We start from the raw sequence: 72,089 nt of genomic DNA, 5'->3' as shown, positions 1-72,089 counted from the left end.
CAGCCCATTTGGGCATATCAAAACAAAACAAGAAGCTAGGACACGGTAAGCAAGCATAAAATAAATATAATAACTTATTGTTGGCTTGGAGACAACAGTCAATTTCAAATCACAAAAAAAAGGCAGGCCATGATGGCTTCAGCAAGTGACCAAAACAAAGAATCAAGAAAACTTCTGGAGCAAGATAGCTTCTTGGAATTAGTGGAGATAGAATTTAGGAGATTAATATACAGAGCTCTTCAAGAGATCAGAAGGTGATCATGCAAAACACAGAACAAGCCATGCAACACATAGACAAAGCAATAGAGGAACTTAAGAAGGTTATACAAGAGCATAATGACAAATTTAACAGGCTGCAAGAGCCCATAGAGAGATAGGAAACAGAAATGCAAAAGATTAACAATAAAATTTCAGAATTCAACAACTCGATAGAAACTAATAGGAGCAGAATTGAGGAAAGTGAAGTCAGAATTAGTGAGACTGAAGATAAAGCACTTGACACCAACTTATTTGAGGAAGAAACCAGATAAAAAAATTAAAAAAAAAATAAAGAAACCCTAAGAATTATGTGGGACTCTATCAAGAGGAGTAACCTACGAGTGATTGGAGTACCAGAAAAGGTGAAATAACAGAAAATACAAAGAGAATTGTTGAAGATTTGCTGGCTGAAAACTTTCCTCATATAGTGAAAGATGAGAAGATATCTATCCAAGAAGCTCATTGAACCCCACACAGGATAGATTCCAAAGGAAAGCCCCAAGACGTATCATAAACTTTCCAACGCCAAAGACAAAGAGAATTTTAAGAGCAGCCAGGGATAAATGAAAAGTCTTCTGCAAAGGAGATGCAATAAGACTAAGCATGGACTACTCAGCAGAAACCATGCAGGCAAGAAGGCAATGGGATGACATATATAAAGCCTTGAAGGAAAAAAATTGCCAGCCAAGAATTATATATCCAGCAAAACTGTCTGTCAAATATGATGGTGAAATTAGGGTATTTCCAAGATAAACAGAAGTTTAGGAACTTGTAAAAACCAAACCAAAATTACAAGAAATACTAAAGGGAGCCCTCCGACTAGAAAATCAATATCAGATAGCAACCCAAGACTAGAACACAGGACAGAACAACCAGATATCAACCCAGATATGGAAGTCACAAAAATAAAATCAAAGCTAAAACACTGACAATAGGGAAATAGAGACATGTATGTGTAAAAGATGAAATATTAAAACAAAAATGAGGGACTAAATAATGCATTCATAGATCTTCCATATGGAGAGGAAGTCAAGGGGATATAAAGAAATAAAAGATTGGTTTAAACTTGGAAAAATAGAGGTAAATATTAAGGTAACCACAAAGGAAATTAATAATCAAAATAATTAATAATCAAAAGAAAAACATAAAGACTCAATAGATACAAAATCAATAAAAATCAAAAAGATGAAAAGAAAATACATCAAAAAAAACCAACTCACCACAAAAAATTAAGTGGAACAATGAAATTGTCAACAACGCAAAAAAAAATACATCAAAATGACAGCACTAAACTCATACCTATCAATAATTTCCCTGAATGTAAGTGGGCTAAATGCACCTATAAAGAGACAGAGAGTTGCAGAATGGATTAAAAAAAAAAAAAATGATCTGTCTATATGCTGCCTACAAGAGACACACCTCAGACTTAAAGACACAAACTAAAACTCAAAGGATGGAAAATATATATATCAGGCAAACAACAATCAAAAAAGAGCAGGAGTGGCAATCCTCATTTCTGACAAAATAGGCGTGAAAGCTAAATCCACCACAAAAGATAAAGAAGGACACTATACAGTGATTAAAGAGTCAACACACCAGGAGGACGTAACCATAGTAAATATCGATGCACCCAATGACAGGGGTCCAAAATACATAAAACGAACTCTAACAGCATTGAAAAGAGAAATAGACAGCTCCACAGTAATAGCAGGAGACGTCAACACACCACTTTCAGTGAAGGACAAAACATCCAGAAAGAAGCTCAATAAAGACATGCAAGATCTAAATGCCACAATGAACCAACTTGGCCTCATGGACACTTACAGAGCACTCTACCCAACAGCAGCCAAGTATACTTCTTTTCCAACACACATGGAACATTCTCCAGGACAGACCAGACATTATGCCACAAAGCAAGCCTTAACAGGATCCAAAACATTGAAATTTTATAAAGCATCTTTTCTGACCATGTTGTTGTTGTTAGGTGCCGTCGAGTCAGTTCCGACTCATAGCAACCCTAGGCACAACAGAACGAAACACTGCCCAGTCCTGCGCCATCCTTACAATCGTTGTTATGCTTGAGCTCATTGTTGCAGCCACCGTGTCAGTCCACCTTGTTGACAGTCTTCCTCTTTTTCACTGACCCTGTACTCTGCCAAGCGTGTTGTCCTTTTCCAGGGACTGATCCCTCCTGACAACATGTCCAAAGTATGTAAGACGCAGTCTCGCCATCCTTGCTTCTAAGGATCATTCTGGTTGTACTTCTTCTAAGACAGATTTGTTCGTTCTCTTGGCAGTCCACGGTATATTCAATATTCTTCGCCAACACCACAATTCAAACGCGTCAATTCTTCTTTGGTCTTCCTTATTCATTGTTCAGCTTTCACATGCATATGATGCGATTGAAAATACCATGGCTTGGGTCAGGCGCACCTTAGTCTTCAAGGTGACATCTTTGCTCTTCAACACTTTAAAGAGGTCCTTTGCAGCAGATTTACCCAATGCAATGCGTCTTTTGATTTCTTGACTGCTGCTTCCATGGCTGTTAATTGTGGATCCAAGTTAAATGAAATCCTTGACAACTTTGATCTTTTCTCCATTTATAATGATGTTGTTTATTGGTTCAATGTGAGGATTTTTCTTTTCTTTATGTTGAGGTGTAATCTATACTGAAGGCTGTGGTCTTTGATCTTCATTAGTAAGCGCTTCAAGTTCTCTTCAATTTCAGCAAGCAAGGTTTGTGTTATCCGCATAACACAGGTTGTTAATGAGTCTTCTTTCAATGCTGTTGCCCCGTTCTTCTTCATATAGCCCAGCTTCTCAGATTATTTGCTCAGCATACAGATTGAATAGGTATGGTGAAAGGAAACAACCCTGACGCACACCTTTCCTGACTTTAAACCAATCAGTATCCCCTTGTTCTGTCTGAACAACTGCCTCTTGATCTATGTAAAAGTTCCTCATGAGCACAATTAAGTGTTCTGGAATTCCCATTCTTTGCAATGTTATCCATAGTTTGTTATGATCCACACAGTTGAATGCCTTTGCATAGTTAATAAAACACAGGTAAACATCCTTCTGGTATTCTCTGCTTTCAGCCAGGATCCATCTGACATCAGCAATGATATCTCTGGTTCCACGTCCTCTTCTGAAACTGGCCTGAATTTCCAGCAGTTCCCTGTCAATCTACTGCTGCAGCCGTTTTTGAATGATCTTCAGCAAAATTTTGCTTACGTGTGATATTAATGATACTGTTCTATAATTTCCACATTCTGTTGCACCATCTTTCTTGGGAATAGGCATAAATATGGATCTCTTCCAGTCAGTTGGCCAGGAAGCTGTCTTCCATATTTCTTGGCATGGACAAGTGAGCACCTCCAGCGCTGCACCTGTTTGTTTCACCAACATAAACGGCGACTATACACATGGACCTCGCCACGTGGAACACACAGAAATCAAATTGACTACATCTGTGGAAAGAGATGATCGAAAAGCTCAATATCATCAGTCAGAACAAGGCCAGGGGCCGACTGTGGAACAGACCATCAATTGCTCATATGCAAGTTCAAGCTGAAACTGAAGAAAATCAGAAGAAGTCCACGAGAGCCAAAATATGACCTTGAGTATATCCCAGCTGAATTTACAAACCATCTGGAGAATAGATTTGACACATTGAACACTAGTGACCAAAGACCAGACGAGTTGTGGAATGACATCAAGGACATCATACATGAAGAAAGCAAGAGGTCACTGAAAAGACAGGAAAGAAAGAAAAGACCAAGATGGATGTCAGAGGAGACTCTGAAACTTGCTCTTGAACATCGAGCAGCTAAAGCAAAAGGAAGAATTGATGAAGTAAAAGAACTGAACAGAAGATTTCAAAGGGCAGCTTGAGGAGACAAGGTATTATAATGACATGTGCAAAGAGCTGGAGATAGAAAACCAAAAGGGAAGAACATGCTCGGCGTTTCTCAAGCTGAAAGAACTGAAGAAAAAATTCAAGTCTCGAGTTGCAATAGTGAGGGATTCCGTGGGGAAAATCCTAAACGACGCAGGAAGCATCAAAAGACAATGGAAGGAATACACAGAGTCATTATACCAAAAAGAATTAGTCGATGTTCAACCATATGATCAGGAACCGATGGTACTGAAGGAAGGAGTCCAAGCTGCTCTGAAGGCTTTGGTGAAAAACAAGGCTCCAGGAATTGATGGAATATCAATTTTTCTGACCATAAAGCCGTAAAAGTAGAAATCAATAACAGAAAAAGCAAGGAAAAAAATCAAATACATGGAAACTGAACAATACCTTGTTCAAAAACTACTGGGTTATGGAAGAAATAAAGGATGGAATAAAGAAATTCACAGAATCAAATGAGAATGAAAACACATCCTACCAGAACCTTTGGGACACAGCGAAAGCAGTGCTCAGAGGTCAATTATAGCAATAAATGCACACATTCAAAAAGAAGAAAGGGCCAAAATCAAAACATTAACCCTACAACTTGAACAAACAGAAAGAGAGCAGCACAAGAAGCTGTCAGGCACCAGAAGGAAGTAAACAATAAAAATTAGAACCAAATTAAATGAAATAGAGAATAGAAAAACAATTGAAGGAGTTAACAAGACCAAAAACCAGTTCTTTGAACAGGTCAACCAAATAGATAAACCACTGACCAAACTGACTAAGGAAAAATAGGAGAGGAAGCAAATACCCCGAATAAGAGATGAGATGGGCGATATCACAACAGACCCAACTGAAATTAAAAGAATCATAACAGAATACTATGAAAAATTGTACTCCAACAAATCTGAAGACCTAGAGGAAATGGACAAATTTCTAGAAACATACTGGCTATCTAAACTGAAGCAAACAGAAGTAGAACAACTAAATAAACCTATAACAAAAGAAGAGATTGAAAAGGTGATTAAAAAACTCCCAACAACAACAACAAAAAGCCCTGGCCCTGATGGCTTCACTAGAGAATTCTACCAAACTTTTAGAGAAGAGTTAACACCACTACTATTAAAGGTATTTCAGAGCATAGAAAAGGATGGAATACTCCCAAACTAATTCTATACAGCCAGCATAATCCTGATACCAAAACCAGGTAAAGACATCACAAAAGAAAAAAAATTGTACACAAATATTCCTCATGAACATAGACACAAAAATCCTCAACAAAATTCTAGCCAATAGAATTCAACGACATAAAAAAAAAAAAAATTCACCAGGACCAAGTGGGATTCATACCAGGTGTGCAGCGATGTTTCAACATTATAAAAACAATCAATGTAGTTCATTATATAAATGTTAAGAGCCACACGATCTCATCAACTGATGCAGGAAAGGCAACAACCAGTCCAACGTCCATTCATGATAAAAACCGTCAACGAAGTAGGAATAGAAGGGAAATTCCTTACAGGGCATTTATACAAAGCCAACAGCCAACATCATCCTAAACGGAGAGAATCTGAAAGCATTCCCCTTGAGAATGGAAACCAGACAAGGATGCTGTTTATCACCACCCTTATTCAACATTGTGCTAGAGGTGTTAGCCAGAGCAATTAGGCTAAATAAAGAAATAAACCCAGTAAAAAACCAGCGCCGTCAAGTTCATTCCAACTCATAGCGACCCTATAAAGAAATAAAGGGCATCCAAATTGGTAAGAAGTAAAAGTATCCCTATTTGCAGATGATATGATCTTATACACAGAAAACCCCAAAGAATCCACAAGAAAACTACTGGATTTAATAGATTTCAGCAAAGTATCAGGATACAAGACAAACATACAAAAATCAGTTAGATTCCTCTACACCAACAAAGGGAACTTCAAAGAGGAAATCGTCAAATCAATACCGTTTACAGTAGCCCCCAAGAAGATAAAATACTTAGAATAAATCTAACCAGAGATGTAAAAGACCTATACAAAGAAAACTACAGACACTGCTGTGAGAGACAAATAGACCTACATAAGTGGAAAACATACCTTGCTCATGATAGGAAAACTCAACATTGTGAAAATGTCAATTCTACCCAAAGTGATCTACAGATACAATGCAATCCCGATCCAAATTCCAATGACATTTTTTAATGAGATAGAGAAACAAATCACCAACTTCATGTGGAAAGGTAAGAGGCCCCAGATAAGTAAAGCACTAGTGAAGAAGAAGAAGAAAATGAGAAGCCTCACACTGCCTGATTTTAGAACCTATTATACGGTCATGGTAGTCAAAACAGCCTGGTACTAGTACAACAACAGATGACATAGACAATTGAGAATCCAGATGTAAATTCATCCACCTATAAGCAGCCGATATTTGACAAAGGCCCAAAGTCTGTTAAATGGGGAAAAGATAGTCTCTTTAATAAAGGGTGCTGGCATAACTGGACATCCATTTGTAGAAAAATGAAACAAAACCCATACCTCACACTATGCACAAAAGCTAACTCGAAATAGATCAAAGACCTAGATATAAAATCAAAAACGATAAAGATCACAGAAGAAAAAATGGGGACAATGCTAGGAGCCCTAATACATGGCATAAACAGAATACAAAATATTACTAACAGTGCAGAAAAGAAACTAGATAACTGGGAGGTCCTAAAAGTAACATGCTTACGTTCATCAAAAGACTTCACCAAAAGAGTAAAAAGACAACCTATAGACTGGGAAAAAAAATTTGGCTATGACTTATCTGATTAGGCTCTAATCTCTAAAATCTACAAGATACTTCAAAACTTCAACAACAAAAAGTCAAATAACTCAATTAAAAAATGGGCAAAGGATATGAACAGGTACCTCGCCAAAGAAGACATTCAGGTGGCTAACAGATACATGAGGAAATGCTCACAATCATTAGCCATTAAAAAACCAAAACCAAACCCAGTGCCATCGAGTAGATCTCGACTCATAGCGACCTATAGGACAGAGTAGAACTGCCCCATAGAGTTTTCAAGGAGCACCTGGTGGATTCAAACCGCTGACCCTTTGGTTAGCAGCCATAGCACTTAACCAGTATGCCACCAGGGTTTCCCGTTAGAGAAATGCAAATCAAAACTACAATGAGATTCCATCTCACTCCAAAAAGGCTGGCATTAATCCAAAAAATACAAAAGAATAAATGTTGGAGAGGTTGTGGAGAGACTGGAACACTTCTACACTGCTGGTGGGAATGTAAAATGGTACAACCACTTTGGAAATCGATTTGGCATTTCCTTAAAAAGCTAGAAATAGAACTACCATACAATCCAGCAATCCCACTTCTTGGAATATATCCTAGAGAAATAAGAGCTGCCACACGAATAGATATATGCACACCCATGTTCATTGCAGCACTGTTCACAATAGCAAAAAGGCGGAAACAACCTAAGTGCCCATCAATGGATGAATAGATAAACAAATTATGGTATATTCACACAATGGAATACTATGCAACAATAAAGAACAACGATGAAACCAGGAAACATCTCATATCATGGAAGAATCTGGAAGGCATTATGCTGAGTAAAATCAATCGTAAAAGGACAAATATCGTATGAGACCACTATTGTAAGAACTCAAGGAAAGTTTAAACATAGAAGAAAACACCCTTCGATGTTACGAGGGTGTGGAGAGAGGGAGGGCAGAATTCACCAACTAGATAGTAGACAAGAATTATCTTAGGGGAAGGGAAGGACAACACACAATACAGGGGAAGTCAGCACAACTGGACTAACCCAAAAGCTAAGAAGTTTCCTGAATACAACCAAACACTTCAAGGGACAGAGTAGCAGAGGCAGGGGTCTGGGGACCAAGGTTTCAAGGGATTTCTAGGTCAAATGGCATAACAAAGCTTGTTAAAATGTTCTGCATCCCACTTTGGTGAGTGGCACCTGGGGTCTTAAAAGCTAGCAAGTGGCTGTCTAAGATGTATCAATTGGTCCCAACCCACCTGGAGCAAAGGACAATGAAGAACACCAAAGATGCAAGGAAAATATAAGCCCAAGGGTAAAAAGGGGCCACATAAACCAGAGACTCCATCAGCCTGAGACTAGAAGAACTAGATGGTGCCCAGCTACCACCAATGAGCGCCCTGAGAGGGAGCACAACAGACAGTCCCTAACAGAGCAGGAGAAAAGTGGGCTACAGAACTCAAATTCTAGTAAAAAGACCAGACTTAATGGTCTGACTGAGACTGGAGGAACCCCTGAAGCCATGGCCCCCAGACACTCTGTTAACCCAGGACTAAAACCATTCCCGAAGCCCACTCTTCGGACAAAGTTTAGACTGAACTATAAAACATAAAATAATACTCATGAAGAGTGTGCTTCTTAGTTCAAGTAGATACGCGAGATTAAACGGGGAGCTCCTGTCCAGAAGCGAGACGAGAAGGCAGGAGGGGACAGGAGCTGGTTGAATGGACAGGGAAACCCGGGGTGGAAAGGAGTGTGCTGTCACATTACAGGGAAAGCAACTAGGGTCACATAACAATGTGTGTATACGTTTTTGTGTGAGAAACTAATTTGAGCTGTAAACTTTCACTTAAAACAAAGCACAATAAAAAAAAAAAAGATCCAAAAAGGGATCAGAGAGAAAAACGATATTTGCATTTCAAAGTAAAAAGATGAAAACAAAAAGACTAGGAGAATACAGGCAGATGATGTAAACTGGAAATCCACGTGAGAGGAAATATTGACGGCCAGTGCACAGAGCAGTCACGCCAACGCAAAGCAAAGCAACGGGTAAGTGTTGGTGAGGACAAGAGGAAGGCGGAGCCTCCATTCCAGCTGGTAGGTGACCAGCTTGTCCCTGATTGCTCAGCACTTACCCAGTTCTCACACTGAAAGTCCCACATCCCAGAAAACCCCTCAGACCTGGGCAGACTGGGCATCCCAAAGGGCTGGAGAGAGTTTAAATCTCTCTGGCAAGTAACTGGCAGATAACAAACAAAAGTTTTAACCGTGCATACTCTTTCCAGCTTGCAGTCCTAACTTGTGCAGACTTATTTTATTTTCCAGTCCTACTGCGTTGGCTACCATCACTAGAACCATAATGAAAAGTAGTAGCTTGGTCCTTGTTTAACTAACAATGGCTTTAGGTTTCCTGTTTTAAAATAATGGTCCCCAGTGGTTTTTGAAAAATAGTATTTTTCATGTATTAGCAGTTTCTATTTTTGCTTGACGTTGCGTGTTTGTTACGGCTGACTGCTGAATTCTATCGCGTGCTTCTTGGGCGTACGTGGAGAATCTTTGTCATTTTATTTGGTTTTCCAGCAAACATTCCTCTTTGCCTGTGTAGCTCTTAACCACTGTGCTACCAGGGCTCCTATTAGCGCTGCTGTTTCTTTGGGGGGGAACCCATGATGTGTAAAATTTTTGTGGGATGGCGTGGTTTCCACCCTTCAACAAGGACGATGAAGCCAAATCCTTACTGAATCCTGGCAGCTGAGGACAGGCAAGCACAACAGGCCAACCCTTAACTCATTTTCCAACCCTTCTCAGTCCACAGACCCAGGGCTCTTGAATGTACAGGAGGCCCTGAAAAAGGACCCTGCTGGGACACCACCCATCTTCTTCCTGGCCTTCCCCACAGAGCTGCGGCCTTTTACCCTCAGGTCGTTGTTAGCTGCCGTCACGCGGCCCCTACTCACGGCAACCCGACATACAACTGAATCAAACGCTGCCCAGTCCTGGACCATCCCCATGATCAGTTGCGCGTTTAACTGTTCTGATCCGTAGGGTTTTCACTGGCTGATTTTCAGAAGGAGCTCGCCAGGCCTTTCTTCCTACCCAGCTCATCTTAGTTTCAAAGCTCTGCTGAAACCTACTCAGCATCCTGGTAACTCGCAAGCCTCCGCTGGCGGCCGGGCGGTGGCTGCCCCTGCGGCGCGTTGACTGAGAAGCAACCCGAGTCTCCCTCACGGAAGACGAGAACTCTACCACTGAACCGCTGCTGCCCCTTTGACCTGTATAACCGTGCCTCAGTCGTTCAGGGACTGTTGACGTTGGACTCACAGGGACACAGAACACCACGGCCTTCTCCTGGTCACAGCTGGGTGTATGGGAGACAGGTGAGGGATGAGATTCCATGCCAATGCCACACAGGACAGGCCTGGCACCCACCCTGCAGCTCCTCATCGGTTACTAAACAAAATGCTGGGAAGAAGATTCTCAGTAACTGGTCCAGTCGTCCCGTGGCTGCTTGGAGCAGGAGCAAGATGGGAGAGGCCACGTGGACACCTGGGAGCTATTCGCCTCTAAGAGAAGGACCCGTGATGGCTCAACATTTAAGCACCCCGCTGCTAACTAAAAGGTCGGTGGTTCCAACTCACCCACAGCTCTGCGGGAGAAAGACCTGGTGATCTGCTCCTGCAAAGATTACAGCCTAGGAGACCCTACAGGACAGTTCTACCTTGTCACATGGGGTCGGTATGAGTCAGAACCGATGCCACAGCACCCAACAACGACAACAGAAGGATCACAGGAGCCACTGCTCCTCCAGGGACCAAGGCCCAGAGATTGCCATCCTCTTCAACTCTCTTAGTTTTGACAGGACAGAATGTCCCAGGTTGGGGTAGAAGTGACAACATGCCCAGTCAGCTCCAGAATCTAGTAACAGCTACTGTCCCAGGGCGCTCGCCTTCCTCTCTGGTGTGAATTACCGCAGCTTCTGGCATCCGAAATGCAATTAAGATCTGGGCAGTGTTCCTCTCTATCCAAACAAAAAGAGAACACTGAAATCAGTTTGTGTTTACTTGAACGTCTCCAGCGTCAGGGATATGTCAGCCCCTGGCTCTCTCTCTCTGTTTGGTCTGCAGGGACCTCGCTTGCATCCGCACAGCCTGACGTGGTCCAGTCCAGGGAAGACCTCATGCGAATGCAACGTGCACCTGGACGCTTGGACGAGACACACATTGCAGAGCGTGGGAGCCGGATCCGTGAGACCCAGGAGCGCACCCCTCGGGGCATGTTACTGGCTCCCCCCAAATGAAGGGGCAGTAGCTATTCTTTATCCCACCACCACTAAGAAAGATGCCCAATGAGGGGGGCCCGTTTGGTGTTGGAGGTAACCCCCACGGCTTCTCATTGTGAGGCTGGGCCTGTTCACCAGGAGATCCACAACCTGCCAGTGCCCCAGGGAAGGCTCTCCAGGTTCTCATCTCTGCCCTTCAGAGACCAATTTTGTTCAAGGTGGCTATGACACACTTAGCTTCCCCACAGAATCATCCAGAAATTCTGGGAGCACAGTTACAGTGGAGGGCCTGAGGTTCTGGAGGCAAAGCCAGACCTTCTTCAGCAAGTAACTCTTCCTGTTTGTTTAAAAAAGAAACACACACATTTTAAAGATGCCCTGCTTTCTCCTGTGTTTTGATGGCTGGACTCCCGGGGCAGGCCTCGCAGTTCTCCTGAGCAAGTGAGGGTGCGGGACACCGGACGCACCTGGGGGCCGAGTGGGTCACGGGAACAAAGGCCCAGGTCTTGTTGTTAGTTGCCGTCCAGTTGGCTCCAGCTCATGGTGACCCCATGTACAACAGCCAGGGTGGACGACCCAGTAAACGAGGTACGCACTGGCTCACTTGTATTTCCTTACTCATCTGTAGTACACGATTTCACACGGGTTTCACGACATCACCCGTGCGTACCTTGCTTACTGGGTAATCCATCCCTACACAACGGAACAAAACTTTGCCCAGTCCTGCACCATCTTCGCGATTGTTGGTGTGCTTGAGTCATGGTTGTGGCCACTGTGTATTTTGAGGGTCTTCCAACCTAGGGGGCTCATCTACCAGACAACATTCTGTTGTGATCCATGGGGTTCTCCTCGGCTAATATTCAGAAGTAGATCGCCAGGCCTGTCTTTAGTCTGTCTGAGCCTGGAAGCGCCACTGAAACCTGCCCACCCTGGGCGACCCTCCTGGCATTTGAAATACCAGTGTCATAGCTTCCAGCTTCACAGCAAGACGCAAACCACCACAGTACACACCCTGACAGACGGAAGGTGGTCTCAGCAGAACAGGAGGCCCAGATTCAAGCAGTATGCTACCCAGGGTCCCAGTGCCCCCAGTGAGCAGCTGCTAGGCCGTCTAACTTACAACAAAGCAGAGGATGGGCAATGCAGGGTTCCCCCAGCGTTGAGTCCTACCCGGCTCCCTGCACATCTGTGCAGTGGGGCCTGCAGGCCCAGAGGAGCCACCAAACCTCCTGGATCCTGTCCCCGTGGCCACAGCCAGGCCATCTCACAAAGTGCCCAGTGCGTCCAGTCTGGTGCTCAGAGAGGTCCGAGTTCATGACGATGGCCACAGGCTGAGCATCAGTACCTGGGGGCAGGTACAGCTCAGGTGGAAAGGGCAGTTGACGACACACAGATGTCACAGGCTGCAGTCAGAGGAGCAGACGGCTCTGGACAGGCAGCTTCTGAGGTGGGGCTGCCATCTCCTGCACACAAAATGCAGGTGATGAACCCAGGAAATGGAGCAGGGTGCCCCCTGGTGTGCACAGCCTTAAAGGGGTTTCCAGACACAGCCCCAAAGGAAAGCTTCATCCCAGAGGTGGGAAAACCAAACCCTGCCTCCCAGAGAGCACTACCTTCAGCCTCCCACACCTCTCCCCATCAGGACGGACCTCCCAGGCCAGGACGGGACTCAAGGCACCTGCTCCACCCCCCTCGGGCGTGCATAGATGCTTCCAGAACTTTGTCTTCTCACTTGCTCCATCACCAGCCACCCATCAGCTCCACTTTCTTTTCGCCATTCAACAGTGCCACCTTGTGGCCACTCTGCACAACTGCAGCCTGTCCATTTTCCAGCCTGAAAAGCTTATTTCAGTAGAAGACTCCAGTACAAAGTGGTTTTTATCCCCAAGCCACATATAGGTCCCTACATGGAACTCAACAGTAATGAGTCAAAGGTCCTCAAATAGCCCCTTAAAAAGAATATATAAAGAACTCTTACACCTTAACAACAAAAAGATAAACAACCCAATCAAGAATTTGGCAAAGGACTTGAATAGACATTTCTCCAAAAAAAAAGAAATACAAATGGCCAAGAAGCACATGAAAAGATGCTCAATGTCATTACTCATTAAAAAGAAACCCAAAACGCATTGCTGTCTCATCAATTCTGACTCACACTTCACACCCAGGATGGTGGCTATGATTTAAAAAAGGAAAAAAAAGGTGCTGACCAAGACGTGGAGAAACTGGAATCCTCGTCCATTGCTGGTGAGAGTGCGAAATGGTGCAGCCGCTGTGGGAAACAGTTTCGTGGTTCCTCAAAAAGTTAAACATAGAGTTACCATACCCATAACCCGTTACCCTAGGATCCGGCAATCCCAATCCTAGGTATGTACCCAAGAGAACTGAGAGCGGGAACACAAACAGACACGTGTGCACCAATGTTCACTGCAGCACTATTCACAATAGCCAAAAGGTGAAGACGACCACCTAATCGTCCATCAACAGGTGAACAGGGTAAATAAAATGTGATGTATACACACAATGGAATACTGCTGTTTTAGGCGCCATCGAGCCGGTTCTGGCTCTTAGCAACCCCGTGCGCAACAGAACAAAACACGGCCCAGTCCTGCGTCATCCTCACAATCACTGCTATGCTTGAGCCCATCATCGCAGCTGCTGCGTCAATCCATCTCATTGAGGGTCTTCCTCTTCTTTGCTGACCCTCTACTTTACCAAACATGATGTTCTTCTCCAGGGATTGGCCCCTCCTGATAACATGTCCAAAGTGCGTGAGATGAAGTCCCACCATACTTGCTTCCAAGGAATATTCTGGCTGTACTTTTTCCCAGGCAGATTTGTTTGTTCTTCTGGCAGTCCGTGGTATATTCAGTATTCTCCACCAGCACCGTAATTTAATGGCATCAGTTCTTCTTTCGTCTTCCTTATTCATCGTCCAGCTTTCACGTGCATAGTTGGCGATTGAACACACCGTGGCTTGGGTCTGACACCACCTTAGTCTGCAAGGTGACATCTTTGCTTTTTAACCCTTTAAAGAGGTCTCTTGCAGCAGAGTTAACCAATGCAATACATTGTTTGATTTCTCGACTGCTGCTTCCATGGGCATTGATTGTGGATCCAAGTAGAATGAAATCCTTGGCAACTTCAACCTTTTCTCCACTTATCATGATGGCCCTTGGTCCAGTAATGAGGATTTTTGTGTTCTTTCTACTGAGGTGTAATCCATGCAGAAGGCTGTGGTCTTTGATCTTCAGCCATAAAGAGAAATGAAGTACCGATACATGCTACTTGGATGAACCCTGAAAACTTTATGCAGAGTAAAATAAGTCGGTCACAACAAGACAAATATATGATCTCACCTACATGAAATAGTTAGAATAGGAAGTACACGGAGACCAAAGATTACCAGTGGTCACCAGGGGCTGTGGGAGGAAGGGGGAAAGGGGAGTCATTGCTTAGGGGAGACTTAGCTTCTGTTAAGGCCGATGGAAAGCTTCAGGAACCAACCGAAAGTGGCCAGAGGAACTTCCGTCATTTTTTAGCTTTGTGATTTGGGGCACTATTTTTGGAGCTATGGATGCTCCAAGGAGCCTTGGTGATGCAAATGTTAACCAAAAGGTTTGCAGTTTGAACCCAGCAACCACTCTATGGGAAAAAGAGCTGGCAATCTGCTCCCATAAAGACTGCAGCCTAGGACACCCTATGGGGCAGTTCCACTGTGTCACATGGGGTCGCTATGAGTTGGAATTGACTCGATGGCACACAACAGCTACACGAATCCTCCACTGGCAAAGCCTTGTCTTCCTCCCAGAGCTGTTTTCCATGATCCAGTGCACTGAGGGGGCCCTGAGTTAGACTGTCCACGTGGGTCTCCTCCTGTGTAATGGAGGGGTGTACCAATGGCAGCACCAGGCTCATCTCTGGGCCTGAGTCCCTTCCTGTAAAGGACATTCACACTTGCTGTATGTCCTCTCTCTTTGTGTCACTCCTGAGGAGGCCAGTGGTCCCCAACGGCCAGCCCTGTGGACTCTCCGGAGCCCTTCCTGGAGGGAGGTCCAGTCTCTGGAGCTGCTGTCTCCTGTGTAAGCACCTCGTTTCCATATTGAATCCCTTTTGGCTCATAATGGAGCTCCTGGGGGCACGACGGTTAAACTCTCGGCTGCTAACAAAACAGCTGGTGGTTCGAGCCCACCCAGAGGCACCTCAGAAGACAAACCTGGCTATCTGCTTCTGAGAGGCCACAGCCTTGAAAACCCTATGGAGCAGTTCTACTCTGCACATTTGGGGTCACCAAGAGTTGGACTCAACTCGATGACCATTGGTTTTGGGGTTTTCATTTGGCTCTTGATGCCCAGAGTAAACTCGCTGCCTCGGTTGCTAACCACCAAGGTGCTGAGAAGCCTGGCTAAAGTTATCTCCTTCCATCAGGAATTTTTCTCAGATGCCCCAATTTTGTTCAGGATGACACCCAAACTCCTCGGCGCTTCGGTGTCTAACTTTCCTGTGCCTAAGACACTGTCGTCAAGGTCCTCCTTCACCTAAGCTGGAGCACGTGGCCCTAGGAGCCCCCGCACGCATCCCTGAGGGTCCTCCTTTGCTTGACCTCTCATGCCAGGCGGGGAGCCCAGCTTCATCCTGCTGTCTACCCCAGAGACCACAGACAGGAGACCAGAGCAGAAAGCCACGGCTGTTAGTCCCGAGTGAAGAAACGAGTCACAGCACCAAGGATGGATGGGCAAGCACAATTTCCACAGGTTCAGGGCAGGGGTCAAGGCTTGGGGGAGTTAGAGAGAGGCGGGAAGGGAAGGGCCACAGAGAGCAAGCTCAAGGTGTGGGTTTACTGAGAGGGTGAGCATTAGGTCTTGACACACAGAAGCTGAGGGTGGGCTGGACCCTTGAGGGGTCTTCACTGCCTCATGGGCCTCGAAGTTCTTCAGTCAGGCAGGCAGCAGGGAGGGAAATGGCAGGAGAGGAGGTGGGCCGTAGAAGGAGCCCGGTCAGGAAGAGAGCAGAAGAGGGCTCACTCCACCCCAAGGATAGAGAGATCCAAGGCTGGGGCGTGGGAGTACTAAAGCCAGTAATGGAGAGTGAGCCCCAAAGAGCCAGGAGCAAAGGGCTGAGTATCCTGGGCACCCTGTATCAGCAGGTGCCACCTAAGGGCTGTGGTCCGAAGCTCAGATCTTACACTGGCAGCAGATGAGGACACGGCAGCTGGACTGGCAGCAGGATTGCCCACAGCCTGAGGGGCAGCAGCTGGGTTTGCAACAGCTGGACTGACAGCGGCTGGGCTTGCAACAGCTGGACTGGCAGCAGGATTGCCCACAGCCTGAGGGGCAGCAGCTGGGCTTGCAACAGCTGGACTGACAGCAGCTGGGCTTGCAACAGCTGGACTTGCAACAGCTGGACTGACAGCAGCTGGGCTTGCAACAGCTGGACTGACAGCAGCTGGGCTTGCAACAGCTGGACTGACAGCAGCTGGGCTTGCAACAGCTGGACTGGCAGCAGCTGGGCTTGCAACAGCTGGACTGGCAGCAGGATTGCCCACAGCCTGAGGGGCAGCAGCTGGGCCTGCAACAGCTGGACTGGCAGCAGTCACATGAGCCACAGCCCCCCTTGCTGCCCCCCCAAGAGCCACAGCTGGGGCAGGAACAGGATGGCACACAGTAGCACACGGGCACACAGCAGCTGGAGCTGCAGCCCCCACAGCCCCCACAGCCCCCACAGCCCCCACAGCCCCACCAGCACCCCCAGCCCCCACAGCCCCCACAGCCTCCGGAACAGCCACAGCCCATGATTCTGGTGGGTTGAGGATGGGTTTGGTCAGAGGAGCAGGTTTGCAGGACAAGGTGCCATGAAGCGTGTCCGGGACCCCAGGCCTTATATCCCTGCCCAGGAGGCCTTGGAGCACGTGGTCCATCTGTCAGGACCCCACACGGTACTTCCTGGGCACTGCTGGGCTCACAACGGCCCACCCAACACTCACTTTCTTAGGTTTCCAAATTTGGCTACTTCCCCTTTGGAGTAAAAAAAAAAAAAAAAATTTGGGGTGGAACACTATAATTAACCTGATCACCACCTGCCCTCTCCGTTTCCCTGACGTGACAGGCAGATGATGAGTTACTCACAAGCTCACTCCCCACCTCCCAAAAAACACCTTCCCTTGAATGGGCACCATCTTCTGAAAACAAGATTAATGTTGTTTTTGTTGTTAGATGCCATTTATCTGGTTCCGACTCATAACGACCCCATGTACAATAAAATGAAACACTGCCCGGTCCTGCGCCATCCTCACAATCGTTGTCACACCTGAGTCCATTGTTGCAGCCACAGTGTCAGTCCATCTCGTTGAGGGTTTTCTTCTGACCCTCTACTTTACCAATCATGATGTCCTTCTCCAGGGACTGGTCCCTCCCGATAACATGTCCAAGTTACATGAGACGAAGTCTCACCGTCCTCCCTTCTAAAGAGCATTCTGGCTGTACTTCTTCCAAGACTGATTTGTTCATTTTTCTGACAGCCCATGGTGTATTCAACAACATTCACCAACATCGTAATTCAAAGGTATAAATTCTTCGGTCTTTCTCATTCATCATCTAGCTTTCACATGCGCATAAGGCAATTGAAAATATCATGGCTTGAGTCAGACGCATCTTAGTCCCCAAAGTGACATCTTTGCTTTTTAACACCTTAAAGGGTTTTTTGCAGTACATTTGCCCAATGCAATACATCATTTGATTTCTTGACTGCTGTTTCCATGGGGGTTGATTGTGGATACAAATAAAATGATATCCTTGACGACTTCAGTATTTTCTCTGCTTGTGATGATGCTGGAGCCCTGGTGGTATAATGGTTAAGAGCTACGGCTGCTAACCGAAAGGTTGGCAGTTTGACTCCACCAGTCATTCCTTGGAAATCCTATGGGGCAGTTCTACTCTGTCCTAAAGGGTCGCTATGAGTCAGCGAACATCCCCACCCAGTAAAACATCTCGATGGCAACGGGTTATCATGATTTTGTTTATTGGTCCAGTTGTGAGGATTTTTGTTTTTACTTTATTTTATTTATATTTTTATAATACTTTTGGTGCTTAAAATACAAGATGGTTGTAGAAAAAAAGAAACCCAGGCACACAAGGAAAGAACTTGAAATCGCCCATACTCCTACCATGCAAGGGCAATTGGGTCTGATATTGTGATTAACTTCGCCCTATCTTGTCCACACCTGTACAGCTGTATTTCCTTTGAATCGATGATCTCTGGGTGAACATAGTTTTGTATACTGAGCTTTTACCCATGCTATTAAAAAGGCTTGATTTTTCTAAAGATTTTATAACCTCATCTTATCACGTGAATACTCATTAGTTAAGTTCACCTTTCGCCTTCTTGGGGAAATCAGGTTGTTCATGATTGGTGGCTGCTACATATACAGCCGACAACAGTGAGCACTATCATTTATTTCTAAAATCTTTGTCAGTTTCATAGATAAAAAGGACATCTCGTTCATTGCTTTAATTTCTTTAATATTTAGTGAGGGTGATTTTTTTTTTTTGTACTTTAGACGAAGGTTTGCAGAGCAAACTAGTTTCTCATTAAACAGTTAGTACACATATTGTTTTACGACATTGGTTAACCACCCCATGACATGTCAACACTCTCCCTTCCCAAACTTGGGTTCCCTGTTACCAGCTTTCCAGACCCTTCCTGCTTTCTAATCCTTACCCAAGAGCTGGTGTACCCCTTTAGTCTTGTTTTGTTTTACAGGGCTGTTCAATCTTTGCCTGAAGGGTGAACCTCAGGAATGACTTCATTACTGAGCTGAAAGAGTGTCCAAGGGCCATACTCTCCAGGTTTCTCCAGTCTTTGTCAGGCCAGCAAGTCTGGCCTTTCTTTTTGAGTTAGAATTTTGTTCTGCTTTTTTTTCCAGCTCTCTCCGGTGCCATCTATTGTGATCCCAGTCAGAGCAGTCAGTGGAGCTGGCCAGGCACCATCTAGTTGTACTAGACTTAGTCTGGTGGAGGCCATGGTAGATGCGATCCGTTAGTCCTTTGGACTAATGTTTCCCTTGTGTCTTTAGTTTTTTTCATTCTTCCTTGCTCCTGAAGGTGTGAGACCAGTGGAGTGTCCTAGATGGCTGTTCACAGGCTTTTAAGGCTCCAGGCGCTACTCACCAAAGTAGAATGTAGAACATTTTCTTTAAAAACTATGTTATGCCAGTTAAGCTAGATGTTCCCCGAGACCATGGTCTCCACAGCCTTCAGCCCAGCAATTTGGTCCCTCAGGGAGTTTGGAGGTGTCTATGGAGCTACCTTGACCTTTCCTTGTACAGGTTGTGCTGGCTTCCCCAGTATTGTGTACTGTCTTACCCTTCAGCAAAATTATCAGTTATCTATTGTATATTAGTGTTTTTCTATCCCCTCCTCTCCACTCCCTCATAACCATAAAAGATTGTTTCTTTTTGTGTGTAAACCTTTTCATGAGTTTTTACAGTAGTGGTCTCATACAATATTTGTCCTTTTGTGATTGACTTATTTCACTCAGCATAATGTCCTCCAGATTCATCCATGTTGTGAGGTGCTTCACAGAGTCATCATTGTGTGTATGTACCACAGTTTGTTTATCCATTCATCTGTTGATGGGCATCTAGGTTGTTTCCATCTTTTTGCTCTTGTGGACAATGCTGCAGTGAACATGGGTGTACATATGTCTATTCATGCAACAACTCTTATTTCTCTAGGACATTTTCCTAGGAGTGAGATTGCTGGATAGTATGGTATTTCTATTTCTAGCTTTCTAAGGAAGTGCCATATTATTTTACACAATGGTTGCATCGCTTTGCATTCCAGCAGTGCATAAGAGTTCCAATCTCCCCGCAACCTCTCCAACATTTGTTATTTCCTGCTTTTTTGATTTGTGCCAGTAATGCCAGGGTGAGATGGTATCTCATTTTGGTTTTGATTTGCATTTCTCTGATGGCTAGTGATCGTGAGCATTTCCTCGTGTGTCTGTTGGCTGCTTGAATGTCTTCTTTGGTGAAGTGCCGGTTCATTTCCTTTGCCTAGTTTTTAATTGGATTATTTGTCTTTTTGTTGTAGAGGTGTGGATGGTTTTTTTTAAAAAAAACTTTAACATGAATTAAAGTTGTGGTTTAAAATCAGGAAAGGTGTGCATCTAGGTTGTATCTTTCCATCAAACTTATTCAATCTGTATGCTGAGCAAATAATTTGAGAAGCTGGACTATATGGAGAAGAACATGGCATCAAGATTGAAGGAAGACTCACTAACGACCTGTGATATGCAGATGACACAACCTTGTTTGCTGAAAATGAAGAGGACTTGAAGCACTTACTGATGAAGATCAAAGACTACAGCCTTCAGTGTGGTTTACACCTCAACATAAAGAAAACAAAAATCCTCACCACTGGACCAATAATCAACACCATGATAAAAAGAGAAAGTATTGACGTTGTCAAGGATTTCATTTTACTTGGATCTAAAATCAGCCCCCATGGAAGCAGAAATCAAGAAATCAATGATGTATTGCATTGGACAAATCTGCTGCAAAAGGCCTCTTTAAAGAGTTAAAAAAAAAAATGTCATCTTGAGGACTAAGGCGTGCCTGACCCAAGTCATGGTGTTTCTAATCACATCGTATGCGTGCAAAAGCTGAACAATGAATAAGGAAGAATGAAGAAGAATTGATGCCTTTGAATTATAGTATTGGGGAAAATATTTAATATACCATGGACTGCCAGAAGGATGAACAAATCTTTCTTGGACGTACAGCCAGGATATTCCTTAGAAGCAAGGATGGTGAGACTTCATCTCACGTACTTTGGACGTGTTATCAGGAGGGACCAGTCCTTAGAAAAGGACATCATGCCTTGGTAAAGTAGAGAGTCAGCAAAAAAGAGGAAAACCCTCAAGGAGATGGATTAACAGAGTGGGTGCAGCAATGGGCTCAAACATAGTGATGACTGTGAGGCTGGCACAGAACCAGGCAATGTTTCATTCTGTTGTACATAGGGTAGCTATGAGTTGAAACTGACTGGATGGCAGTGAACATCAGAAATTATATTTAGCTTTGAATTGTCTTTATTGCTTTTAAATTTTATTTATATGTTAAGGAAATAAATTCCTTGTGCTAAAGTTTATTTTCCACATGTGTTTAAATGTGAGTTTATTTTATGACGTTTTTAAGAGATGTTTTGGTTTTTCTTAATTTTACTTTCTGCCTGACTAATACATTTAAGTTGTAAAAAGTGTATTTCTGAGAAGTAAAAAGCCATGTGTTGTTTGGAAGAGATGAGAGAAATGGGTTATAGATTCTGACTAATTCCGGGTGCTAATGAAGGATGGAGTGGAAGAGGACTAAGAGAAACTGAGAGAAAGGAAAAGTGACCAATGGGGTTAATTATAGAGTCCAACTCCAGTTTCAAACAATTCCACCCCATAAAACACACTGGATTATGACTGGATCTGGAGCTATGAGCAGCCCTGCATGCTAAGAGCTTACAACTCCCAACTAGGTGGAGTGAGCTCCAGGTTGAAAAATTTCCTAAGACCTAAGAAGTGATATCAGAGCCCAGGAGTCCTAACAACGCTCTCTCCTCCCCTCTACCAACCATGCCCAAAGGCTACATCAGAATTGTACAGAACATCAAGCTCCCAACCCTCAAACAGGAGCTTGGCAGTGAAACAACCCAGCATCGGATGATGGGGAATACTAACAAAGAAGTTTCTCATATCATTTCAACATAAGTAGAAAGTCTAGAGAAGGCTGCCCAAACCTGAGAAAGGTAAAAAGATATCTCCTGATAATAATGCAAAGAAACCATAGAAAAAAGAAGACAAAAGGGGGAAAGGAAGTGAGGAAGGGAGGGAGGGAAGAAGGAAGGAAACCAAAGACAATGCAACACTCCAAATGAAAACATAATATAGAAAACAAAAGTAAATTTTCTACAAATGGTTTGAAATACGTAAGCAAATTCAAAATATGGTTTAAAATTTTTAGTAGAGCTCACAGATGAGATGATAAAACTGTAGAGTAAGCTAAAAATTTGAGTGGAGACCAATGGAAACAAACTGAACACCAGAAATCATTACAGAAAGAATAAATGAACTAGAAAGAGCAAGGAGTAGAATAGATATGGCTAAAAATCAAATAGCTGATATAAAGGCTTGAGATATTCATAGGACAGATGGAAATGCAAAGCTATTAAATTAGCCAGAGGGAAGCAAATATGTTTGAAGGACAGTGATGATCCAGCATCAGTATAAGTGGTGACAACCTCAATAAATGGAGCAGGAAAAAAAAAAAAAAAACATATGAAATTCTCCATGACCTGAAAGAAGATCTGGAAGTTTATCCCAAAAGAGTATAACATGTTTGGGGGGGGGGGGTTATTCCTTTACTCCTTTCTTCTACTGGCTTGTGCTGACTGACATTTCTATTTTTCATCATTCCTTCTTGGAAGTCAGACCTTGGTTTGGACTTCTTCTTAAAGTACATCCCTTACTTTCACTGAGAGCTTGTAAACAATCTCGTTTTTTGCCTAACAACAAATTCATGTTAATATTAGCATTAAATTTAATATTAATTTACTATTAATAGGTATGGAAACCTGGTAGCGAAGTGGTTAAGAGCTCATCTGCTAACTAAAAAGTTGGCAGTTCAAATCCACTAGCTGCTCCTTGGAAACCCTCTAAGGCAGCTCTGCTCTGTCCTATAGGGTCATTATGAGTTGGAATTGACTCGATGGCAACAGGTATTAATAGTATATGGTAGTTTAGTTGGGTAAACACCTCTAGCTGAACAGATACTTTCTCTTCTCCATTTGAAGATATTATTCTTTTCTCTTTTGGCTGCCACTGATGCCCTAGAACAGTTGGCTATCTAATTATTATTTATTTATGGACAAAGAGTTGGATGGCTCCAAGGTAGAGAGCAACAAGCGTGGGCGTTTGGCCCAGAGATGCACAACAATGGCACTCTGACTTCACTTTTCTGCATGCGACTAGGCTTTTCTCTCTAGAAGCACTCGAGGTCTTCTCTTTTCCCTGGTATTGTTTATAGCAACCAACATCAGTCCATGAACGGGCTCTGTCTTACTTGATTTTTCCCTTTCTTCCCCAGTCCCTACTCTCATTCTCTCTTCCCCTAAAAATAAAGAACTCGTGTTAATAGATTTCATATACGTTTGTACATATGTGTCATTGCTGTGTGCCATCAAGTCAATTCAGATTCATAGTGACCCCATATGACAGAGCAGAAATGCCCCCTGTGGTTTCCAAGGTGGTAATCTTCATGGGAACAGATTATCAGGCCTTTTTCCTGCTGAGTAGCCGGGTAGGTTTGAACTGCTGAACTTTCAGTTAGCAACGAAACACCTAACAATTATGCCATCAGGGCTCCTAATACAAATGTCCCCCCCCCCCAAAAAAAAGAAACATTGCCGTTGAGTTGACTCCAACTCATAGCGACCCTGTAGGACAGAGTAGAACTGCCTCATTGTGTTTCCAAGGCTGTAAATCTTTACAGAAGCAGACTGCCATATCTTTCTCCCAAAGAGCAGCTGGTGGGTTCGAACTGCTGACCTTTCAGTTAGCAGCCAAGCACTTAACCACTGCACCACCAGGCTCCTAGTATACATATGTGTATGTCCTTGTGAAATTTATAGTGTATGTTTGTACCTTTTTATTTTCACTAACATACGTGTTGTGTTACAGGTCTTATTTTGTCTCATACTTTCTCTTGCTGGGCACTGTACTCGTAAAACTGAAGCCATATTTCTTTATATAAGCTCAGTTTGTTTTCTTCTCTCTGATACAGTTTTTCAGCATACGGGTATACCACAACTTACTTGTCTGTTCCTAGTTATAGACATCATTCGTGCTCCCAGCCTCCTTGTGGCTGTTCCTCTGGGGGGCACACCATAGTTGCTGCATCTGTAAAAGGGGCTTACTCTTCCAGTACTTCTGTTACGGCAGCCCTAGGTAACGAAGACAGGGTGGGAACAGAGTGGATCAGGTGAAGGGGTGGAGAAGGTCAGGTTTGGGTGGTGCTGGAAGCTAGGCCACTATTTCAAATACCAGCAAGATCACCCAGTGTTGGCAGGTTTCGTGGAGCTTCCAGACAAAGACAGACTAGGAAGGAAGGCCTGGTGATTTACTTCTGAAAATTAGCCAATGAAAACCTTATGGATCACATCACAGCATTGTCTGACTCACTTGCTTTGGGCGTGTCATCAAAAAGGATCAATCATTGGAGGAGAACATCATGTTTGGTGAAAGAAAGGGCCAGTGAGGGCATGGGAGATCCTCGGTGAGATGGATTGGTACAATGGCTTCAAGAATGGACCTAAACGTGCTGGCAATTGTGAGGACCAGGCAACGTTTCATTCTATTTGTGCAAAAGATCGTCATGAGTTAGAGTCGACTGGACAGCAGCTATCTATCTACAGCCCATGGAATATGTGAAACATACTAAAAGATAATTGGTTGTTTATCTGAAATCCAAGGCTAACTGGGTGTCCTGCATTTTATCTGCCAATCCTGCCACCAGGGGGGTGGGCTAACGAGTAGATGAGAAGGCAGGCAATGAGGAGAGACATCCAAGAGGCATAGAACAAAGATCTCTGTCACCTGTCACAGGTGGAAACTTTTACGTGGAGCAGGTAGCAAGGCTCTGGAATAAGCACTTTGCATCTGTTGTCTCAATTAGTGCTCAAAGGCTTCCCATGAAGTGTTACATAGACGAGGAACCTGAAGACAAGAGAGGTGAAGCCCTGGTTCCAGGGCCATCAGCAATGCCCCTTGGGGCAATAGGACACAGGGCCAGGCTCACCCCACCCAAAAGAACTGTCCTAGAAAAAGACACTGGGCAGGAGCAGCCCAGGATCCCAGGCTCAAAACCACCTCTCAGGACTCAGTCACTGAGCAAGCCATGGGTTCTCTGTGCTTCCTTGCCCATCCCCAGAAAGGGGAACTCACAGGCCAGACACCTGTTTGTGTTTACTAACATGGCATTCCACGAGGTGACTGACAGCATGTTCAGTAAAAGCACAAGGTCGGCGGAAAGTACATGGAGTTAGAAACAGTGCAGGAGGGTTCCCTGCGAGAGGCACAAACAGGGACCAGGAAGGGGCCCTGTGTCCACAACACACCTGACCCCTCAACAGGGATATAAGAGCTCCTGGCACAGGAGGCTCCGCACCTGAAACTTCCTCTCTACCTGTTCCTTTGAACAAACCCATCCTTGACTCACCAGAATCATGGGCTGCTGTGGCTGCTCTGGAGGCTGTGGGGGCTGCGGCTCCAGCTGTGGGGGCTGCGGGGGCTGCGGGGGCTGTGGAGGCTGTGGGAGCTGCAGCTCCAGCTGCTGTGTGCCCGTTTGCTGCTGCAAGCTGGTGTGCTACTGTGTGCCAGCCGGTTTCTGCTCCAGCTGTGACACCTGGGGGGGCAGCAAGGGGGGCTATGGCACCTGTGGCTGCTCCCAGTCCAGCTGCTCCAAACCTTGCTGCTGCTGTTCAGGCTGCGGGCAATCCTGCTGCCAGGCCAGCTGCTGTGTCCCTGTTTGCTGCCAGTGCAAGATCTGAGGCTCTTACCACATCCCTTAGGTGGCTCCCACAGACCTGGGCTCCCCAGGAAGCAACCAGTGCTCTGTCCTGTATTCCTGAATCTCACCTGTGGGCCCAACCTCCTCTGGCTGCCATGGCCTAATGTCCAGAGCCCCCAACTCCCTGAGGTCATGGGGGCCTCCCATGCCCCCTCCTCCCCTTTGTTTCCTGATTTCACCACTCAAGCCATCTCAGGACTCCAGACCCCACATCACCCGGTGAGCTTGCTGGGGGCACCTGAGACTGGACACCCTCTGACTCAGCCATTCCTGGCTCCTCCCCCGGGCCCTCCACCACTTCCACTCCATCCTGCTCTGACCCACCTGAACTCAGATCTGTGAGTGTTAGATCTAGAGGACCCAGACGCATTGAAGACACTGAGAGTCCCAAGGTCCTCTCCTGAGGGGGCAAGGGACTCCGGAACATTCTCTTCTTTCTTTGACACGGCCACACCTTCATCTGTCCTCTCTCATTCTCTTTGTCAAATATTGTCTCTGGATCTTCTAGATAAATGTAATCCACACCTCCCAAAAGTTTACACTGCGATTCTTTTCTTTTAGTCTCTGTTTGCTTAGAAAAATGTACCATCCTTACATAGTTGCACCACACACCTTTGAGATACCCTCACCTCCAACCACTACCACCATGTTCCAGTCCTTGGGTCATGGCTTCACCGTCTTCTCTGTCTTGCAGAACACAGCACCTGGAGCCACCTTCGGCTCCTCCTCATCCTCAGTCTTGTATTAACTGGTCTTCCTTGTAGGCCTATGGATATTATCCTATCACTGACAGCGTTGTACTTCAGGATAGATCTTGAAGTGTTGTTTTTGATGATGAATGCAACACCATTCCTCTTCAAGTTGTCATTCCCAGCATAGTAGACCATATGATTGTCCAATTCAAAATGGCCAATATCAGTCCATTTCAGCTCATTAATGCCTAGAATATTGATGTTTATGCACTCTGTTTCATTTATGACGATTTCCAATTTTCCTAGGTTCATACTTTGTACATTCTAGGTTTTGATTATTAATAGATGTTTGCAGTTGGTTCTTCTCATTTTGAGTGGTGCCAAATCAGCAAATGAAGATCCCAAAAACTCGACTCCATCCACGTCATTAAGGTCGACTCTACTTTGAGGAGGCAGCCCTTCGCCAGTCAACTTTTGAGTGGCTTCCAACTGGGGGGTCATCTTCCAGCACTATATCAGACTAGTATTCAAATTTATGCACAAACCACTAAGGCCAAAGATGAAGAAATAGAAGATTTTTATCAGCTTCTGCAGTCTGAAATTGATCAAACATGCAATCAGGATGCATTGATAATTACTGGTGATTGAAATGCAAAAGTTGGAAACAAAGAAGAAGGACCCGTAATTGGAAAATATGGCCTTGGTGCTAGAAATAATGCCAGAGATTGAATGCTAGAATTTTGCAAGACCAACGACTTCTTCACTGCAAATACCTTTTTTCACCAACATAAACAGTGACTATACACATGGAAGGAAACCCTTGTGGTGTAGAGGTTAGGCGCTATGGCTGCTAATCAAAAGGTCAACAGTTCGAATCCACCAGGTGCTCCTTGGAAACTCTATGGGGCAGGATCATTGTAAGTAGGAAGTAACTCAACGGCAGCAGGTTTGTTTGTTTTTAATGCACATGGACCTCACCAGATGGAATACACAGGAATCAAATCGACTACAACTGTGGAAAAAGATGATGGAAAAGTTCAATATCATCAGTCAGAACAAGGCCAGGGCCAACTGTGGAACAGACCATCAGTTGCTCATTTGCAAGTTCAAGTTGAAACTGAAGAAAATCAGAGCAAGTCCACGAGAGCCAAAGTACAACTATGAGTATATCCCACCTAAATTTAGAGACCATCTCAAGTATAGATTTGACATGTTGAACACTAATGACCGGAGGCCAGATGAGTTGTGAAATGACATCAAGGACATCGTATGTGAAGAAAGCAAGAGGTCATTGAAAAGACAGCAAAGAAAGAAAAGACCAAGGTGGATGTCAGAGGAGACTCTGAAACTTGCTCTTGGGTGTCAAGCAGCTGAAGCAAAAGGAAGAAATGATGAAGTAAAAGAACTGAACAGAAGATTTCAAAGGGCGACTTGAGAGGACAAAGTATTATAATGACACGTGCAAATAGCTGGAGATAGAAAACCAAAAGGGAAGTACACACTCAGCATTTCTGAAGCTGAAAGAACTGAAGACAAAATTCGAGCCTCATGTTGCAATAGTGAAGGATTCTACGGGGAAAATATTAAATGAAGCAGGAAGCATCAAAACAAGATGGAAAGAATACACAGAGTCATTATACCAAAAAGGATTAGTCAACATTCAACCATTTCAAGAGGTAACATATGATCAGGAACTGATGGTACTGAAGGAAGAAGTCCAGGCTGCACTGAAGGCATTGACAAAAAAACAAGGCTTCACGAATTGATCAAATACCAACTGAGATGTTTCAACAAACAGATGCAGCGCTGGAGGTGCTCACTCGTCTATGCCAAGAAAATTGGGAGACAGCTACCTGGCCAACTGACTGGAAGAGATCCATATTTATGCCTATTCCCAAGAAAGGTGATCCAGCTGAATGAGGAAATTATCGAACAGTATCATTAATATCACACGCAAGTAAAATTTTACTGAAGATCATTCAAAAGTGGCTGCAGCAGTCTATCAACAGGGAACTGCCAGGAATTCAGGCCAGATTCAGAAGAGGATGTGGAATCAGGGATATCATTGCTGATGTCAGATGGGTCCTGGATGAAAGCGGAGAATACCAGAAGGATGTTTACCTGGTTTTATTGACTAGGCAAAGGCATTCGACTGTGTGGATTATAATAAATTACGGATAACATTGCAAAGAATGGGAATTCCAGGACGCTTAACTGTGCTCATGAGAAACCTGTACAGAGATCAAGAGGCAGCCACTCGAACAGAACAAGGGGATACTGAGTGGTTTAAAGTCAGGAAAGGTGTGCATCAGGGTTATATCCTTTCATGCAACCTATTCAGTGTGTATGATGGGTAAATAATCTGAGAAGCTGGACTACATAAAGAAGAATGGGGCATCATGATTGGAGGAAGACTCTTTAATAGCCTGCCATAAGCAAATGGCACAACCTTCCCTGTTGAAACCAAAGAGGACTTGAAGCACATGCTGATGAAAATCATACACCACAGCCTTCAGTATGGATTGCAGCTCAATCTAAAGAAAACAAAAATCCTCACAACTGGGCCAATAATCAAGATCACGATAAATGGAGAAAAGATTGAAGTTGTCAAGGATTTCATTCTACTTGGATTCACTATCAGTGCCCATGGAAGCAGCAGTCAAGAAATTGAACGGCACATTGCATTGGGCAAATCTGCTGCAAAAGAACTCTTTAGAGTGTTGAAAAGCAAAGATGTCACCCTGAAGACTAAGGGGCACCTGATCCAACCCACAGTGTTTTTAGTTGCCTCATGTACATGAAAAAGTTGGACAATGAATAAGAAAGACTAAAGAAGAATTGATGCATTTGAATTGTCGTGTTTAGGAAGAATATTGAATACACCATGGATTGCCAGAAGAACCAACACAGCTGTCTTGGAAGAAGTACAGCCAGAATGTTCCTTAGAAGCGAGGGTGGCAAGACTTCATCTTACATACCTTAGACTTGTTGTCAGGAAGGACCAGTCCCTGGAGAAGGACATCATGCTTGGTAAAGCAGAAGGTCAGAGAAAAAGAGGAAGCTCCTCATTGAGATGGGTTGATGCAGTGGCTGCAACAATGAGCTCAAACATAGCAAGGATTGTGAGGATGGTGCAGGAAGGGGCAGTGTCCCATTCTGTTGCACACAGGGTTGCTATAACCTGGAACCAACTCAACTGCACCTAACAACAACTACAACAATACATATGTAAGTAAAGTAAATATATTTGTTTTCTTCCATTTCTTATCTCCTTATTTATGTAACAGAAGATGTATTCATATATTTCCATGTTGTTGTTTTTTTTTTAATCCCCAAAATCCATGACTACTAATTTATATTGCAAAAGAGTGAATGTTACAGTATTTGGAAAAAGGGTCTTAACAGATGTAATTAAATTAAGGATTTTGAGATGAGGAAATTACCCTAGATTATCTGGGTGGGTCTTAAATGCTATGACAACATCTTTTTAAGAGAGTGGTAGACTGCAAAGGAGGAGACAATGTGACCATGGAGCCAGAGATTGGAGTGATGCAGCCCCAAACCAAGGAATGCTGGCAGCTGCCAGAAGCTGGAAGAGCAGAGAATCAATTTTCTCCCAGAGTCTCTAGAGGGAGCATGGCCCTGCTGACACCTTGACTTTGGACTTCCAGCCTCCAGAACTGAGAATAAATTTCTTTTGTTTTAAGTCTCCAGCCCACCCCACCCCCGCCCCGCCGCCGGTTTGTGGCAATTGGTTACAGCAGACCAGGAAACTCATATACACGTCAAGAAGTTGTGGGTGTGGAACCCAGATCTCAGGTCTGAGGGACACCCTTGAGGTGGGATCCTTTCTCATTCCTCCCAGCGCTGTCCAGCCTCACTTCTGTGATCATGGAAAGGCTTCGTGGTGTGCTGCTGCATCGGGTCACCACTGGCAACGTGTGGCTGCTGCAGCCCACTGAAAGCTTGCCGTCGTGACTGAGAAATTGAAGTTTTACTTCGTGTGATGTCGCTGTAGACAGACCCATGTGGTTAGTGGCTGCCATATTGGATATCACAGAATGGACTTTTTTAGAACTGACACACCTCCTCCCCAACACCCTATCTTCCCCCAACCCCCAGGCAAAGAAGGGATAGAAGACAGGGACCCCAGGTTCTGGACACCCCCAGGCACACTCCTCAGCCCACAGAGGCGGCAGAGCCAGCCCAGCTGGATTTGTCTGAGCCAGGAGCACAGAAGCATCAAGAAGAGGCATCACCTAGATTCTTGATCTCAGGTGCATCGTTGGCATTGTTTATTTTTTGTTCAGTAACTTAAAAAAAAAAAAGTTCCTCTGTATTGTGTCTTCTACCTTAGGTTCTGCCCCACATCAGGCCACTGTGAGTATTGGCTACAGAAATGGACAGACACATGGACGAATTGTGATATGAGATGGTGAAGGGAGCTCCAGGGGCAGGAATGAGTGGAGGGAGGAAACAGGATGGATTTTGCTAAATGGATCTTGGTATAAAAAACTGTGAGAACAACATTGCAGGGGGAGGATATTTATCTAAGGATTTCAAGGTACAGTTCATGCTTAACAGACAGAGAGAGAGGGTCACAGGGGCTGTCCAGGAGGAGATGTCATAGGGATGGACCAACTCCTGGTGACAAAAGGGTATACTGCTCCCAGGGGGAGTCCCCAGGGTATCCCCCCGCCAAGGACCTGACTCCAGCTGAAGTCATAGATGACATATCAACAGTATGAGGCATGAGGAGGGGAGGTTAAACAGTCTCAAAAGGGGAAGATGAGTCAGGAGGACGCCATGCCCACAAGAGACTAGTTCAAGCCAGAGCCGAGGAGTAGGGCTCAGGGGCCAGGGTCCTACAGAGGCTGTAGACGGTGGAGTGAGGAAGGAGCAACACTCACTGATGATATCAAATGGGAACTGATTGTACCAGATGAAAGATGTCTTTCTTCTACACCAGGGGAGCTAGATGCTTGTGGGTCTGGAGATTCAGCTTCCACAAAGATGAACACTCCAGATGTGAGCTTCAGGGACCTAAGGTGAAGCACTCACCACGGTCTGGGGAGCATGGATTTGCAGGACCTCTTGGAGGGTTGTGGTCAGAGCCTCAGATCTTACACTGGTAGCAAACAGGGACACAGCAGCTGGACTGGCAGCAGCTGGGTTTGCAGCAGCTGGACTGGCAGTAGGATTGCCCACAGCCCGAAGAGCAGCAGCAAGGTTTGCAGCAGCTGGACTAGCAACAGCTGGGCTTGCAGCAGGTGGACTGGAAGCCACCACAGGAGCCACAGCCCCCCTTGCTGCCCCCACAGGAGCCACAGCCCCCCTTGCTGCCCCCATAGGAGCCACAGCTAAAGCAGGAACAGGCTGGCACACAGCAGCACACAGGCTTGCAGCAGCAAACGGGCACACAGCAGCTGGAGCCACAGCCCCCACAGCTGGAGCCGCAGCCCCCATAGCCTCCAGAACAGCCACAGCAGCCCATGATTCTGGTGGGTTAAAGATGGGTTTGGTCAGAGGAGCAGGTAGAGAGGAATGTGTTCAGGTGTGGAGCCTCCTGCGCCAGAAGCCCTTATATCCCTGCCCGGGGTCAAGTGTGATGTGGGCACACGGTCCCTTCCTGGTTCCTATTTGTGCCATTTCTCTAGAGCAATTCTTGTTTGTTTTCTTAAATCCATTGGCTCCTATTGGTTTAATCCAACATACACCTGTCTCAGATTTCTATATTTGGCCTCCTCCCCACCTTGTATGTGTATTATATCATGTATGTATATTATAATGTATGTAGGCTATAAAATTACATTTTTATGTATTCTATAAACTGCACAACAAATAGTATTTTTGCTTAAATGATTAACGGTATTTTAAAGGACAAAATAGCCCTGAAGAAAAGCTGTTTTTATTTACTTGGATGTTTATCCTCTCTAGTACTTCCTGCACATCTGGAGTTCCATCTGTCACCATTTTTCTCCATCCTGAAACATGTGCGGGCATTTTCTACAGTGTGGACATGCTGGAGACAAATTCTCTCAGCTTCTGTCTAAGAATTTCTTTATTTTGCTTTCGTTATTGAAGAATATTTTCATTAGACATAGAATTCTGAGTTGGCAGAGATTTTTGTTCGTTTGTTTTCCACATTTCAAAGGTAACATTTCATTATTTCCTAGCTCCTGTGGTTCCCAGTGAAAAGGCAGTGGCCATTTGTGTCATTTTCCCTGTGTTAATGTACCCCCAACTACACCACCAAATGACTGGAAGAAATCCATATTTGTGCCCATTCCAAAGAAATGTGTTTCAACAGAAGGTGGAAATTACTGAACAACATCATTAATATCACACGCAAGTAAAATTTTGCTGAAAATCATTCAAAAACAGTTGCAGCCGCACATCAACAGGGAACTGACAGAAATTCAGGCCAGATTCAGAAGAGGACATGGAACAAGGGATGTCATTGCCGACGTCAGATGGATCTTGGCTGAAGTCAGAAAATACCAGAAAGATGTTTACCTGTGTTTTATTGACTATGCAAAGGCATTTGACAGTGTGGATCATAAGAAAGTGTAGATAACATTGTGAAGAATGGGAATTCCAGAACACTCAACAGTCCTCATGAGGAACTGTACATGAATCAAGAGGCGGTCGTTCTAACAGAACGAGAGAATACTGAGTGATTTAAAATCAGGAAAGGTGAGCATCAGAGTTGTATCCTTTCACCACACCTATTCAATCTGTATGTTGAGGAAATAATCTGAGAAGCTAGACTATATGAAGAAGAGAGGGGCATCAGGATTGGAAGAAGGCTCATTGACAACCTACGTTACGCAGATGACACAACCTTACTTGCTGAAAGTGAAGAGGACTTGAAGCACTTACTGATGAAGATCAGACCACAGCCTTCAGTATGGATTACGCCTCAATGTAAGGAAAATAAAAATCCTCACAACTGGGCCAATAAGCAACATCATGATAAATGGAGAAAAAATTGAAGTTGTCAAGGATTTCATTCTACTTGGATTCACTATTAATGCCCATGGAAGTAGAAGTCAAGAAATCAAACACATTGCATTGGACAAATCTGCTGCAAAAGACCTCTTTAAGGTGTTGAAAAGCAAAGGTGTCACTTGGATTTGCCAAATCCAAGCTATGCTGTTTTCAACTGCCACATATGCATGTGAAAGCTAGTCAATGAATAAGGAAGACCGAAGAAAAATTGATGCATTTGAATTATGGTGTTGGTAAAGAATATTGAATATACCATGGACTGCCAGAAGAATGAAAAAGCTTGTCTTGGAAGAAGTACAGCCAGAACACTCCTTGGGGGCGAGGATGGCGAGACTTGGTTTCACGTACTTTCGACTTGTTATCAGGAGGGACCAGTCCCTGGAGGAGGACATCATGCTCAACAAGGTAGATGGTGATCAAAAAAGGAAGACCCTCAACGAGATGAATTGGCACAGTAGCTGCAACAATGGGCCCAAACACAGCAACGATTATGAGAATGTCACAGGACCAGACGGTGTTTCGATCTGTTGTACATGGGGTTGCTATGAGTCGGAACCCACTTAATGGCACCTAACACCAACAATGCACTCTCACCCTCAGAAGCTTTTGAGACTTGTTTCCAGATCTTTGGTTTCCAGAAAGAAAATGTGATGTGTCTTTGTGTGATTTTTGTCAGTATTTCTCATGCTCGGGGTGACTAAGATTTTTGGATCTGTGAGTTGATCTCTTTCATCAATTGGGAGAGTTTATGACCATTGTTATGAATCGAAAATATATGTTGAAGTCCTAACCCCTGTACCTGTGAATGTGCCCTTGTCTGGAGATAATGTCTTTGAAGGTGTTATTAGTTAAGTTAACGTGATGCTATACTGGAGGAGGGTGGATCCTAATTTAGTCTGGTGTTGTTATAAAAGAGAAGAGACCCAGAGAGACAAACAGAGGAAGCATGACCTTGTGAAGATGCATCTTCAAGCCAAGGTTCGCCTGGGACTAGCAGATACTGAGAGAGCCAGGAGAGGACCTTCTCCTGGAGACCTGAGGGAGCCCAGCCCAGCCAAAGCAGTGATTTGGACTCCTAGCCTCCAGAGCTGTGAGACAATACATTTGTGTTCTTATAAGCCACCCAGTTGTGGTATTTCATTGTGTCAATCCTAGGAAATTAACACAGTTGGTAAGAATAAGGTGAAATCGAAAACCTCATACATTGCTCGTGGGATTGTAAAATTACACAGCCAATTTGTAAAATGGTTTTGCTGTTCTTAAAAGGTTAAACATAAATTGGCCATATAGCCCAACAATTTTATTCCTAGATATCTACTCAAGAGAATTAAAAACATGACCACACAAAGATTTGCACACAAATGTTCACAGCAGCATTATTCACAATAGCCAAAAAGTGGAAACAGCCTAAATGTTCACCAACTGATGCATGGATAAACGAGACGTGGTATGTCTATACAAGGGAAGACTACTCAGCGATAGAAATGAGTGAAATAGTGATAACACAACAACATGGATGAACCTCAAAAGTGAAAGAAGCTGGACACAAAAGACCACATGTTATTTGATTCCATTTACATAAAATGTCCAGAGGAGGCAAATCTACAGAAGCAGAAAGTAATTAGCAGTTTCCTGGGGCCAGCAGTGGGAGTGGTAATTAACTGCAAATTGACAAGAGGGGTCTTATTGGGGTGATGAAAAAGTTATGAAACTGGATTATGGCGATGGTTGCAGAACGTGGAAAATTTACTAAATGTCATTGAATTGGACATAAAATTGATTAAATATACATGAAATAAATGTTTTCAGACACTGAGCAACACAGAGTGAAGAATGTGATGCCTGGGGTGGGGGGGGGGAAATGAGGTGACCTCAACAATCACCCCAGCTTTCTACCTGGAGGCTGTTTAGCTATTTCTGGACTGTATGTGCACAAAGTGGGGGGACAAACACAACAAGGTGTTCTCACTGAGTTGTGGAAACAGAATGGTGTGTGGAGATGTCGAGGCAGCTGGAAATTTCAGGGAAACTACACAGATGAATCTCAAAGACTTTCTGAGTGAAAGAAGGGCACCAAAGAGTACACATCTTACAATTCCATTTACATGAATTGTTTTCAAATACAGACAAGAAGATATGAGAGAGGCATGAAGCAACAGTTGTAGGCTCTGAAAAAGGAAAATTCAAAAAATTTAAAAAAGGTTCTTGAAAAATTAAAATAGGATAGCAAGAATGAAATTCAGTAGAAGGGCTGAAAGATAACATTGAATGACATTCCCAGGAAATAGAACAAAAAGGCAGAGACGAAACGTGGGAAAGGTAAGAAAGGTGAAACATCAGCCCAGAAGGTCCATCATCTGGAAAAAAGAGAGCAAGAAAGAGAGGCAGAGAGTACAATCAGTATCATCAAGGATATCATTCGGGAAAATTTCCCAGTATTGAAATAAAATTCGTTTCCAGACTCAAAGTGTCCATCATTATGTCAGCACAACAGGTTAAAAAAAAAAAAAGACCCAGAGCTGAGGCACACTGGTAACCAAGAAAAGATGGTAGAATCTTCCAAAGAGGAAAATGGACAGGTCACATACATACAAAACAGGAATTGAGAAAGGCATTGGGATTCTCGAGAGTGACACTAAAAACCAGAAGAAAATAGAGCTATGCTATCCCCATCCTGGGGGACATTTTCTAATCCAGAATTGTATAACTAGTCATACTACCGATCAAATTTGAAGTGAGAGTTAAGTTTGTTTGTTTGTTTTCCAGAAATAAAGCTTTTCACAGGAAGTATCCCCCCATGTTTTCTTTCTCAGAAAACTATTGGAGGGTGTTCTCCACCAAACAAGGGAATAAAGCAAAAGAAAGAGAGGGGACCCACTGAACGGGACACCACATGAAGGAGACGAGCAAAGGGGCTCTCCAGGAGGATGAGGGGGATCCCAGGACAACAGGGCAACCAACCCAGAGACAGGAAACAGAGGACCCCATGAGGATCACCTCCGAGAAAAAAGTCAGTGAAATTAGAGGACGCCCAAGGAACCTGAGTGTGGTGTAAGGAGATGTATCCTTATGGTACAGGGTTTGGGGGTGAATTAGAAAACAGAAACTGTGTTGGAAGACTGAGTCCGGGAAGTTTATGGGGTCAGCAGAGGAGGGAGGAGCTTAAAGAAACTCAAAGCCTCACCTTTCATAATCAGAAGTCCATTGATGCTAGTTCAACTGGGAAAACCATAATCAATGAGTGATTTTTTTCTTTTTAATATTGAAATAAATACCAGAAGAAATCAGCTAAAAAGACTTGAAAGTGCTGGGTCAGGAGATTGCTGTTTTAATTCATGTTTGTAGAACTATTTTGCTTTTTTAACTGTGTTCATGTATGACTTGTTGTTAGGGCCGTCGAGTCGGTTCCGACTCATAGCAACCCTGTGCACAACAGAACGAAACACTGCCTGGTCCTGCGCCATCCTTACAATCGTTGTTGTGCTTGAGCTCATTGTTGCAGCCGCTGTGTCAATCCACCTCGCTGAGGGTCTTCCTCTTTTCCGCTGACCCTGTACTCTGCCAGGCATGATGTCCTTCTCCAGGGACTGATCCCTCCTGACAACGTGTATGACTTAGATAATAATAAAATTGCAAAGAAAGAAGAAGAGAAAGACAGAAAAAAGACACAAGGGGGAAAAGGAAGAAAGCAAGAAAAGAAGAGAGGGAGAGAGGAAACAAAGAAGGAGTGAGGGAGGGAGGAGGGAAGATAGGAAGGAAGGAGGGGATGAAGGAGGGAGAAGGGAGGGGAGGGAAATGAGGGGACGTTGCTGTTAGTTCCCTTCCAGTTGGCTCTGACCCATGCTGACCTTAAGAATAACAGAATGAAATGCTGCCTGGTCCTGTGCCATCTTCATGATGGTTGCTGGTGTATTTGATCCCATTATTGACGCTACTGTGCCAGTCTATCTCATTGAGGTTCTCTTCATTTCGCTGACCCTCTGCTTTACCAAGCCTGGTGTCCTTTTCTAGAGATTGGTCTTTCCTAATGATATAAGGTCACTAGATATTAAGAACATAACAGAGCCAGAATAACTTAAATGGTGTGGAATTGGCACACAGATGGACAGCCAAGAGAACAGAAAGAAAGTCCAGGATTTTCGCCTAAGATAAGCCCAGAGAACCTCGAGGCAGGGCAGAAGCCAGACCCTGAGAATCCAGCTGCTGTCCACTCTGCTGACACGAAATGAGCACGCGGGAGTCGACCAACAACACGGAGTGTCAGCATGTGATGCGCTGATTTATAATATCAATTTTTCAGTCTAAAGCAAACAGAATTTCTCTGGGAATGGAGCATAAGTGGGGCTCCAGCTGTGAGGGCTGTGGGGCTGTGGGGCTGTGGCTCCAGCAGCTGTGTGCCCGTGTGCTGCTGTGTGCCAGCCTGTTCCTTCTCCAGCTGTGGCTCCTGTGGGGGCTGCAAGGGGGGCTGTGGCTCCTGTGGGGGCTGCAAGGGGGGCTGTGGCTCTTGTGGGGGCTCCCAGTCCAGCTGCTGCAAACCCAGCTGCTGCCAGGCCAGTTGCTTCAAGGCCAGCTTCTGCCAGTCCAGTTGCTGTGTCCCTGTTTGCTGCCAGTGCAAGATCCGAGGTTCTGCCCACAGACCTCAAAGGACCCCACGACACCCTCCTTGAAGTCTGTGGCATCAGTGGCCTTTCATCAGGGTTCAGTTGGGAAGCAGAGCTGTCATGTGAATCACAGTAATATTGCCTTTCTAGTGATCATCTTGTAACTTCCACAAAACGATTGGATGGGATAAGGCAAATGAGGTGCTAAGGCCCGGGAGATCGGACAGCTTTGGTAGGTGCATGGAACCCTTTTGGGAGTGGGACCCTGCAAGTAAGGTGCACGGCACCCTTGTAGGGGATTAATCAGTTCTGCCATCCCGCTTAGCTTAAAAAGAGCCAATCCCAGGGGCTGGAGGGGGACCTGACTACCATCAAGAAAATCTGGGAGCAGAGTGCAACTTTTGAACCCAGAGTCCCTGTACTGAGAACTTTCTAGACCCAGGAGACAGAGAGGGCTGTAACACCAGAGAAGGTACAAGACAGCTAGAAGCGGTAGCAAGCACGGCAGAGTCCAGCAGCAGAGAAATGGCGGCAGCAGAACCAGAAGAGTGGCATGAGATGTGTGGAGACCTTCCTAGCCACCAAGTGATGCACCTGCAGTGGGCTCCCTGGCCTACAGAGCAGAACAGACAGACGCTGGGCTAGAGGCTTCCTGGAGGAGAGGGGTACCTCCGACCACTTGTCAGTGAGCTAAAGAGCTGTAACATTTGCCACATCAGGGCACAGGCCAAGGCTGAGAGGGGCCCGTTCTGAGGGGGCTGAGAAGGGCCTGTCCTGAGGGGCCTGAGGGGAACCTGTCCTGAGGGGTCTGAGGGGAGCCAGTGCTGAGGGGGCTGAGAGGAGCCTGTCCTGAGGGGGCCAAGGGGAGTCTGTCCTGAGGGGCCAAGCGGAGCCCGTGCTGAGGGGGCCAAGGGGAGCCCGTGCTGAGGGGCATGCATTGCAGAGAGAAGCAAGGCCAGAAGGAGCTGAGAGAGCTGTCCTGCACTGAAGAGGGGAGGGATGTGCTGTCTGCTTTGGAGGCATCTTACAGGCTTTGCCCACATGCTTTCTGGTCCTGATCATGATTGTAGCCTATTGATCCTGATCCTAAGTTGAGCCTGTCACTTCCCTGATAAACACCATAATTGTAAGTATTGTCTGTGAGTTCTCTGTAGCCATTGCAATAAATTAACAAACCCAGCAGAGAAGTAGAGAGTGCCATGGGAGGAACGGCTGGTGTCAGAATGGGTAAAAAGGTTGGAGAGTAGAGGTATGTCTGACCTCCACCTCATGAGAATCGGCTTTGGGCTAACGTTGATCTCTTCCCCTCTCCCCACCCTCCGCCATGGAAGTTAGAGGTCTGAAACTGCCAAGCGACATTTTTACCTTCTTCCTTGACCATCTCTCATTTCCCTCTGACTCGTCCCAGCCACAAGAGCAGCCCTGACCAGCCCACAGAGGCCAGGGGGCAGCTTGGATTCCTGGGTCGTGAGAGCTTCAGTGCTTACCCGCCCCCACCTCTCCGCCGCCATCCAGGAGCTGGCCCCATCTTTGTGCACCCCACCATCCCATCCAGTTCCTGTAATTTGCTGGCTCTAATTTGTGATGAAGGAACCAATCAACCCTGTGACCCCATTAAGTAAACATGCCCTCACCCACAAATGTTTGTTCTCGTGTGATTCTTTTCTACCAGCCACCGTCTATTTAGAAAAGTCCACAGGTTTGGATTTTATTTTCCATTTTTGTGCCCACCACCCGTATCAAATCATTTCATCGTTCACTGACCCTTCATTTAACAAATGACTCCAAGGGCTACTATGAGGCCTCCAGAGACAGGGGCGGGGGGAGGCTAGGAGGGGAACCTGCCCTCAGAGAACATGGGTCAGTGGGTGAGCATCAAATAAGGAAGCCACAGATGGGTGCGCAGTGTGAGAAGGGCATCTGGTGGGGAGTGTGAGGGGTGGTGGAGGGGCAAGGAAAAGGAGCCCAGGGAGAGAGCCTCAGATAAATGAGTCAAAGGCAGATTTTTAAGGGGATGGGGAGATACGTAGTTCAGTTAGAAAAAGAAACAAGCTATCAAGCCATGAAAAGACATGGAAGAATCTTAAATGCACATTGTCGAGTAAAAGAAGGAAAGATACTGGAAACATACTGTGATTGTGAGGATATGATCTTCTGGGAAATGCAAATATCGAGACAATAGAAAGATCAGTGGTTGCCAGGGGTCCACGGGGAGGGTGGAGGGAGGAACAGGCGTAGCACAGGGCATTTTCAGGGCAATGACACTATTCTGTCAGCTGCTGTAATGATATTTGTCAAGGCCCATAGGACTGTACAACACGAAGAGTGAACCCTCATGGAAACTATGGACTTTAGTTTATAACAACATATCAATATCAGTTCACCCATTGCCACAAACTACCGCAGGAAAGCCAGATGTTAATAACAAGGGAAACTGTAACAGAGACCGGGTTTACCCTCCTGGCTAAAAGAACAAAACAAACAAAACTGATAAATACATGAAACAACAGTTTTGAAGATACTGGGCATCAGGATATGAAGGACAAGAGTCTCTGAGGGTTGGGAGATACGGGAAGTGAGCCTGGCAATTGTTTCACCTTGCTGCCTGAGATAGTTAATGTGTGCTAAGAGGCATTACCACTCTCTAGTATACTTACATGCATACTAAGACCAAATAAAGCAGTAAATATATTATAGTCAGATTCGGGTTTCTCACAGTCAGAAAGAAGTCACAAATAAGCAAGAGAGAAAGGCAAAAATTAACCCTATTGTGCTGGATTAGAGTCCGAGATGTCAGTATGCACTCCTGGTTAGTTTAATATACAGAAACTGTATACAGATATGTATGTGTACATGGATCCACAATCAACATCCATGGAAGCAGCAGTCAAGAAATCAAATGACACATTGCATTGGGCAAATCTGCTGCAACGGACCTCTTTAAAGTGTTAAAAAGCAAAGACACCACCTTGATGACTAAGATGCACCTGGCCCAAGCCATGGTGTGCTCGGTCCCCTCCTATGCATGCGAAGGCTGGACAGTGAAGAAAGAAGACCAAAGAAGAATGGGTGCCTTTGAATTCTGGTATTGATGAAGAATGTTGAATATACCATGGACTGCCAGAAGAACAAACAAATCTATCTTGGAAGAAGTACATACAGGCTGAATGCTCTTTAGAGGCAAGGATGGCGAGAATTCGTCTCACATACTTTGGACATGTTATGAGAAGGGATCAGTCCCTGGAGAAGGACATCATCCTTGGTAAAGTAGGGGGTCAGCGAAAAAGAGGAAGACCCTTAACAAGATGGACTGACACAGTGGCTACAACAATGTTCTCAATCATAACATTGACTGTGAGGATGGCACAGGACCAGGCAGTGTTTTGTTCTGTGGTGCATGGGGTTGCTATGAGTCAGAACTGACTTGACAGCACCTAACAACAACAATGTAGACATGGAGCCCTGGTGGTGCAGTGGTTAAAAGCTCGGCTGCTAACCAAAAAGTTGGCAGTTCAAATCCACCAGCTACTCCTTGGAAACCCTATGGGACAGTTCTACTGTGTCCTATAGGGTCATTATGAGTTGGAATCAACCCAAAGGCAGTGGGGTTTTGTTTTCTTTTTATGAATACTTGTGTTAGGACACATGCATGTATTTCCTGGGTCCTTGTGCTTAGAAGGCCTAGAAGCAGTGACACCCCAACAGCAGTGAGCACATCTAGTGCCCAGATCTGGGTCTATAAATAGCAGCCCGCAATAAAAGAAACCAAGGCTTGCTGGGAAAATGGCTGATTCAAAGGGCTGTAGTCCCAGAAGTCAGGAAGTGTTTGAAAAAAAAAAATAGGGGTACATCAGAGGCACACAGGAGCCAACCTGAAAGAGCTCCCAATGGCCAAAGCTCGGACAGTTTTGAGCATCAAAATAAATAATGATTGTATTGGATCACACACACACACACACACACAAAAAAAAAACCCATTGCCATCGAGTGGATTCAAACTCATAGAGACTCTGTAGGACAGAGCAGAACTGCCCAGTACAGTTTCTAAGAAGTGGCTAGTAGATTCGAACTGCTGACCTTTTGATTAGCAGCCAAGCCCTTAACCACTGTTCCATCTGGGCTCAACCGGATCACAACCCAGAGAATAGAATAAATGCTCATACATTCATACTAATATAAATCAGCGATTGAATAAACACAGAAATGGGGAGAAGGGAAAGACCTTCTCTACAGAAGAATTCCAAGTAATAAATGTATGAGGAAAATGGAAACTCACCATTAGAACACCACAGTATAATTACCACAGGCAAGATCCATGGATGAATGCTAAAAATAGTGAGCAGAACTTTAAGGAAAAACAGGATATTTTCATGGACCCAATGTATCTCCTCTATGGTATTAATTAATTACCATGAAGGTTTTCACGTATGTCCACAAATTCTTTTATATTCCTCCCTCTGGGAGGTGGAGTTTTATTTCCCTCCTCTTGAATGTGGACTGGACTTAATGATTTGCTTCTAATGGCAAGAAAAAAATACTAACTTTACCGTGGGGTAACCTGGGAGACACTGTTTTAACCAAGTGGGTCCAGGTTAACATCACCAGTGATAACCTGCACGGAAGTAGGCATAAGTATGGATGTCTTCCAGTCAGTTGGCCAGGTAGCTGTCTTCCAGATTTCTTGGCATAGATGAGTAAACACTTCCAGCGCTGCATCTGTTTGTGCGGAGGTCAGTTATCCCTGACAGGATTTGAGGAGAAAGACACTTCACCTCTGTGGTCTTCTTCCCAAAAATCCATAACCCCACTGTACTCATGTCCCCTCTGTTACACACAAGGTGAGTGTTCGGTGTCTCAGCGCTGCTGTAATAGAAACACCACAAGTGGGTGGTTTTAAAGGACAGACACTTATTTTCTCACAGTTAGGAGGCTACAAGCCTGAATTCAGGGCGCCGGCTCCAGGGGAAGGTGCTCTCTGTCCTCTCTAATGCTTTTCTCCGTGTTGCTTAGCCATCTCTCCGCAGCGGCGTCTTACTTCCATCCTCGCTTCTGTGCCTCTTCTGCCCTTTTCCCGTCTCAAAAGTGATTGTTTTAAGACCCACCCTACATTGATATGGCCTCACTAGCATAAGGAAGAAAACCTTATTCCCAAATGGGATGGTTATATCTACAGGTATAGGGACTAAGATTTCGAGTCAGAATCAACTGGACAGCAATGGGTTTGGTGTCGAGTCTTGGTTTTTGGAGGACTTGATTCAGTCTGTTACAGTCGCCATGAGCTGGAGCTGACTGGACAGCAACTAAGAACAACAGCAACCACAAGAAAACATCAGACAGGCCCACACGGAGGAGTGTTCTACAAATACCTGACCCGTTCTTTTCAAAAGTGCCAAGGTCATCATGAAAGAAGAGAGTGAGGAACCGTCGCAGACGGGTGAGACTAAGGAGACGGTGTGACCAAACGTGATGCGATGCCTGAAACTAGATACTGGAACAGAAAAAAGACCCTCGTGGGAACGCGGGAAATCCAAATGAAGCGTGCATTGTAATTAACCTTCTTGCTCCAATGTTATTTTCTTAGTTTTGATTACCCTGTCGTGGTGATGTAAGATGCTAATACTGGGGAAGTTGGGTGAAGGGTATATGGGAAACTGTCTGCAATATATTTGCAACTCTTCTGTAAAGTGAAATTTATTTCTAAAGAAAATGTTTAAAATTTTTAAAAGAGATTTAGAGCTTTCTGGTTTAACACAGATTAGCCAGACATGTACTTCCTTTCTCTTGCAAAGAAGTATTTATAGACACACAAACAGGGTCACACTACGCACCTCATGTGTATAAAACAGTAAAGATAACATCACTGGAAAAGTGAACTTTAGGAATTTTTATAGGGCGGAAGTGAGTGGAGGACGGTGCCCTGAAGTCTCCGATGTCAGAGGGTATAGGAGAAGCGAGCCCGTTCCCACAAGAACTCTGTGCGTGTCCAGACTCAGAGGCGCCGGGCAGGGTGCGGGGGGTGCAGCCAGGGCGGAGGGTTAGAGACTCGTCAGTGTGGGGAGCCCTCTGATCCCCAAGCTTAGGCATGAGAGCAACAGAGAAACTGAGTAGCCCAAAGAAGGCCAACGTACATTCAAAGGTCCCTAACGTTGCCTCGGCAAGACAAAGGCAAAGCCAAAAACGAGGAAGACATGCTATCAAGTAGGCAGTAGAGCTGAGGGGGAGACCAGGAAGCAAGCCCTGCGTGGCAACGAAGCTGGTAGAGTTCGAACAACATTTATGACAACAGATATATGAAAGGAAAGACTTCCCTGGGGAGAAGACCCAAACAGGAACCAGGAAGGGACCCCGTGTCCCCATCACACCTGACACCTGGGCAGGGATATAAGGGCTCCTGGCACAGGAGGCCCCACACCTGAACCTTCCTCTCTACCTGTTCCTCTGACCAAACCCATCCTCAACCCACCAGAATCATGGGCTGCTGTGGCTGTTCTGGAGGCTGTGGGGGCTGCGGCTCCAGCTGTGGGGGCTGTAGGGGCTGTGGGGGCTGTGGCTACGGCTGTGGGGGCTCTGGGGGCTGGGGCTCCAGCTGCTGTGTGCCCGTTTGCTGCTGCAAGCCTGTGTGCTGCTGTGTGCCAGCCTTTCCCTGCTCCAGCTGTGGCTCCTGTGGGGGCAGCAAGGGGGGCTATGGCTCCTGTGGGGGCTGCAAGGGGGGCTGTGGCTCCTGTGGGGGCTGCAAGGGGGGCTGTGGCTCCTGTGGCTGCTGCCAGTCCAGCTGCTGCAAACCTTACTGCTGCTCTTCAGGCTGTGGGCAATCCTGCTGCCAGTCCAGCTGCTGCATCCCTGTTTGCTACCAGTGTAAGATCTAAGACTCTGACACACACCTCTGGAGGCACCTGCAGATCCGATGCTTTGTCCAAGACCAACCCTTATCCCTAACCTCTGAGTCACAGCTCTGGGCTGGTTACTTTTTGCAGCGTGGAAGCAGGGGGTTCACACAGGAATAGGGTGCCCCAAGACCTGGGTGAGGGGCACATCTCCTTCCCCAGCCATCGTCTCCTCTGGATACTCTCAGAGACGGAACTGACCAGCCTTCTCTCCTAGATCACCTCCCTCTTCTGGAATGTTCTAAGCTCATCTCCTCTCCCTGAGGAAGGCTCCTGTTGCCATTTCTTGAAATCTCCATCTATTACGGTCCATCCTTGACCTTGGGAGTCCTTTAAATAAATGCCCTCCCGCCATGAGTTCTGTCCTCAATGTGATTCTGTCTTACTGCTCCTGTTTAACTGCTGTTTGCAACAACCCTCTTCTCTCTGGATGGTGCAAACAGTTACGCCCTCTGCTGTTAACTAAAAGGTTGAAGGTTTGAGTTCACCCAGAGGCACCTCGAAAGAAATGCCTGACGATCTACTTCCAAATAAATCAGCCATTGTAAACACTATGGCTCTCCACACATACGAGGTTGCCTTGAGTCTTAACAAAACAAACAGGGAAATCCCTCACTGCCTCCTTGGTCATGCCTGCAAAGACCTGCCTCCTAGTCGATGACCAGATGCTCCAAGAAGGCCTCTTCAAGTTCTCAGAGTCTGAAGCCCTCAGATACCAGAGATGAGTGCGTGTGTGTGTGCACGTGTGTGTGTGCGCGCATGGGTGCAGAGAGAGAGAGAGACAACCTAAACGTCCATCAACAGATGAACGGATTTTAAAAACTGCGGCATATACATACAACGGAATATCACTCAGCTTATAAAGAGAAATGAAGCCCTGACACAGGCTACAAGGAACCTTGAAAACATGATGTTGAGTGGAGTAAGCCAGTCATAAAAGGGCAAATATTCCTTGATCTCGCTCATGTGAAATCGCTAGAATAGGCAAATACACAGAGAAGAAAGTTTTTTAGAGGTTGCCTGGGGCAGGTGGCGGGCGGGGGAGGGGGCCCCTGTCTAGGAAGCACTGAGTTTCTGTTCATGGTGATGGAAATTTGGCAGTGGATATTGGTGAGCAATGCACAACATGACGAGTGTCATTGATGTCACTGAATCATACACGTGAAAAACGCTAAATTGGCAAGTGTTGTGTTACATATATTTTTATAGCACTTAAAAAATATATATGAGTTAGTATGGCTGCTTCTGACCTGGAGACTAGAAAAAAGTAATTTCTAATCCAGGATCATGAATTCTCAACTCGAACCGCAGTTGGAATGCAGATCCCTCCTGTGGCACCCTTCGCCTGCGGGTCGATGGGAGAGGATCACACCCAGGTCTGGCTGTAAGAGCTACAGGGTTTTAAAAGCAATTTAACATGCAGAACCCTGCAATTTGTCTCTTATAATACAGTAAGGGCACTAACTGGAAGGAGCAAGACTTTGAAGAAACAGCCTCTCCTGCCCACCCTAAACATCCCCAGCAACCACCCACCTACAGCTGATGTAACAGACTGTCAATGCCTTCACCTGGAGCAACTGCCACTCCAGGAGGACCCTCACTCCCAGGCACCCATCGACTTAGCTCCCAGCACAGCACAGATTACAACTGGAATGTTCCCAGAAGTGAGTACGTGAAAGCTTCAGCTTATACCAGCCACGTCGGCAGGAAATACCAGTGGCTAGAGAAGGGCATCATGTTTGGTAAAGCAGCGGGCCAGTGAGAACGAGGGAGCCCTCTGTGAGACGGACTGACACCATAGCTGCAACAATGGGCTCAAACATGCCAACTACTGTGAGACGGCACAGCACCGGGTGATGTTTCGTTCTGTTACACGTGAGATTACCGTGGGTGGGGGCAGGCTCGACGACAGTCACCAACATCAGCAATCATGTGGAAGCAGATGAGGAAACCTGCCTGGAAAGCGATGACTCGCACAGCAAAGAGGGTGCAGGATGTCGCCAACCTAACAAGAATGGGTGGGAAAGGGTAACAAAGAAGGAAGGGCCAAGCAAAACACTCCCGTGGATGTGTTGACCCAGGGTTGCCGTTTTCAGGGATTGGCTCAAACATTTGGGTTGCTATTAACAGTCTGCTAGATTGCGTGACAGAGGCCCCAACTCTACAAAAGTGGCTTAGAGTCAATAAGGTCAAATTCCCAGAACTTCCCTGGCATAAAGCAGAGCAGGAGTCGGCAAACTGTTTTGTGGGCCAGTGGGTCTCTGTCAGAACTACCCAATTCTGCTGTTCTAGTGCAAAAGTGGAGCCCTAGTGGCACAGTGGTTAAGAGCTCGGCTGCTACTCAAAGGCCTGGCAGTTTGAATCCACCAGCAGATCCTTGGAAACCCTATGGGGCAGTTCTACTCTGTCCTATAGGGTCACTAGGAGTCCGAACCGACTCGACAGCAATGAGTTTGGTTTTGTGTCTGCTTTTCCAGTGCAAAAGCAGCCATATTGTTGTTAGCTGGCACTGAGTCACCCCTGACTCATGGCAACCCCACGAATAGTGGGATCGGTCCGTTATGATCCATGGGGTTTTCACTGGCTCTTTCAGTTTCAGAGGTAGATCTCCAGGCCTTCCTTCCAAAAGCAGCCATAGTTAATATATAAATGACTGTGTCCCAACAGAGCTTTATTTACCAAAAATAGGTGGTGGGCTGTATTGACCCAGGGCCATAGTTTATCAACCCCTGCTGTAGAGGAGGGAGTCCAAGGTTCACGGACATGACAAGGTTGGCATGGATTGTAAATACAAGCTGCCCAGCCTCGCCTGAATCATACCACATAGCAGAATCAGGGGAACACTTCCTTAACCAAGGGATTGAGAAACGCATGGGTGGGGAAGGCTACAGCATCCTTAAAAAGCTCTCTGATGGCTGTCCTCCATCTGTTGGAGATGACGGTGGGAGATGCCATTACAGGCATCCTGTCAGTTTGTGTACTGCGGTGGCTTGCATGTTACTGTGATGCTGGAAGCTATGCCACCAATATTTCAAATACCAGCATGGTTGACAGGTTTCAGCAAAGCTTTCAGACTAAGACAGGCTGGGAAGAAAGGCCTAGCAATACACTTCTGAAGATTAGCCAGTGAAAACTCTGTGGCTCACGACAGAACATTGTCCGATATAGTGTTGAAAGATGAGCCCCATAGATTGGAAGGCACTCAGAATACACAGTGGCTGCAATGATGGACTTGAGCATACTAACGATGGTGAAAGGGCGCAGGAGCAGGCAATGTTTCACCGTGTTACACACGCGGCTGCCAAGAGTTGGAGCTAAGTCAACAGCAGCTAACAACACGAGTGGTAAGGGCCACATGATAGCACCTAGCTGTCAAAGACAAGTGTCCCAATCTCCATAACAAGCTGCAAGGAAAGTGTGACAACGCGAGTGCTCTGACACTCAGAGATGTGTCACTGTTGTTGTGTCCTGTGATCAAGTCGATTCTGACTCACAGCAACCTTATATATAACAGAACGAAACACTGCCAGGTCCTACATCATCCTCCTGATCCATGGTAAGTTTGTGCCCATTGTTGCAGCCACTGTGTCAATCCATCTCACGATTTCCCTCATTTTTGCTGACCCTTCACTTTACCAAACACAGTGTCCTTTGCTAGTGATTGGTCTTTCCTGATGACTTGTCCAAAGTGAGCAAAGCCCCACTTGCAGAGATGTGTAGCAGTGGCTAAGTAATAGGTGGGGTGAGAAGCCTATTAAGATGACACTTGATCTATATAAGCAGAAAAACGCTGGGTCTGGTGGGCAGAAACATGACTCAAATCACCATGGTGGAAATTTCCAGCCGCTGACCATGTTTCTAAACCTCAGCCAGTTCACAGATCCAGAGCCCACTGAATTCCTGGGAGGATGGAACCCTCTGAGGAAGGACCTGCAACATGGCCACGGACATCTGCCATGAATCTTCTCCTACTTTCCCCAGAGGGACCAGCAGCCTTGACTTCACGAGGAAAAGACAGACCCTGATATTCGGCGGGGGGGGGGGGGGGGTGGGTATCAGGCATTAGCTCTGAAATAGTGTTAACCCTTACCCACTGCCATCAAGCCAACTCTGACTCATAGGGACCCTATAGGACAGAGTAGAACTGCCCCAGAGGGTTTCTAAGGAGCGGCTGGTGGATTTGAACTGCCAACCTTTTGGTTAGCAGCTGTAGCTCTTAACCACTGTGCTCCAAAATACCACTGTAGTCTACCAGCCAGAGTGAGGGTCTATGGAAGTCAAGGGATGGGTGGAGTCTTGGCTGAATTTTCTCACTGTGGGTCCAGTGGACCTGTGGGCCTGTTCTGTGGTTATTTCCAAAAAATATATATATATATAATGGGATAGATAACTGACTGAGAGAATCCCATCACACACCCACACAGACACGTACACAGGAGCAGTGAACCGAAAGCAACGTTCCTTCCCTAAGGAAATTCAGAGACTCATGCCGTAACAAAAGATTTGAAAGATGCTAAGTAGGATTCCTATCACACCTCCATTTAACCCGCCTGTTTGGCCAGGACAAAAGCCACCTGGGGCTTGGAGGTGGCCAGGTCAGCCTTGACGAGGGGACATCCAGGGGGTTGAGCCAAGCGCTGTCTCCTCCCCTGCCTCCACGGCCACGCGGCCCAACAGCCTGTTGAGCAAGCCCTGAGGTGACTGGAGAAAGAGGGCGACTGGCACCCCCAGGACAGGTCACCTTGTCCCTTTGGATATCGGTGGCCTCCTCACAAGTGGATGCCCTCTGGAGGGCATCGATGTCAGACTTGAATACCTGCACTCTCTGTGCCTGTTCTTTGCCACCAAGCTTCCAACTGTGTTCTTTCCAAGGCTGGTCAGCCAGACAACCAAGGAACCACTGCTTGGAAATCCTAAAGCCACCTTGCCTTTTACCCAAGGGAAAGGAGCTGGTAGACTTCCAAGATGGCAACCATGGTGGGACGTCCTTCGACATGGCCTCCCAGGGCTAACCCTCAGTGGGGTCCTCGTGGAGAAGCCATCCACTTCCAGTGCAGGTCCATCCGTAGATCAGGCCCCTCTCCTTCCTTAACCACTAACACTCCACCTGAAACCAGAAACTAGTTCCTGACAAGTCGATCTGACTCTTGACAGCCCCTTGTGTGTCAGAGGAGAACTGTGCTCCATAGGGTTTTCAGTGGCCAGTTTTTTGGAAGTAGGTCTCCAAGCCTTTCTTCTGAGGCACCTCCAGGTGTACTCTAACCCCCAGCCTTTCAGTTGGCAGTCAAGCGCATTCGTCATTGCACCACCTAGGGCCTCCTGAAGCTAGATTCAGTAAGGTGTGCCTAGAGAGGAAGCCACTGTGCCAGGAGCATGGAGCATCCCCAGAATGGCAGAGGGGCCTGGGAGGAGTCTTAGTGGTGGATGCAGGGAGAGGTGAGGAGTTGCCGCCAGCCCAGGTCTGTGGACCACAAAGTATGCCCTGGGGATTCATGAACATACCTGGGATGGGAAACAAACATCTCATATTCACCAGGATAGAGGCTCAGTTTGTTCTTTTTTGAAGAGTAAAGAAAGTGTACCCCGGAGTGCTGAAAACCACAGATAACCTTGAATAATAAACAGATCGTGAGAGATGTCTGTGAGCTAGAGATAACGGCATGGAATCAACCAAGATGTCAACCAGTGGCCACCTCTAGGGGGTAGGATTACAGGCAATTTCTGTTCTTCTCTTTTTTAACTAAGACCCAATTTTCGACATTAAGCTATTGAGATTGAATAATGGGGAAATGTATCCGCACAGCACGCAGAGGAAAGCTGGAGAAGATTGGATTGTCGTTGCTGGTTTCCATGGAATTGACTCTGATTCATGGCGACCTCATGCATAACAGAAGGAAACATCACGTGTTGGTGTGGTTGAGTGCACTGTGTGGCTACTTTGTCAATCCATCTCATGGAGGGTCTCCTTTTTTTTTTGCTGACCCTCTCCTTCACCAAGAATGATGTTCTTCTCCAGTGGTTGGTATCATGTGGTCAAAGAAAGCCAACAGTCAACACCCAGAGATAACCAGGAAGACGTGAATCCCAGAGCTATTTATTTTTACTGGAGGTAAGCAAGGTGTGGAAGAGGCCAAATATAGAAATCTGGGACAGGTGTATGTTGGATTAAACCAATAGGAGCCAATGGATTTAAGAAAATAAACAAGAATTGCTCTAGAGAAATGGCACAAACAGGAACCAGGAAGGGACCGTGTGCCCACATCACACCTGACCCTGGGCAGGGATATAAAGGCTCCTGGCCCAGGAGGCTCCACACCTGAACGTCTTCCTCTCTACCTGTTCCTCTGACCAAACCCATCCTCAACCCACCAGAATCATGGGCTGCTGTGGCTGTTCTGGAGGCTGTGGGGGCTGCGGCTCCAGCTGCTGTGTGCCCGTTTGCTGCTGCAAGCCTGTGTGCTGCTGTGTGCCAGCCTGTTCCTGCTCCAGCTGTGGCTCCTAAGGGGCTGCAAGGGGGGCTGTTGTTCCTGTGGGGGCTCTAAGGGGGGCTGTGGCTCCTGTGGGGACTACAAAGGGGGCTGTGGCTCCTGTGGGGGCTCTAAGGGGGGCTGTGGCTCCTGTGGGGGCTCTAAGGGGGGCTGTGGCTCCTGTGGGGGCTACAAAGGGGGCTGTGGCTCCTGTGGGGGCTCTAAGGGGGGCTGTGGCTCCTGTGGGGGCTGCAAGGGGTTCTGTGGCTCCTGTGGGGGCTCTAAGGGGGGCTGTGGCTCCTGTGGGGGCTACAAAGGGGGCTGTGACTCCTGTGGGGGCTGTGGCTCCTGTGGCTGCTCCCAGTCCAGCTGCTGCTCTTCAAGCGGTGGGCCATCTTGCTGCCACCCCACTTGCTGCCAGTCCAGCTGCTGTGTCCCCGTGTGCTGCCAGTGCGAGATCTGAGGCTCTGACCACAGCCCTCAGGTGAGCCCAGCAGATCAGGTCCTCATGAAGAGACCAGCACCCCATCCCAGAGCCATAAATGCAGCTCTGGACGTGTCCTTATCCACAACCGCAGTCCCAGATTTGAAGGAGAGCCACCCTCTCTTGCCGTTTGCCCCCCTCTAGGATCCTCTGCCTCATTCACCTTGAGGAAGAGCAATCAGGACCCTCAGGCCTGCTCCCAGAGTCCACCCCTCTCCCAAAGAGGGCTTCGCTGAGGTTGCTCAGTCCCAGTGAAGGCCAGTGTCTGTCCCATGGTCCCTCCACCCCTGGCGCATCCCAGCACCTTCTCTGCACCTTACCTACACTGCCTCCACCTAGACCTGGAGACACCTCTAAACAAAACACCCCTGACCAAGGACACACTGTCTCTGCTTCTTTAACAGAAGGCCCCATGGGAATTCAGAAATGCCTGGGTGTGGCTCATGGAATTAAAACAGACGCAACATCCCTTTGGGAAGGCAAACCTGGCAATGCTTACTAAAATGTGACCTTCGTCTCTCTTATTTAACTTGTTTCAGTGACGTTAGCCAATACAATTACACAACAGAATGAAACGGAAAATACAAGAGTTGGAAAGAGGAGGCAAAACTGCCATAATTCACAGATGACGCAATTGCATAGCTGGAAAGGAACAAAAAGTGAGCTATTCAGGGAGGGGCTGGCACACAGTTAACACCGGAGGTCAATAGTCTTTATGAATGCACACAAACAGAAATGTAATGAAAGAACGCTCCCTACGTGCACTTCATCAGGAACTTTTGTTTCTTAATTTATATGAAAAAACAATACTTCTAATACTAAACACTGTAATATTAAAAACTAGAAACCACCCAAACGCCCATTCATGGTAGACGAGAAAAACACCTCGTGGTGTGTTCACTCAGGGGAGTACTATACAGCAACAAACAATGTGGAGGGAAGGAAACCAGGGGCAAGGACACAAACCGTAATCAGGACTGGCTGCCGTCAAGTCGACTCTGACGCACGGCGACCCCAGGTGTGTCACAGTAGAAATCTGCTTTGTAGGGTTTTCGGTGGCTGAGTTTTGGGAAGCAGACCTCGAGGGCTTTCTTCTGAGGCACCTCCGGGTGGACGCAAGCCTCCAGCTTTTTTGTTATCACCTGGGCGTGTCAACCATTTGCACTGCCCGGGGACATACTATACAAATTGTTACACATGAGACACAAAAGAGACGAAATAATCAATGCCATTAACGGTCAGGATGGGGGCCTTTGACGGGGCAGTGACCTGAAGGGGCGTAAAGGTCTGACAACAGTGATCTGCTCCTGAAAGCTTACACCTTGGAAAACCCTAAGGAATTGCCTCAACAGCAACTGGGTTTTGGTTCTGTTTTGTTTGGACTGAATATAAATAAAACGTAGCTTCTTTGGTCATCTTTAAACCTATAAACAGTATTAACAAATGTGGTATATCTATTTTTAGAACAATGAAATAGTAAGCAAATTATGCATTAAAGAATGAAAATAAAATTTCCATAAAAATTAAATGAACCAGACTTAATGGTCTGACTGCGACTAGAAGGACTCCGGTGGTCACGGCCCCCAGAGCTTCTGTTGGCCCAGGACAGGAACCATTCCCAAAGCCAACTCTTCAGACAGGGATTGGACTGGACAATGGGTTGGAGAGGGATGCTGGTGAGGAGTGAGCTTCTCGGATCAGGTGGACACTTGAGACTATGTCGGCATCTCCTGCCTGGAGAGGAGATGAGAGGGTGGAGGGGGTTAGAAGCTGGCGAAATGGACACGAAAAGTGAGAGTGGAGGGAGAGAGCAGGCTGTCTCATTAGGGGGAGAGTAATTGGGAGTGTGTAGCAAGGTGTATATGAGTTTTTGTGTAAGAGACTGACTTGATTTGTTAACTTTCACTTAAAGTACAATAAAAATTTTAAAAAATTTATTGAATATGAAATAGATGTGATAAAAAAGAACAATAAAATCGATAGAAATTATTCCACCTTCAACACGCAAACGGTAGCAAAGTTTTCAGATGACACCAGCAGCAGAATTCATTAAGAAATAATGAATAAATTTTTATATAAATTCCTAATAGCAGGAATGGACAGGCTCATGAATTATTTCATAATCTGGTTCACGAATAATAGTCAATCATATAAATACTTCGGGAAAGGACTTAAATTTCTTGCTAACTTGACATGAAATAGGACCCCCTGAATGATGACACAGAGCACGTACCAGGCCACTACCACGAGACCATCAGTCGGAAATGGGCTGACGAGTGAATTACTTGAGAAAGTATTTAAAAACCGATTGTTGTCAGTTGCCGTCACATCGGCTCTGACCTGTGCTGACCCCACACAGGAGAATGAAAGGCTACCTGGTCCCACACCATCTCACCCCCTCCATCTGCTCAAGCGCATGGTTGCAGCCCCTGGGGGTTTTGAGTGTTTTCCACCCCAGGGCTTTATCCTCCAGCTCTATATTGGACGACAAGCTGCTGTGATCCATAGGGTTTTCTCTGGCTGATTTTCGGAAGTACACGTGTCTTCTTAAAATTAAGGGAGTCTGTGCATGAAATTGTTTGTGTGTGTGCGGGAAATAAGACCAAATTCTTTTTGAGCAGGAGCTTTGCTTGTGTGCACAGACACTAACAACACGTCGCCCCCTGGTGGCGAGCCTGGCAAATTCATTGTGAGATTTGCACCTTCCTCTTTTTTTTTTTTCTTAAGGGTACTGGGTGCACAGTCCTCTTACCTCCCAGGATAAACGCTCTTATTGGACAATAAAATAGTAAAATTCTAGATTGTGTTCTCTTAAAAAAAAAAAAAAGAATACCGGACCCAGACAAGTTACAAGCAAACTCTACAAAACATTCAAGAGCCAGGCAGCCCTTGCTGTACATAAACTGCTCCATAGGATAGAAAAAGGCAGAAAGCTCCCCAGTGCCTGTGCAGGGGTTGCCAGGCCTTTCTTCCTAGACTCTCTTAGTCTGGAAGCTGTGCTGAAACCTGCCGACCATGGGTGACCCTGATGGTATTTGCACTACCGGTGGCCTTGCTTCCAGCATCACAGCAACACACAGGTCACCACAGTAAGACCCACTGATGGACAGATGCAGTGGTAAAATTAGAGACTGTACAAAAAAAAAGACACGCTGATGACCTGAAATTCTATGGCACATAGGTGAAAACTTTTCATCAGAACTCCCAGATTGGTCAGCAAATGTAAACACTTACATGACAAGGCCATGAAGATTTGAAAAACCACCAATTAAAAAAAAATTCAGGCAGCCAGTAAAGGAAAAGCTGAAATATCTTTCCATTCTCTCCATAAACCAAAAAAAAAAAAAAAAAGAATTGCTGTCTAGTAGATCCCGACTCGCAGCGACCCTATAGCACAGAGTAGAGCTGCCCCATGGAGTTTCCAGGGAGCAGTTGGTGGATTCCAGCTAACCTTTTTGGCTAGTAGCTGAGCTCTTAACCACTGCATCACCAGGGCTCCATTCTCTCCACAGAAAATGAAATTGTTGTCATAAGAAGAAGTAATCAAAGAGTATGTGGCCAGAAATACCCTGCCACGGAGGTGAGAGAGGTTCACAAAGTGACTTAAGTACAACGATGTTCTTCTCTAGGTTTGGTGTCGTTTATGGTATCTGTGGAAACCCTGGTGGCCTAGTGGTTAAGTGCTACAGCTGCTAACCAAGAAGTTGGCAGTTCAAATCCGCCAGGCGCTCCTTGGAAACTCTATGGGACAGTTCTACTCTGTCCTGTGAGGTCGCTATGAGTCGGAATCGACTCGACAGTAGTGGTTTGGGTTTTATGGTATTTGTCAGCTTCTTTAAATCTCAAATTTGTCGTGATTCCTTTTCTCATTCTAGGTATTAATTTCAGCATATGCATACCCTTTTTGAGTTGGACACCCATAGCCAGAGGAAGCACATGTTATCTTCTTAGAATTAAAGGAGTTTGTGCTGGAAACCAGGCCAAATTCTTCTTGAGCAAGAGTTACGCTTGTGTGCACAGACACTCACAACACGTCGCCCCCTGGTGGTGAGCCTGGCAAAGTCAGAGCGCTCTGGGGAAAGGGGAGCCACACGCAGGCACACACAGTGAGGTTTGCACCTTCCCCCTGAGGCCACTGGGCACCCAATCCTCGTACCCCCAGGATAAACGCTTTTATTGGAAAAGAAAATAAAGAAAACGGTAACATTCTGGGTTGTGTTCTCGTAAAAAGAAAAAGAATACTGGACCCAGACATGTTACAAGCAAACTCTACAACACATTCAAGAACCAGGCAGCGCCTGCTCTACACAAACTGCCCCACAGAAGAGAGAAACGCAGAAAGCTCCCAGCGCCTGTGCTGAGGCTCTCCAGCGACAGCCAGGAGGCAGCCGGGGCTCGGCCAGGTTGCATATCCAGCAACAGCCACCGTTAACAGACCCCAGCGAGAGAAAAGGGCACTGGTGGCTGAGTGGTAGAACTCTCACCTTCCATGTGGGAGACCCAGCTTCGATTCCCAGCCAATGCACCTCACACACAGCCAACACCCGTCTGTCGGTGGAGGCTTGCATGTGGCTGTGATGCTGAACAGGTTTCAGCAGACCTTCCAAACTAAGAGGGACTAGGAAGAAAGGCCTGGCTATCTACTGACAAAAATCAGCCAATTAAAACCCCATGGATCACAATCGCCTGACCCACAACTCGTCATGGGGATGGCGCAGGAGCAGGCAGCGTTTTGTTCTGGTGTGTGTGCGGGGTTGTCTTGTTTTGGAGCCGAGTCAATGGCAGCTGACGACAACAACAACCACAACAATCATGAGAAAAGTCGAAGCACAGCAGGCAACAAAGCCCTGACAGTGGGCCTTTCTCCAGCTGGCACTCTTTTTTCTGTCTTCTTTCTATTGTTTTGTTTTGTTTTGCAAGGTGGGGTGGCTTCGCCGCCGTACCTCCTCCCAGTTTCTTCCTGGGACTGGCATACGAGAAGCCAGCCCAGAAGGAAGACAAAGGCCCCCTTCCAGCATGGAACCTTCAGGGACAGCCTCGGGGAGGTTCACCAGGGACCCCCATCCCGAGGCCGGGTCTCGGGCTACGGCATCGCTAACTCCACCCCCGCCAGCTCCCACCTGCAGGGTCTGGAAGCCTCCTGCCCCACCTGGAGAACTTGAGAGGAAAACAGTGGAGAAGCTGCCCTGGTGACAGGTCCTGAAACACTCTGAGCACATTTCTGACCCCTGAGTCTTTGCTCTTCCCTCTACCTGCAATGTCTTCCCAGGCTTTTACCTATGCCACCTATTCAAAGAAGTCTTTCCTGACCACCCTAAGCAAGTGCCCCACACACATATGCACACTCACGAGCGCACTGTCACACACATGCACACACTCACACGTGCACACACGCACACAATAACCACAATGACTGACTCGAGCAAAGTTGTGAGGATGACACAGGACCAGGCGTAAGGTCACCGTGAGCTGGAGTCAACTCAGTGGCAGCTGTCTGGATATCTACGAATCTGATTCACAGATGGGCGATATTATCAGCGCTCAGTCCGTCGTGGAAGAAGCAAGCGCCAATGCATTCAGGATTGTTGTGTCTTTTTGGAATTGACCCCTTTGCCATCATATAACATTATGTCATGTCCCTCTTTATCCTTGATCATTTCTCTCGCTCTGAGATCTGCTTGGTCGGGAAATGACAGAGCACTCCAGCTTTCTTTTGATTAGTGTCAGTATGGTATATCTCTCTCCATCCTTTTACTTTTAATCTATCTTTAGATTTAAACCAGGTTTCTTATAGATAACATATACTTGGGCCTTGTTTTTCTACATACCTGATAGTCTCTGTGTTTTCATTGGTGTGTTTAGGCTGTTCACATTTAAAGAGATGATTGATATAGTTGGTTTAATATCTACCATATTTGTAACTGTTTTCTATTCATTGCCAATGTTTTTCTCTTTCTTTCCTTCCTCTTTCTTTCTTTTCTTCTCTCTTTCTTTCATTTTGTCTTCCATTCTTTTTTGCCTTTTCTGGTTTTAATTGAACTTTTTATACGATTTCATTTTCTCTCCTTTCTTAGCCTATCAATTATAATTCTGCATAAAATGTTTTAGTGGCTGTCCTAGAGTTTTCCATATGTATTTTCAAGAGATCTAAGTCATCTTTCAAATACCATTATACCACTGCACAAATAGTGCTGTGTTTTCCAATTCCATGTTCCCATCCCTTACAACATTGTTTATGCCTATTCCCAAGAAAGGTGATCCAACCGAATGTGGAAATTATCATTAATATCACAAAACCAAAAACCAAACCCAGTGCCATTGAGTCAATTCTGACTCATAGCAACCCTATAGGACAGAGTAGAACCGCCCCATAGAGTTTCCAAGGAGCACCTGGTGGATTTGAACTGCCAACCCTTGGTTAGCAGCTGTAGCACTTAACCACTAAACCACCAGGGTTTCCATTAATATCACACACAAGTAAAATTTTACTGAAGATCATTCAAAAACGGCTGCAGCAGTATATCAACAGGGAACTGCCAGAAATTCAGGCTGGTTTCAGAAGAGGACGTGGAACCAGGGATATCATTGCTGATGTCAGATGGATCCTGGATGAAAGCAGACAATACCAGAAAGATGTTTACCTGTGTTTTATTGACTATGCAAAGGCATTCGACTGTGTGGATCATAACAAATTACGGATAACATTGTGGAGAATGGGAATTCCAGAACACTTAATTGTACTCATGAGAAACATTTACATAGATCAAGAGGCAGTTGTTCAAACAGAACTAGGGTATTGTGTGGTTTAAAATCAGGAAAAGTGTGTGTCAGAGTTGTATCCTTTCACCATACCTGTTCAATCTGTACGCTGAGCAAATAATCCAAGAAGTTGGACTATAAGAAGAAGAATGTGGCATCAGGATTGGAGGAAGACTCATTAACAACCTGCATTACACAGATGGCACAACCTTGCTTGCTGAAAGTGAAGAGGACCTGAAGCACTTACTAATGAAGATCAAAGACCGCAGCCTTCAGTATGGATTACACCTCAACATAAAGAAAACAAAAATCCTCACAAGGGACCAATAAGCAACATCATGATAAACGGAGAAAAGACTGAAGTTGTCAAGGATTTCATTCTACTTGGATCCATAATCAGCACTCATGGAAGCAGTAGTCAAGAAATGAAAAGACATATTGAGTTGGGTAAATCTGCTGCAAAAGACCTCTTTAAAGTGTTGAGAAGCAAAGATGACACTTTGAAAACTCAGGTGAGCTTGACCCAAGCCATGTTATCAATAGCACCATACGCATGCGAAACCTGGATGATGAATAAGGAAGACCGAAGAGGAATTGACACCTTTGAATTGTGGTGTTGGTGAAGAATATTGAATGTACCATGGACTGCCAAAAGAATGAACAAATCTGTCTTGGAAGAAGTACAACCTGAGTGCTCCTTAGAAACAAGCATGGCGAGACTACGTCTTACATACTTTGGACATGTTATCAGGAGGGATGAGTCCTTGAAGAAGGGCGTTATGCTTGGTAAAGTATAGGGTCAGGGAAAAAGAGGAAGACCCTCAAAGAGATGGATTGACACAGTGGGTGCAACAGTGGGCTCAAGCCTAACGATTGTAAGCATCGCGCAGGACCGGGCAGTGTTTTGTTCTGTAGTGCATCGGGTCGCTATGAGTCGGAACTGACTCAATGGCACCTAACAACAAAACAACGTAACATTGCTATCATACATTTTACTTATTCATAAGCTATAATCATCCAATATATTGTTGCTATTGTTGTTTTGAACAAGCATTTATGTCATATCCATTAAGAATAAGAAAAATGAGAGGTTTTATATTACCTCCACTTTTTCCTTCACGACTCTCCCTTGCTTTATGTAGACCTGAGTTTCTGAGCTGTAAAATTGTCCTTCTCTCTGAAGAACTTAGGTCAGCATTTCCAGCAAGGCAAGTCTAATAGCATCGAATTATCTCAAGTTTTGTTTGTCTGAGAAAGTCTTTGTTTCTCCTTTATTTTTTGAAGGATAATTTTGCTGGATATAGAATTCAAGATTGGTAGGTTTTTTCTTTCAACATTTACCACGATAAACCACATCTTAGGCCATAAAACACACCTTAACAATGGAATTAGACTAGAAATAAATAACAGGAGGATACCTAGAAAATCAAAAAATATTTGGAAAATTTAAAACACACTCCTAAACAATGAACAGGTGAAGGATAAAGTCTCAATCAAGAGAAGTTAAAAAATATTTTGAACTAAATGAAAATGAAAATACAATTTATCAGAATTTGTGAGACACAGCAAAGGCAATTCTTAGAAGAAAATTTATAGCATTGAATGCATATATTAGAAAAGAAAAGAGATCTAAAACCAATCCCAGCTAAGCTGCCACCTTAGGAAGCTCAAAAAAGTGAGCAAATTAAATCCAAAATAAGCAGAAAAGAACAAATACTAAAAGCAAAGCAGAAATCAGTGAAATTGAAAACAGGAAATTCCTAAAGAAAACCAATGAAATTAAAAGCTGATTCCTTGGGAAGTTAAATAAAATTGATAAACTTCTAGCAACGCTAAACAAGAAAAAAAGAGAGAAGATACAAATATTGATATCAGAAATAAAAGAAGGGCCATCACAACTGATTGCATGGACATTAAAAGAATACTAAAGGATTATTACGAACAACTCTAGGCCCACAAATTGGATAATTTAGTTGTGACGGACCAATTCCTTGAAAGACAGAATCTACCAAAACTCAGACAAGAAGAAATAGATAATTTGAATAGAACTATATCTATTTAAGAAATTGAAGGAACAATTAATAACTTTCCAAAAGAGAAAGCACCAGGCCCAGGTGGTTTCACTGATGAATTCTATCAGATGTTTAAAAAATAAATAACAATCCTCTACCTGTTTTGTGGGAATATATAAGCAGAGGGAATACTTCCTAAGTCATTGTATGAGGCCAGCATCACCTTAAAAACCAGACAAAGATATTACTAGGAAGAAAAACTATATACCAACGTCTCTCAGGAATATGTAGTTAGGTGCCACCTAGTTGGTTCCAACTCAGTGCGACCCTATATACAACAGAGTGAAACGCTGCCCAGTCCTACATCATCCTCACAGTCATTGCTGTGTTTGATCCCATTGTTGCAAACACTGTATCGATCCATCTCGTTGAGGGTCTTCCTCTCTTTTGTTGACTCTCTCGTTTACCAAACACGATGTCCTTCTCCAGGGACTGGTTCCGCCTGATAACATGTCCAGAGTACATGAGACAAAGTCTTGCCATTCTTGTTTCCAAGGAGCACTCTGGCTGTACTTCTTCCAAGACAGACTTGTTCACTCTTCTGGCAGTCCATGGCATATTCGATAGTCTTCACCAACACCATAATTCAAAGGCATCAATTCTTCTCAGGTCTTCCTTATTCATCGTCCAGCTTTCGCACACATATGAAGAGATTGAAAATACCATGGCTTGGATCAAGTGCACCTTAGTCCTCAAAGTGACATCTTTACTTTTTAACACTTCAAAGAAGTCTTTTGCAGCAGATTTGCCCAATGCAATGTGCTGTTTGATTTCTTGACTGCTGCTTCCATGGCTGTTAATTGTGGATCCAATTAAAATGAAATCCTTGACAATGTCTATCTTTTCTCTGTTTATCATGTTATTGCTTATTTGTCCAGTTGTAAGGATTTGTGTTTTCTTTACATTGAGCTGTAGTCCATATTGAAGGCTGCAGTCTTTGATCTTCATCACTAAGTGCTTCAAGTCCTCTTTGCTTTCAGCAGGCAAGGTTGTGTCCTCTGCATATTGCAGGTTGTTGATGAGTCTTCCCCCAATTCTGATGTCAATTTCTTCTTATAGTCCAACTTCTTGGACTATTTGCTCAGTACACAGATTGAATAAATATGGTGAAAGGATACAGGTGCATATATCCCCAACAAAATATTAGTAAATCAAATTCAACGATGTGTAAAAAGAATTGTGCACCATGACCACACGGGAGTTATTCCAGGGCAGTAAGGCTGGCTCAGCATTTGGGGATCAATTAATACAATTCATCACATTGACAGGCTAAAGAGGAGAACCATATGATATCAATACATGAAGAAAAAGCTTTTGCCAAAATCTATCACCCATTCATAGTAAAAACTCTCAGCAAGCTAAGAATAGAGGGAAACTTCCTTAACTTCATAAAGAACATCTACAAAAGCCTACAGTTAACCTCCTTCTTAATAGTGAAAAACTAGATGCTTTTCCCCTGAAATGGGCGCAAAGCTAGAACGTCCCCTCTCACCACTCTCATTCAACATTGTACCGGACGTCCTGGCTTATGCAATTGGAGAAGAAAAGGGAATAAAATGTACGGTTTGGGAAGAAAGAAATAAAACTGTCTTTGTTCACAGATGACACAATTGTCTATGTTGAAAATCCCAAATAATCAACAACAACAACTAAAACTCCTGAATCTAGTGAGTAGTTATAGCAAGGCTGCAGGATACGATGTTAATACGTTAATTGCTCTCCCATAGATCATCGGTGAACAACTGGGATTTTAACTTAAAACCACAACACCATTTACATTAGCACCAAAAATAATGAAATACGTATAAATCTAGCAAGATATATACAATATATATATGAGGGAAACTATACAAGCCTCTGACGGAAGAAATCAAAAAAAGATCTAAATAAATGGAGACATATTCCATTTTCATGGATAGCAAGACTTAGTATCATCAAGATGCCAATCCTTCCCCATATTTCTGGAGAAACAGGACCCTGACGTCATCATGACCACTCCCTTCTTGTCGACTTGGGGAAACTGAAGCCAGTGAGAGAACCTAGTGGCCTAAGATCCCCCTGCTGGACAGCAGTGACCAGGACACAAACTCCAGTGCCCTGAATCCCAACCCAGTGCCCCCTGCCCTGGCTCCTGATACTCCAAAATGTCCCCTCAGCCAGACTTCAGGGCCATAGAAGACATTTGGGAGCCTTTGGGACAGATGGATGTAAAGTGGACGGTGTGTGGGTTACGTATGTACCTGTTGACTGGACGTGGGGTTCCTGGGAGTGAATTTGACATGAAATATGGCGTAAAACGAAGGAATGAGGCTGAAATACAGCATCACAACATGAATAGAATTACTTTCGGGGAAAGAAATACATTTCATTGAAGTGAAATTCTGTTTGGTTTTAACAGAAAAAGAGCGGGCCCAGCAGGAAGGCAGGCCCCTGCTGGACGGAGCTGAGTTTCGGCAAGCTCATGAGACATCCATCGCCGTTGAGTTGGGGGGACTTACAGCAACCCCACAGGCAGGACAGAGCAGAACAGCCCATAGGTTTTTCAAGGCTGTAATCTGTGCACGAGCTGACTACCACGTCCTTCTCCTGCAGAGCGGCTGGTGGGTTCAAACCGCCGACATTCTGGTTAGCAGCTGAGCACTTTAACCGCTGTGCCACCAGAGCTCCTTTGGATGATAATAATGGATCAGTATTCATTCACCAGTTGTAACAAGTGCATCACACTGACGCAAGACGTTGACAACAGGGGGGACCGCAGGGGGACACGGGGTGTGTGGGAACTTTCTGTACTTCCAGTGTAGTTTTCCTGAAAACTGAAAACTTCTCTAAAAAAAAATGTATTAAAGTTTTTTAAAAAATCCAAGTCATTATTCACACAAATAACAAATCTCTTCCCAAGACCAGAGTGAATGACTAAAACAACACGTATGGAAGGCAGGAAGCGGAGCAGCTGACGGGAAGGAGTTAAACACACAAACAAACAAAAATAAACACACGGGTAGGGACATAAACAACAACAGGGAGGTGACCAGCTGCCCAGGCTGTGGCCCTAGAGGGGACATAAGGGCCCTGGAACGGTGGCCTCCACATTCCTTCACCTCCCTTCTCTACCTGCTGCTCTGACCAAATCCATCCTCAGCCCACTAGAATCATGGGCTGCTGTGGCTGTTCTGGAGGCTGCGGGGGCTCAGGGGGCTGTGGGGGCTCAGGGGGCTGTGGGGGCTGTGGGGGCTGCGGGGGCTGTGGGGGCTGTGGGGGGTGTAGGGGCTGTGGGGGCTGTGGGGGCTGTGGGGGCTGTGGGGGCTCAGGGGGCTGTGGGGGCTCAGGGGGCTGCAGGGGCTGCGGGGGCTGTGGGGGGTGTAGGGGCTGTGGGGGCTGTGGGGGCTGTGGGGGCTCAGGGGGCTGTGGGGGCTGTGGGGGCTGTGGGGGCTCAGGGGGCTGTGGGGGCTCAGGGGGCTGTGGGGGCTGTGGGGGCTCAGGGGGCTGTGGGGGCTGTGGGGGCTGTGGGGGCTGTGGGGGCTGCGGGGGGTGTAGGGGCTGTGGGGGCTGTGGGGGCTGTGGGGGCTGTGGGGGCTCAGGGGGCTGTGGGGGCTGCGGGGGCTGCGGGGGCTGCGGGGGCTGTGGGGGGTGTAGGGGCTGTGGGGGCTGTGGGGGCTGTGGGGGCTGTGGGGGCTCAGGGGGCTGTGGGGGCTGTGGGGGCTGTGGGGGCTGCGGGGGCTGCGGGGGGTGTAGGGGCTGTGGGGGCTGTGGGGGCTGTGGGGGCTGTGGGGGCTCAGGGGGCTGTGGGGGCTGTGGGGGCTGTGGGGGCTGTGGGGGCTGCGGGGGGTGTAGGGGCTGTGGGGGCTGTGGGGGCTGTGGGGGCTGTGGGGGCTCAGGGGGCTGTGGGGGCTGTGGGGGCTGTGGGGGCTGTGGGGGCTCAGGGGGCTGTGGGGGCTCAGGGGGCTGTGGGGGCTGTGGGGGCTCAGGGGGCTGTGGGGGCTGTGGGGGCTGTGGGGGCTGTGGGGGCTGCGGGGGGTGTAGGGGCTGTGGGGGCTGTGGGGGCTGTGGGGGCTGTGGGGGCTCAGGGGGCTGTGGGGGCTGCGGGGGCTGCGGGGGCTGCGGGGGCTGCGGGGGGTGTAGGGGCTGTGGGGGCTGTGGGGGCTGTGGGGGCTGTGGGGGCTCAGGGGGCTGTGGGGGCTGTGGGGGCTGTGGGGGCTGCGGGGGCTGCGGGGGGTGTAGGGGCTGTGGGGGCTGTGGGGGCTGTGGGGGCTGTGGGGGCTCAGGGGGCTGTGGGGGCTGCGGGGGCTGCGGGGGCTGCGGGGGCTGTGGGGGGTGTAGGGGCTGTGGGGGCTGTGGGGGCTGTGGGGGCTCAGGGGGCTGTGGGGGCTGTGGGGGCTGTGGGGGCTGTGGGGGCTCAGGGGGCTGTGGGGGCTGTGGGGGCTGTGGGGGCTCAGGGGGCTGTGGGGGCTCAGGGGGCTGTGGGGGCTGTGGGGGCTCAGGGGGCTGTGGGGGCTGTGGGGGCTCAGGGGGCTGTGGGGGCTGTGGGGGTGTAGGGGCTGTGGGGGCTGTGGGGGCTCAGGGAGCTGTGGGGGCTGTGGGGGCTGTAGGGGCTGTGGGGGCTGTGGGGGCTGTGGGGGCTGTGGGGGCTCAGGGGGCTGTGGGGGCTGTGGGGGCTGTGGGGGCTGTGGGGGCTCAGGGGGCTGTGGGGGCTGTGGGGGCTGTGGGGGCTGTGGGGGCTGTGGGGGCTCAGGGGGCTGTGGGGGCTGTGGGGGCTCAGGGGGCTGCGGGGGCTGCGGGGGCTGCGGGGGCTCAGGGGGCTGTGGGGGCTGTGGGGGCTGTGGGGGCTGTGGGGGCTCAGGGGGCTGTGGGGGCTGTGGGGGCTGTGGGGGCTGCGGGGGCTCAGGGGGCTGTGGGGGCTGCGGGGGCTGCGGGGGCTGTGGGGGCTGTGGCTCCTGTGGGGGTTGCAGATCCTGTGGCTGCTGCCATGCCAGTCCAGCTGCCGTGTTCCCGTTTGCTGCCAGTCCAGCTGCCGTGTTCCCGTTTGCTGCCAGTCCAGCTGCCGTGTTCCCGTTTGCTGCCAGTGCGAGATCTGATGTGACAGCCACAGATTTCGGGATTCCCATCAAAGACAACAAGCGATGAGGCCCCTGGTGTCTTCATCCCTTTGACCCAGCCCTTGCCCCTGCAGCCCTCTCTTCTACATTCCCCTTGTACCAAGCACAATGAGCCACTGACAGGTGGCCCCTGCTTTCACCTTGAGGGAATACGCGTTCTAAACCTCAGAGATGCCTGCTTTCTGCTGTCAGCTGTCTCTGACTCTGGCAGTTTACATCACCTTCCTGAACTTTGTCCAGGTCCTGGGTCTCCAGTGACTGACCCAGAACATCCGCAACCTGGCTTCTCAAAAGGAGCCAGGACCCCAGTCCCCATGGAGCCCATTTCCTCCGACTTTGCCAAAACTCAGCTCTGTCCAGCAGGGGGCATCCTTCCTGATGGGCTCCATCTTTTTCTGTTAAAATCAAACTGAATTTCAATTTGATAAAATATATTCCTTTCACTGATAATAATTCTACTTATGGTGTGATTCTTTATTTCAGCTTTATTCCTCCATCTTACGATAAGCTTCATGTCAAATTCATTTCCAGGAACCCTATGTCCAAACATCAGGTACATACATAACCCGTACACCATTCACTTTACACCCGTCCATCCCAAAGGCTTCCAAATATCCTTCCACGGCCCTGGAGACTGGGCAAGGGAACATTTGGGGGCAGCGTGAGCCAGCGTAGAGTGCAGTGGGTTTGGATTCAGGGCACCAGGATTTGAGCCCTAGTCACCACTGTCCAGCACGGGAAACTTAGGCGACTATGTTCTCTCGCTGGCTTTAGTTTCCCCGAGTCCACAATAAGGGAGTGGTCACAGCGAGGTCAGAGTCCTTGCATCTCCAGGAATCCTCTCCTGTACTGCCTGGGACAAGGTGCAAGGGGCACAGAGCTGCATCAGTACAGACGAGCCTACCGGGGCAGGAACTGGTATCCAGCATTGCCAAGCCCCACATACCATGCTTGCTCCACGTGTCTCCAAGTTCTCGTGACTGTTGCAGGAAGTCATTGTGGCACCACCACTCTGTCCCTTTCACTTAAGCAGAATTCTGAGATGTCCCCCAAGATCCCCCTCCCACCTTCTCCCAGTTAGTCAATCAAACATTTATCTAGGTGCTTCCATGAAGGGATTTTGTAATTAAGGTTCCTAATCAGTTGGCTTTAAGATGGGGAGATTATCCTCAGTGGGTCTTATCTGATCAGGTGAGCCCTCAGAAGGGACCAGGCTATCTCCGGTGAAAAAGATTCAAAGCACGAAAGAGGTTCAACATGAGGAAGATTTTCAGCTGCTGGCTGTGAAGACCAGGGCTCACGTGGCAAGGAATGCTGATGGTCTCTAGAAACTAAAAATGATCCTACATCGATAGGCATCAAGGAAGTGGGGCCCCAAGTCCCACAACCTCAAGGAACTGAGTCCTGCCCAACCACACGAACCTGCAAGAAGAACCCAAGATCCAGATGAGAATTCGACCTGGCCAGCCCCTTGATTTCAGCCTCGTGAGACCCTGAGCAGAGAACCCAGCTGTGCTGGACACCTGAATAACTGAACTGTGAGCTAATACGTGGGGGTTGTTTTCAGCTCCTACATTTGTGGGAATTTGTTATACAGTGATAAGAAAACTAATATACCCTTCTGATGTTTCCCTTTTGAACTCCAGATCTGCCTCTTTCTCTGTGTGATATCTAATTTTATCTCCTGTCTCAGTTCCTCATCAAAACATGTGGATAAAACAGGATGTCTTTGAGGGTCAAGAATGAGGTACAGAGAGCACTTAACGTGTAGACTGGGCCCTAGCAGCGCCTCTCTAGTGCTGGATGGCAGTGCTAAAACTGAGGCCGTTCCTCTGGCCCACAGGTCCCTTCATCTCTTCGTTTCCAGCAGCATGATCACTTTTCTACAAACACCTTTATTCCTCCTGCCCCTCCCCCCTTCCTCCTCTGATGTGGCAAAACCATAACATTTTGAATGAATGAAAGTGGGGACCTGCCTTCTCTGCACTTCCACCAAGCGCAGGGCATGATCATCCCTCACATGGGCCCTCAGGGATGCCCTAAAGTCCAGGCCAGCACTCACCTGGCTTACCCGCTCATGGCCTCTGAGCCCTGTGCTTACTTTCAGTAGGGCTACTACCCGTATCTCCCAATACTTCACCAGGGTCGATCCCATTGTTCCTCACACCTCTATTTTCCCACACATGGTCCTACATATTCTCTACTCTGACTCAATCCACAAGCAGCAAACATCCAGTGGATTCCAGGAATTTCTAGTCTGCCATCTGCAAAACACCTGTATTTCAGCCTCTTCTCTGGAGGTCCCTTTACCTTCTCAGACCTGGCCGTCCTAGCAGGACCTATTTCCCCTAAAGTCCTCTCAGGGGGAGGCTATTTTTTTCTCCTTGCCTATCACATTCTCAGATAAACCTGAGGGACTGAAGGTGGACACAGGTGTGCTCACACTTCTCTTTGTGGCTTCCAGACCATTTCTTTTACAGCCTTTGCTGTTCTCTACCGAGCCCTCAGTTACACTCCCCCATTTGCTGGAGATTTCGGCATCTGGCTCATGACCCTCCTCTCCACCAATACATTTTTCATTACAGGCAGTCCCTGGCGAATGAACGACTGACTTACATACAAACCAACCCCCATAAAGCCTATTATTTCAAGGTACGTACAATGGTTTGTAATAACAAACAGGTGCTACATTGCAACACTCATCAAAACATTTTTATTATTATTGCTGTATTATTACGTCAAAGGTGTTGTAGTGTATCTGCAAGCATATAATGTTTTTTATCCATAGAAAGGCACACTATATGCTACACGCTAAGACAGGCATTTGACAAACTGAAGTTAGATACGAACCGTACCTGTTTCAACTTACATACAAGTTCAACTTAAAGACTGTAATAGATTGAATTGTGTCCCCCCAAAAATGTGTCAGCTTGGCTAGGCCCTGTGTGGTTGTCCCCCATTTTGTGATTTTCCTATGTGTTGTAAAGCATGATCTCTGCCTGTGGTTAAAGAGGATTAGAGTGGGCTATGACACCCTTACCCAGGCCACCTCCCTGATCAAAGATAAAGGGAGTTTCCCTGGGGTCTGGGCTGCACCACCTTTTATCTCTCAAGAGATAAAAGGAAAGGGAAGCAAGCAGAGAGTTGGGGACCTCATACCACCAAGAAGGCAGCACCAGGAGCAGAGCGCGTCCTTTGAGCCTGAGGTTCCTGCGCTGAGGTGCTCCCAGACCAAGGAAAGATGGATGACAAGGACCTTTCTCCAGAGCCAACAGAGAAAGCCTTCCCCTGGAGCCGATGCCCTGAATTTGGACTTGTAACCTACTAGACTGTGAGAGAATAAATTTCTCTTTGTTAAAGCCATCCGCTTGTGGTATTTCTGTTTAGCAGCACCAGATGACTAAGGCAAAGACAGACGTAAGAACAAAATGCATTCATTACCCAGGTACTGTCTGTATCCGTGGTGGCTCTTGTTCCTGACCCTTCTCCCGCATTCCCTGAAAAGTTTATCTCATGGCTCAGCGACTTAATACCTCAACAAATAGAATCAGGCTATGAAGCATTATAGAACAGAAAATGGACATGACATAAGGACAAAAGACATGATAAAAAAATACCAGTTATAAACTTCAATGCACAAATCAACAAAGCGACCAAATATATAAAATAGAACTCCAAACGAGTGACTATTTTGGAAAGAAAGAATATAGTGTTAACTGTTAATACATCTCCTTCAAAATTTGACAAATAACCTGTATTAAATGCAGGTAATGTTATAAAAGACTTGAATAATACAATACCGATGAACTTGATTTAATTGACATACAGAGTAATTTCTACCTTAGAAAAAGAGAATATACATTCTTTTCACAAAGAACTTACTTGACTACAAAGAAACACAATAAATTTCACAGAGCAAAAATTTTACAAGGGCCGTTAGCTAATCATCATCTTACAAACAAGGAATGAGCAAGAAGAAGACGACCAAACAGTTCCACTAATTAGAAACTAGAAAATCCCTCAAACCTCGGTTTCAAAGTGAGAGTGAAAATTAATTGTTAACTATTTAGAAAAGGAAAAATTTTAGGTCCAGACCTAAAGTGTATAACTGGGGATATATTAAAGAAATAGAATTATTACTTGCTGTTGCTGTTGTCAGTTCCGACTCACGGCATCCTTGTGTAGAGCAAGACAAACGTTGCCAGGTCCTGCGCCACCTTCGTGATCACTGGTATGTTTGAGCCCACTGTTGTAGCGTCAGTCCATCTCATGGGGGGTTTCCATCTTTTTCATCGACCCTTTACTTTACCAAGCATGGTGTCCTTCTCCAGGGATTGTTGTTTCCTGATGCTGTGCCCAAAGTAAGCAAGACAAAGTCTTATCATCCTTTACTTCTAAGGAGGAACCCAGTTGTATTGTTTCTAAGACTGACCTGTTTGTTCTGCTGACAATTCACGGTACACTCGATATTCTTCGCCAACACCATAATTCAAATGCATCAATTCTGTCTTCTTTTTCCTTGCCCAGCCTTTGCATGTGTACACATACAATCATCAAGCAACAGCAACAAGGATCTGGTCATCTCTAAATGGCTGGATTATAAGACAATATTCCTGTTACATATTTTTCAGTTTTTCCTTTAACAAAAGTTATGCACTAACATCTTAATCTAAAGAAGTAAAACGACGGCACTGGGGGAGTTCTCAGACTGGCAACCATGGGATAGGAAGGCACAGGACCAAATCCTGGGACACCTGGGACCTGCGAGATCCTGAAGCTGAGCCTCTAATCACAAGCATTGACACGTGTGGGAAGAGGTCCAATTTTAGAAACCTGAGAGGGCTGGTGTGGGACCACGCCCTAGGAGCTGCCGCTAAAAGGAAAACAAGCCATAACAGGGCCAAAGGCAATCAGCACAAACAGGAACCAGGAAGGAATCATGTGCCCATATCACACCTGACACCTGGGCAAGGATATAATGGCTCCTGGCACAGGAGGCTCAACACCTGAATACCTTCCTCTCTACCTGCTCATCTCCAAACCCATCCTCAACTCACCAGAATCATGGGCTGCTGTGGCTGTTCTGGAGGCTGTGGGGGCTGTGGCTCCAGCTGCTGTGTGCCTGTGTGCTCCTGCAAGCCTGTATGCTGCTGTGTGCCAGCCTGTTCCTGCTCCAGCTGTGGCTCGTGTGGGGGCTACAAGGGAGGCTATGGCTCCTGTGAGGGCTCTAAGGGGGGCTGTGGCATCTTTGGGAGCTCTAAGGGGGGCTGTGGCTCCTGTGGGGGCTACAAAGGGGGCTGTGGTTCCTGTGGGGGCTGCAAGGGGGGCTGTGGCTCCTGTGGGGGCTACAAAGGGGGCTATGGCTCCTGTGGCTGCTCCCAGTCCAGCTTCTGCCCTTCAGGCTGCGGACAGTCTTGCTGCAAGCCCAGCTGCTGCCAGTCCAGCTGCTGTAAGTCCAGCTGCTGCCAGTCCAGCTGCTGTGTCCCTATTTGTTGCCAGCGCAAGATCTGATGTAATAGCCAGCCCTCAGTTGATCTCCCCCATCTGCTACCTCTGGTGAGGCCCCTGGCATCCTGCAGACCCGCCTTCTGAATTTGCCTGTATCCACCACATCAAACACCATTCACCTGAGTGATGAGAGTCTCATTTCAGGCAAGGGCACGGTCTAGTGCTCACCAACAGCCCTCTAAAAAGCAAGTGGCCATTATCTTCCACTTCCAGGAACTGGCGCTCATGTTAGGGGTCTACCAGAGGCTCATCAAAAGCAACACCCCGACCTCATCCACGCCACTTCTTCCTACCACCACGTAACCCGGCCCAGTGGAGCAAGAGGCTCCCTTCTTTCCAATAGAGTTCCATATTTGTACGTTAAAATGCAATAAAATCTCCTTTCAATAAAAATTTCTGTCACTACAAAACAATCTCGTTCATTGTGTGCTTCTTCCATTCGGCCTCTTCACCATACACTCATGAATAAGAGATTTCATTGCTAAAAATTACAAAATGCTTAAAGTCACACCCACTAAAATCGGAAGTAAGACAATAACACCAGCCAGTATTAGTCATATTTTTGTATAGTCTAGATAATTAAAAAAAAAAGTTGCTGTCTAGTCAATTCCAGCTCATTGCAGCCCCATGTGTGTCAGAGTAGAACTGTGCCCCACACCGTTCCCAGGGGCGGTGATCCTGCAGAAGTAGGTCACC

General features: G+C 46.3%; 3 protein-coding genes across 3 annotated transcripts; 2 read left to right on the top strand and 1 right to left on the bottom strand.

The window, feature by feature from the left end:
* The first annotated feature begins 25,478 nt into the window (after positions 1–25,478).
* Positions 25,479–25,802, top strand: LOC111748844 (keratin-associated protein 5-7-like). The gene has a single exon (XM_023541569.2). It carries the CDS (start codon positions 25,479–25,481, stop codon positions 25,800–25,802), a length of 324 nt encoding a protein of 107 aa, XP_023397337.1.
* A 5,828-nt stretch (positions 25,803–31,630) lies between these two features.
* On the bottom strand, positions 31,631–32,576 carry LOC111748843 (keratin-associated protein 5-7-like). The gene is given in 1 exon segment (XM_023541568.2): positions 31,631–32,576. A coding segment is annotated over 1 exon segment (378 nt). The 5' UTR covers positions 32,009–32,576.
* Positions 32,577–63,943: 31,367 nt separating this feature from the next.
* Positions 63,944–71,396, top strand: LOC100663279 (keratin-associated protein 5-4-like). Its single transcript, XM_064288937.1, has 4 exons — positions 63,944–64,151; positions 64,245–65,116; positions 65,757–65,829; positions 71,287–71,396. Exons 1-4 carry the CDS (start codon positions 63,944–63,946, stop codon positions 71,394–71,396), a joined length of 1,263 nt encoding a protein of 420 aa, XP_064145007.1.
* Positions 71,397–72,089: the final 693 nt, after the last annotated feature.

This window comes from Loxodonta africana, chromosome 7, assembly GCF_030014295.1.
Source record: "Loxodonta africana isolate mLoxAfr1 chromosome 7, mLoxAfr1.hap2, whole genome shotgun sequence".
Classification (NCBI taxonomy): domain Eukaryota; kingdom Metazoa; phylum Chordata; class Mammalia; order Proboscidea; family Elephantidae; genus Loxodonta; species Loxodonta africana.
The sequence above is the reverse complement of the archived record's forward strand: the minus strand, read 5'-3'. Positions and strand labels throughout refer to the sequence as shown.

Bases quoted from the DNA above. Each gene is read 5' to 3' on its own strand.
- LOC111748844 (XM_023541569.2), top strand. From the start codon at position 25,479: ATGGGCTGCTGTGGCTGCTCTGGAGGCTGTGGGGGCTGCGGCTCCAGC.
- LOC100663279 (XM_064288937.1), top strand. From the start codon at position 63,944: ATGGGCTGCTGTGGCTGTTCTGGAGGCTGCGGGGGCTCAGGGGGCTGT. The intron at 65,117-65,756 runs GGGGGCTGTGGG...TGGCTGCTGCCA, and splicing joins GTGGGGGGTGTAGGGGCTGT to TGCCAGTCCAGCTGCCGTGT. The intron at 65,830-71,286 runs GCCGTGTTCCCG...TCTGCCCTTCAG, and splicing joins CGTTTGCTGCCAGTCCAGCT to GCTGCGGACAGTCTTGCTGC.